We start from the raw sequence: 72,089 nt of genomic DNA on the forward strand, positions 1-72,089 counted from the left end.
TTTTTGCGTGCGTTTTGCCGCGTTTTTGCGTGCGTTGTGCGTTGCGTCGCCGACGCAGCGGCGCACAACGCTAGTCTGAACGTAGCCTAAGTCAGATCAATAGTTGGTGTGACCACTTTGCCTTTAAAACAGCATCAAAATATCAATCCATCTAGTATCTCTTGTACTTACAGAGTTTTTTGAAGGAACTCTGCAGGGAGGTTGTTTCAAACATGTTGGACAACTAACCACAAATCTTCTGTGGATGCCGCTTCTGCAAACCCTGCGGTCAGACAGATTCGATGATGTTGAGATCAAGACTCTTTTGTTCTGCTTTACGCTGAAGATACTAAAGTTCTTAATGACATCGGCTGCGTGTCTGAGATCACTGTCCTTCTGCAGAATTATTCTGGAGCCTCCCTGATGGTATCGCATGATGGTTAAGTATCTGCCCGCATTTCTCAGTATTGAAAAAACCTATCATCATGACCAAATTCCCATCTCCATTTATTAAAATGCAGCCGAAAGTCTTGCAAGGAAACTCCTCCATGCTATATTATATGAAGAAAAATACAAAAATTGCTTAAAAAAAACAATGAACAATATGTTGCACTTGTAAAAGGAAATAAAACACCAAAGATAAATAAATAGCAGGACCAGTAGAGAAAACACCACCGTCTACGATTTCAGTCAATTTTAATATTTCTCTTTATTTGTTGAAAAAAATTGGAAAATAAATAAAGATTAAAAAACACGGGATTTCCTGTGTTGAAGACATCCTTAACCAAGTTACTATGGCTTGTTGAGGAACTATTGGGGGTAGTACATGAAGTATCAAGATGAGCTCAATACAATTCCAAAATGTTTTAGAATTGGTATAACAGTAGAGCAATAGGCTGCTGTCAACTATTCCATAAGTTCTGAGATTTCAGGTGGTCAAATAGTGAGGAGATCAACGTATTTAAGAGTTTGGAAAGATCCTGCTTTAGGCCGGTTTCACATGTCCAGATATTTCCGGTACTCCCGGCTGTAAACGACTGAGGAATGAATGAAATGCAGGGGGCGGAGCTTCAGTGATGGCACCGCTAGTCACAGAAGCTCCGCCCCCTGCATTTCATTCCTTCCCCAGTAATTTACAGCAGGGAATGGTCGCATTAGTAGCGCTCCCAGTTGTAAATGTAAATGCCCCCAGATATGGATTACTGCATGGCACTGACTGTACGCCGGACAGGTATGGTATATTGTTGCTTTATTATTTAGAAATTTTTTTACAGAAGAATGAGGGTTTTGCTTGGATTGAGCGTGCAATAAAGATATTAAAAACCTGTGTGTTTCATTATTTCATTAAATACTTTTTTCTTAGTGTGTGTGTGTTTTATTAACTCTTTCACAACTGTGGGATTAGTAATGGGTAGGTGTCTTATTGCCACTACTCCATTACTAAGCCGGCTTAATGTCACCTTACAATAGCAAGGTGACATTAACCCCTTATTACTAGTGATGAGCGAGTATACTCATTACTTGGGTTTTCCAGAGCACGCTCGGGTGGTCTCCAAGTATTTATGACTGCTCGGAAATTTAGTTTTCTTCGCTGCAGCTGGATGATTTGCGGCTACTAGACAGCTTGATTACATGTGAGGATTCCCTAGCAACCATGCAACCCTCACATGTACTCAGGCTGGCTAGCAGCCGTAAATCATCCAGCTGCGGCAAGGAAAACTAAATCTCTGAGAAGTCATAAATACTCGGAGACCACCCGAGCGTCCTCGGGAAAGCCAGAGTAACAAGTATACCCGCTCATCACTACTTATTACCCCATATGCCAATCCTACAGGGCAGTGGGAAGAACTGGGCAAAGCTCCAGAATTGGCGCATCTAATAGATGCGCCTTTTCTGGGCAGCTGCGGGCTGCTTTTTTAAGGCTGAGGGGCCCATAGCCATGACCCCTTACCGGCCTGAGAATAGCAGCAAGGAACCTGTGAGTTTTGCCGGGTTGGTTGGAAAATATAGGGGGGACCACGTCGGTTTTTCTTTCATCCCTTCTCCCCTGCTCGCGCTGCTTTTGGTCGAGCAGTGGATAGCGGTTGACAACCAGCTTCAGCACCACACGCGGGGGAACAGCGCTGTTTCTCCCGCGGCCGTCCGTGCGCACAGAGGAGAGTGCACACTGTTCTCCGTGTGCACGTGTGCGTCAGAATGTATAGCGGTACGTGCTGCCGGTAAAAAATGGACATGTCTCTGTGTTTTGCACAGGTACACACGGTCCGTTAAGACACACAGACATCTGCATAAACCCATTCATTTGAATGGGTCTACGTGTGTCAGTAACTCCGGTACGTGAGAAAACTGTCACTACACATACCGGAGGCAAGGACGTGTGAAACCGGACTTAAACAGAATGGACCCTCCTAGACATTGCGAAAACTGCAGACCATCAACATTTTTACATAATCCAGTTTATTATTTTCTTTAAAGATGCAGTAAAGCACAAATAAACATTTAGCGAAGCTGACGATTTATTAATCTGTAGGAAAAAATGTATTTCAGTTCCAGTTGCTATCTACTATCTGCTCCAGTTTCCTTATAAAAACAATGAGACTTGGACTCCTGGAGTCATGATATAAGATCAGATTACTTTTTCTATTTTTTTTGCATCTTACACTTTTCTGCCACAGACAAATGCAAATAGAGAGCAGTCCGCTTATTTATTATTGAAATGCTTGGTTTATTTTTTCTGTTTTTCTAAGCCACCCCCTTATGTTACTGAATGTTTTCCTAATAAATGACATCATAGATATCTCCTACAGCGGAATAAGGAGGTGTATGATTGCCCGTCTCCAAGATGCTTTACCAGGACCATAAATGTATACCTTTTAATGAGAGTTATTTGTAAAATATCAAGCTTTATGGCAGTTTTGAAAAATGTGATGAATGGAGCCTTGTGACATATATATTTATATACTGTAATATATACATAATTTGCAGCCCTGTAAAAAATAAATCTTCACTTTTATTAGACTGTTATTAAATTATTACATATTTTAAATGTCTAAAATTATTAAAATCATTTCCATCTTCTGTGGGACAGATTATTGCATTCATGATTTTAAAAGTCAGGAGTGAATGGCCCCACATGGGACAAAAAATACAGTCTGCATCCAAAAGCCGCTTAGGACTCAATTCATGATTGTATTTGTGCCAGTTTTTTGTTAAGTTTTGGGCGTTTTGAACTTTTTCTTTGTTTGCACCAAATTTTGCAACTTTTTGAAAAGTCTCAAATGATGAATCAGGCAAAAAAAAATCCAGAAATCCTTTTTTAAGTCTTTTTTTTTATATGAGTTTACCTGTTTTATTAATAGTTTAATAGTTTGCTGTTGTCAGTGGGGTCTAGGCTTTCTAGACTTCTTTGCCTGATTCATCATTTGAGATTTTGCAAAAAGTTGCAAAATTTGGCGCAAATGTTCTCCAATTCCTCCTGGAGTAAATATATGTGTACCAAATTACTCTAAAAAGTTGCAAAAATGGAAAAAAATGTATTAACTTAGCACAAAATTCATGGACCATGTAGGCCCTATCTCTAAATGTAACACAAAAGGTGTCAAAGAATACCACAAAATAATAAAAAGAAAAGTGACTTAAGAAACCCTACAAATGATAAATTGGGTTCTTAGTTCTTCTAATATAGGATACACCAAGTCCTGTTGATCTCCTCTTTTGGTAAACTATTTAAGGGGTTCTGCTCTGTAAAAGGCACCCTAAGTTTGTAGGTTTGAAGAACAAACTCAACTAATCCTGAGGGATTCCTTTGCTGTAGCCGGTGATAGCAGGATGCACCAATGAGTCCACAAGGTTGGACTTTGCCTAAAGTGACTGTCGGCTTATGCCATTCTTTCAATACCTCTGTGGGTGTCTAGGTGCCTTTTGCATATTTCCTGAATACCCGTGACTGCATTTCTGCGACCTGCACATTACCCAACCATACTCAACAAAGCGGGCATCAATACAATCTCATTCCAAGTCTTTTGCTTGAAAGGGGTATCATGTTTTTAAGGACAACTTGTAACAACAGCAATGTAGCGGAACAATTGGAATGGTAACTACACAAAGGTTAACTTGGTTCTATAATACAAAGCTTGAAAATTCAACTTTTATCATTTACAACAGTTGAGATTATTCTCAATCTCTTGTGAAGCCAGATGGACCTGGAATACCAATTCTCTTGCTAAGCACTTAGAACATCCATCTTGCACTTTATCCATTTCACAGATGGTACAATCTTACTCTATCTTCTGTCGATCTGGACTGATGCTTCTACACTAACCGAAGGCTCCTAAATTGTACCATTATTTATAGATTCTCTTCCTCACTTATCCCCATCTTTTCTTCTTCCAATTATGAGTAGTCTTTCTCTCTTACCTCTCACTGACTTCTCCACTAGAGCCTACTAGAACAACATCCATTTGGGGACCTTGAGACATCTGCGCCACTGCAGTCTCCTGGTTGCTTTACTGAATCACGTGACACAACTTTGTTCCCCAACGCTTTATCTCTTCATCAACTCTGCCACCATTCACACTTCATTCTCCGCACTCGTGTACCACCCTCCTCCAAGCCCTGCTATGTGTCCTTTGAATATGCATGTGGAGGCTTAAGCTCTGTCTGATGACAGAGTGTCATGAACAAGAAACTTTTGAAAGGCTTTATTTTCTGGGAGGATACAGTGTCATCCATGAGATTTGCCTCACCTTTTTCTCGGAGCCTCCAGTACCTTCCAGGAGATTTTGCAAGTATAATCCCTGCCAAATCTAGCTAGATTTGGTCTCCATGATACTTTGCTCTTGTGTGCTGTTTTATAAATCCTGTCATCTGACCTCTGTTTGAATCACTGATAATCATAACGATGATGTTATGTCCATAAAAAATATTGTCTGTCCATGATTTTTTGATAAGCTGTTAAGAAAAAATAAAAAGTCACGTAGGCAATCCTGCATGGGACATGACATATTCATATATAATGTGTGCCCTCAAAGGCGCTCACAGTTAGCGAACATATTGAAGTGCTGTACAGGAATGGTATCAAGTGGTGGGAGAGTAAGCAATGTCATCCAAACTCACTCCAATTTACCCTATGGCTGGCACTCAGCAGTATGATGGAGAATGGTGGCTCCCGCTACAATAACCTGCACTTTTGACTCATGCTTCACCAACTTGTGGCAGATTGCTCCTGTTGCATTCATTGCCTGCATGGAACTGCCCTGTACAGGAATGTACAGAGTGAGGTGGGCCGCACCAATGCGGGGGGGGGGGGGGGGGGCGGCAGTGTTCACTGGCTTCTGTGCACACCGGTTCCTGCTGTGTTCAGAGCTGCAGAGGAATGTACAGTGTTATGTAGGCATCAGCAATAACAAAGGGGTCCATGCTACAACTATTATTTGTGAGCATGGATATTTATGCAATTAGTGGATCCTTGTGTTTCTAGATGTTCAACATGCAGTATTTGGGTCTTCTGCAGTATTTTACAAGCCCTCATACACATTAAAAGTCTGTACTTGTCAATTTCGGAGCACTTGGTTGACCATATTAGATGTATGGCCGATTATGTCGGGGACATAAGGATCGGGCAGTTGGAATTCAATCACCTGGCATCTCTCTTATATATTGTGCTACTGTATATGGGGCAGTGAGGAGAGATAGCTGTCACTGGTGTGATTGGCCAGCTTAAGACTTTCATGCGGGTTTGACCATCTTTGATTACTGACCTGTGATCTTCCAGGGGTTCTAGGATTCTCACGTTTGATAATAAAGGGGTGGAAAATGCTGTTTCCGTGTGAACTTGCTTCACAATGATCCTCTGAACGCCCAGGATTTCATTGTCAGATTGTGGTTCTTCGTGGTCCTCTCTGGCACCACCATCATTTTGTAGCAGTACTGCCAGCTGCCTTTGTACGGTCCGATAAATTTAAACGACCTGGCCTGGGGTGTATTAAATTTAGAGAATCTAGCAAGGGTCTGATAATTTTCAAGGCTTGTGGCTAAAGGCTGTATGACTGCAGATACATGAATCCTGACAGCAGACACACTGTGAGCTCTCAGGATTCTCGGGTGCCAGCACTGGTAGCAGGCGATCATGTGAGCCCATGAGATCTGCATACCTTCGGCCACATTCCAACTAGATCTGTCTGGCCTTCCTCAATTCACCTGTATTGAGCAAGGCCACACACGTCTAGTCGCATGTGACCGCATGTATGCAAATCGCTCCCGGCGCCAGCCACAGAGAATCCTGGCTGTCTGTAGATGAGTTTCTTTCACTTTGCTTGATAGCAGAATTTGTTTACTAGAGTTGAAGGAATTAAAGGGCTTGACCCATCAGGAAAATCTCTGTCTATACGCCAACCAGGACCTCACTATGAGCCTTATTTTCCTGGCAGCAGCAATAGAAGGGGAAATTTATATTCGGCTACAGGTTTCCCTAGCAAAATCAGTTGTGTACATCCAAGTAAAGCAGAAAAAAATAGAAGTGCACTCACCGGTCCAAAAAAATGAAAATCCTTTATTCAGAACATATGCAGGTGACTAGAGGGGAACGTGGAACGGAAGGACGACGGCCGTTTTGCGCTGCTGCGCTTCTACGGGTCTTTTCTGCTTTACTTGGATCATCATGGACTTTGATTGTGCACCTGAGTGTCCTTGTTAGGCTTATATGGCATAGCAGCGCTAATAATTAAATGTGGTGGCATTGGGCAGATATTAGTAGCGGTGCCGTGTATCTTTTTCTACATGAATGCATCAGTTGTGTACATGTTCTCTGAGGAGCCAGATAATCAACTTCTTGCCATGGTGGCACCTACATTTACATTAAAGGTGTCAGCTGCAATAACACAATAGCAAGAGAGTTAAGCCCCTATAAACATTAGACTAATGTCGGCTGAACCCACCTTTATAATGTGCATGGAAGCCCCAGACAATTAATTGTCAAGGGAAATATCGATCTGGCATGTCGACGGCACTCTCATAGTGAGCACTTGGCCTATGGAGTGCGCCTGTATATGAGATAAGGTACCTTCACACATAACGATATTGTTAACGATATCGTTGCTATTTGTGACGTAGCAATGATATCGTTAATGAAATCGTTATGTGTGACAGCGACCAACGATCAGGCCCCTGCTGGTAGATCGTTGGTCGCTGAATAAAGTCCAGAACTTTATTTCGTCGCTGGACTCCCTGGAGACATCGCTGGATCGGCGTGTGTGACACCGATCCAGTGATGTCTTCACTGGTAACCAGGGTAAACATCGGGTAACTAAGCGCAGGGCCACGCTTAGTAACCCGATGTTTACCCTGGATACCATGCTAAAAGTAAAAAAAACAAACACTAGATACTTACCTACCGCTGTCTGTCCTCCAGCGCTGCGCTCTGCACTCCTCCTGTACTGGCTGTGAGCCGGAAAGCAGAGCGGTGACGTCACCGCTCTGCTTTCCGGCTCCCAGACAGTACAGGAGGAGAGCAGAGAAGCAGAGCGCAGCGCTGGAGGACAGACGGCTGTAGGTAAGTACCTAGTGTTTGTTTTTTTTTACTTTTAGCATGGTAACCAGGGTAAACATCGGGTTACTAAGCGCGGCCCTGCGCTTAATTACCCGATGTTTACCCTGGTTACCGGCATCGTTGGTCGCTGGAGAGCGGTCTGTGTGACAGCTCTCCAGCGACCAAACAGCGACGCTGCAGCGATCCGGATCGTTGTCGGTATCGCTGCAGCGTCGCTAAATGTGAAGGGGCCTTTAAGTCCAGAACTTTATTTCGTCGCTGGACTCCCTGGAGACATCGCTGGATCGGCGTGTGTGACACCGATCCAGCGATGTCTTCACTGGTAACCAGGGTAAACATCGGGTAACTAAGCGCAGGGCCGCGCTTAGTAACCCGATGTTTACCCTGGATACCATGCTAAAAGTAAAAAAAACAAACACTAGATACTTACCTACCGCTGTCTGTCCTCCAGCGCTGCGCTCTGCACTCCTCCTGTACTGGCTGTGAGCCGGAAAGCAGAGCGGTGACGTCACCGCTCTGCTTTCCGGCTCCCAGACAGTACAGGAAGAGAGCAGAGAAGCAGAGCGCAGCGCTGGAGGACAGACGGCTGTAGGTAAGTACCTAGTGTTTGTTTTTTTTTACTTTTAGCATGGTAACCAGGGTAAACATCGGGTTACTAAGCGCGGCCCTGCGCTTAGTTACCCGATGTTTACCCTGGTTACCGGCATCATTGGTCGCTGGAGAGCGGTCTGTGTGACAGCTCTCCAGCGACCAAACAGCGACGCTGCAGCGATCCGGATCGTTGTCGGTATCGCTGCAGCGTCGCTAAATGTGAAGGGGCCTTTAACCAAAATGGATGACAGCTAAACGAATGGCCAAACATCTTTCTCTCGACAACCATCTAATGTATCTGGTGCTGGTGGCCTCTAGGCTAAGTTCACATTAGGCGTTTTTTGCAACTTTTTTTTTATACTTTTTTAATGCAAATTTTCCGCTGTGCTTCACAGTACCAGCAAAGCTTATGAGATTTCAGAAATCTCATGCACACACCTTGGTTTTTTTGTCATCAGGATATTGTGCTTTGCATGTTTTTTTGCACAATGGAGCATGTCACATGTTTCAGCGTTTTACACAATGGGTGGGTGGTGGAAAAACACACCCAAAACCAGGTATGGACTGGGGCTGAAATTCAGCCCTGGCATTTAAAATGACACAGGCCCGTGCCGTCCCCATCCCCAAACACCAGATGGGATATATTACTAATATTACCCTGGATGGAGGAAAGCAAGATTTACTACAAGACCAATATTTTTAATGCTACCCGTGGCCTGCTAGGGTAAGTGATGGAGTCACCGACTTTGTGCTACATCACAACTCTTTTAACAGTAAGGGTGTCTTGAGAACACCGATTCTTTTAACAACATAACGAACAAGGTGGCCCACGACCAGACAGGCCCTTCTGATATTTGCCAGAATTGCCAGATGGCCAGTCCGACCCTGCCCAAAAGGCACCAAAAATGCAGGTATCAGGTTTTGCTGCATTTTTTTGTACCAAAACCTTATTCTATAGAATAGGACTTTTTTATCAACACTAACTTTATCAGCATGCACAAGAGATAAATGTAGCATGCCAAAACCGCAGCAAAAACGCAAGAAAAACATGCTTTTTTCCGGGAGTTTCTTTCCTGCCAAGAGATCAGGTTTTGCTGCAAAAAAAAAAAAAGTGCAATAAAACCGCCTAGTGTGACCTTACACCTTAGGGAGAGAAAGCCATAAAACACTGAATAAACATTACAGTTAGTGTGTGACAGCACAACAGTGAAAAACTCCTACCATCCATTGAGCTGTACATGTCACTTTGACATTACTAAAGCTGCGTTTGAGAAAGTCACTGGATACAATCACTTGGTAATTGGAGTACTTCTGATTTAATATTTTGTGAATAATTTGCCAAAGCTGGCGAATTAAAATTCTTAACCCCTCTGTGACCTTAGACGTACTATCCCGTCGAGGTGCCCTGGGCTTATCTGACCCTGGACGGGATAGTACGTCATAGCCGATCGGCCGCGCTCACGGGGGGAGCGCGGCTGATCGCGGCCGGGTGTCAGCTGCTTATCGCAGCTGACATCCGGCACTATGTGCCAGGAGCGGTCACGGACCGCCCCCGGCACATTAACCCCTGGCACACCGCGATCAAAGATGATCGCGATGTGCCGGCGGTGCAGGGAAGCACCGCGCAGGGAGGGGGCTCCCTGCGGGCTTCCCTGAGCCCCCCGCAGCAACGCGATGTGATCGCGTTGCTGCGAGGGTCTCCTCACCTCCCTCCCTGCTCGAGCCCCGGATCCAAGATGGCCGCGGATCCGGGTCCTGCAGGGAGGGAGGTGGCTTCACAGAGCCTGCTTAGAGCAGGCACTGTGAAGGCTGCAGCGCTGCATGTCAGATCAGTGATCTGACAGAGTGCTGTGCAAACTGTCAGATCACTGATCTGTGATGTCCCCCCTGGGACAAAGTAAAAAAGTAAAAAAAAAATTTTCCAAATGTGTAAAAAAAATAAAAAAAAATATTCCAAAATAATGAAAAAAAAAAAAAAATATTATTCCCATAAATACATTTCTTCATCTAAATAAAAAAAAAAAAACAATAAAAGTACACATATTTAGTATCGCCACGTCCGTAACGACCCGACCTATAAAACTGTCCCACTAGTTAACCCCTTCAGTAAACACCGTAAGAAAAAAAAAAAAAAAAACCAGGCAAAAAACAACGCTTTATTATCATACTGCCGAACAAAAAGTGGAATAACACGCGATCAAAAGGACAGATATAAATAACCATGGTACCGCTGAAAGCGTCATATTGTCCCGCAAAAAAAGAGCCGCCATACAGCATCATCAGCAAAAAAATAAAAAAGTTATAGTCCTGAGAATAAAGCGATGCAAAAATAATTATTTTTTCTGTAAAATAGTTTTTATCGTATAAAAGCACCAAACCATAAAAAAATGATATAAATGAGGTATCGCTGTAATCGTACTGACCCGAAGAATAAAACTGATTTATCAATTTTACCAAACGCGGAACGGTATAAACGCCTCCCCCAATAGAAATTCATGAATAGCTGGCTTTTGGTCATTCTTCCTCACAAAAATCGGAATAAAAAGCGATCAAAAAATGTCACGTGCCCAAAAATGTTTTCAATAAAAACGTCAACTCGTCCCGCAAAAAAAAAGACCTCACATGACTCTGTGGACCAAAATATGGAAAAATTATAGCTCTCAAAATGTGGTATTGCAAAAAATATTTTTTGCAATAAAAAGGGTCTTTCAGTGTGTGACGGCTGCCAATCATAAAAATCCGCTAAAAAACTCGCTATAAAAGTAAATCAAACCCCCCTTCATCACCCCCTTAGTTAGGGAAAAATAAAAAAAAATGTATTTATTTCCATTTTCCCATTAGGGCTAGGGTTAGGGCTAGGGTTAGGGCTAGGGCTAGGGTTAGGGCTAGGGTTAGGGCTAGGGTTAGGGCTAGGGCTAGGGTTAGGGCTAGGGTTAGGGCTAGGGCTAGGGTTAGGGTTAGGGCTAGGGTTAGGGCTAGGGTTAGGGTTAGGGCTAGGGTTAGGGCTAGGGTTAGGGCTAGGGTTAGGGCTAGGGTTAGGGTTAGGGCTAGGGTTAGGGCTAGGGTTAGGGCTAGGGTTAGGGTTAGGGTTGGGGCTACAGTTAGGGTTGGGGCTAAAGTTAGGGTTAGGGTTTAGATTACATTTACAGTTGGGAATAGGGTTGGGATTAGGGTTAGGGGTGTGTCAGGGTTAGAGGTGTGGTTAGGGTTACCGTTGGAATTAGGGTTAGGGGTGTGTTTAGATTAGGGTTTCAGTTATAATTTGGGGGTTTCCACTGTTTCGGCACATCAGGGGCTCTCCAAACACGACATGGCGTCCGATCTCAATTCCAGCCAATTCTGCGTTGAAAAAGTAAAACAGTGCTCCTTCCCTTCCGAGCTCTCCTGTGTGCCCAAACAGGGGTTTACCCCAACATATGGGGTATCAGCGCACTCAGGACAAATTGGACAACAACTTTTGTGGACCAATTTCTCCTGTTACCCTTGGGAAAATACAAAACTGGGGGCTAAAAAATAATTTTTGTGGGAAAACAAAAAGATTTTTTATTTTCACGGCTCTGCGTTATAAACTGTAGTGAAACACTTGGGGGTTCAAAGTTCTCACAACACATCTAGATAAGTTCATTGAGGGGTCTAGTTTCCAATATGGGGTCACTTGTGGGGGGTTTCTACTGTTTAGGTACATTAGGGGCTCTGCAAACGCAATGTGACGCCTGCAGACCAATCCATCTAAGTCTGCATTCCAAATGATGCTCCTTCCCTTCCGAGCCCTCCCATGCGCCCAAACGGTGGTTCCCCCCCACATATCGGGTATCAGCGTACTCAGGACAAATTGGACAACAACATTTAGGGTCCAATTTCTCCTGCTAACCTTGGAAAAATACAAAACTGGGGGCTAAAATATAATTTTTGTGGAAAAAAAAATATTTTTTATTTGCATGGCTCTGCGTTATAAACTGTAGTGAAATACTTGGGGGTTCAAAGCTCTCACAACACATCAAGATGAGTTCCTTAGGGGGTCTACTTTCCAAAATGGTGTCACTTGTGGGGGGTTTCTACTGTTTAGGTACATTAGGGGCTCTGCAAACGCAATGTGACGCCTGCAGACCATTCCATCTAAGTCTGCATTCCAAATGGCGCTCCTTCCCTTCCGAACCCTCCCATGCGCCCAAACGGTGGTTCCCCCCCACATATGGGGTATCAGCGTACTCAGGACAAATTGGACAACAACTTTTGGGGTCCAATTTCTCCTGTTACCCTAGGGAAAATACAAAACTGGGGGCTAAAAAATAATTTTTGTGGGAAAAAAATTTTGTTTTATTTTTATGGCTCTGCATTATAAACTTCTGTGAAGCCCTTGGTGGGTCAAAGTGCTCACCACACATCCAGATAAGTTCCTTAGGGGGTCTACTTTCCAAAATGGTGTCACTTGTGGGGGGTTTCAATGTTTAGGCACATCAGTGGCTCTCCAAACGCAACATGGCGTCCCATCTCAATTCCTGTCAATTTTGCATTGAAAAGTCAAACGGCGCTCCTTCCCTTCCGAGCTCTCCCATGCGCCCAAACAGTGGTTTACTGCCACATATGGGGTATCAGCGTACTCGGGACAAATTGGACAACAACTTTTGAGGTCCAATTTCTTCTCTTACCCTTGGAAAAATAAAAAATTGGGGGAAAAAATATAATTTTTGTGAAAAAATATGATTTTTTATTTTTACAGTTCTGCATTATAAACTTCTGTGAAGCACTTGGTGGGTCAAAGTGCTCACCACACCTCTAGATAAGTTCCTTAGGGGGTCTACTTTCCAAAATGGTGTCACTTGTGGGGGGTTTCAATGTTTAGGCACATCAGTGGCTCTCCAAACGCAACATGGCATCCCATCTCAATTTCTGTCAATTTTGCATTGAAAAGTCAAACTGCGCTCCTTCCCTTCCGAGCTCTCCCATGCGCCCAAACAGTGGTTTACTGCCACATATGGGGTATCAGCGTACTCAGGACAAATTGGACAACAACTTTTGAGGTCCAATTTCTTCTCTTACCCTTGGAAAAATAAAAAATTGGGGGCAAAAATATAATTTTTGTGAAAAAATATGATTTTTTATTTTTACGGTTCTGCATTATAAACTTCTGTGAAGCACTTGGTGGGTCAAAGTGCTCACCACACATCCAGATAAGTTCCTTAGGGGGTCTACTTTCCAAAATGGTGTCACTTGTGGGGGGTTTCAATGTTTAGGCACATCAGTGGCTCTCCAAACGCAACATGGCGTCCCATCTCAATTCCTGTCAATTTTGCATTGAAAAGTCAAATAGCGCTCCTTCCCTTCCGAGCTCTCCCATGCGCCCAAACAGTGGTTTACTGCCACATATGGGGTATCAGCGTACTCAGGACAAATTGGACAACAACTTTTTGGGTCCAATTTCTCCTGTTACCCTTGGTAAAATAAAACAAATTGGAGCTGAAGTAAATTTTTTGTGTAAAAAAGTTAAATGTTCATTTTTATTTAAACATTCCAAAAATTCCTATTAAACACCTGAAGGGTTAATAAACTTCTTGAATGTGGTTTTGAGCACCTTGAGGGGTGCAGTTTTTAGAATGGTGTCACACTTGGGCATTTTCTATCATATAGACCCCTCAAAATGACTTCAAATGAGACGTGGTCCCTAAAAAAAAATGGTGTTGTAAAAATGAGAAATTGCTGGTCAACTTTTAACCCTTATAACTCCCTAACAAAAAAAAAAATTGGTTCCAAAATTATGCTGATGTAAAGGAGACATGTGGGAAATGTTACTTATTAAGTATTTTGTGTGACATATCTCTGTGATTTAATTGCATAAAAATTCAAAGTTTGAAAATTGCGAAATTTTCAAAATTTTCGCCAAATTTCCGTTTTTTTCACAAATAAACGCAGGTACTATCAAAGAAATTTTACCACTATCATGAAGTACAATATGTCACGAGAAAACAATGTCAGAATCACCAGGATCCGTTGAAGCGTTTCGGAGTTATAACCTCATAAAGGGACAGTGGTCAGAATTGTAAAAATTGGCCTGGTCATTAACATGCAAACCACCCTTGGGGGTAAAGGGGTTAAAGATTCGCTGATCTCCACCATAGAATATATACGGTATATTGTTTTACAATATTACTCTAACACACCTTTTCAACCTCTCACTCACAACTGGTGTCTTCCCCTCATCCTTCAAACATGCCAAGATCACACCTATCCTCAAAAAGCCTTCCCTCGACCCATCCTCTCTGTCTAGCTATCGCCCGATATCTCTTCTCCCTTATGCCTCAAAACTACTGGAACAGCATGTCCATCTTGAACTGTCCTCCCACCACTCCTCCTGCTCCCTCTTTGACTGGTTACAATCTGGCTTTAGACCCAGATAGTTAGATCTCTCAACTGAAAATTCCCATAACTAAAGTCACCAATGACCTACTAACCACCAAGAGCAAGCAACACTACTCTATCCTCCTTCTCCTGGACCTGTCTTCTGCCTTTGACACTGTGGACCACTCCCTCCTGCTACAGATTCTATCATCTCTTGGAATCACAGACTTGGTCCTATCCATGATCTTGTCATAACTAACAGACCGAACATTCAGTGTCTCCCTCTCCCACACCACCTCCTCACCTTGCCCCTTGTCTGTTGGTGTTCCTCAAGGCTCAGTTCTAGGACCCCTGCTCTTCTCCATCTACACCTTTTGCCTGGGACAGCTCATAGAATCCCAGTTTGCAGTATCATTTCTACGCCAATGACATGCAGATCTACCTATCCAAACTTGACCCCACCTCCTTACTCCCCAAAATCCCACACTGTCTGTCTGCTATCTTGGCCTTCTTTTCCGTTTGCTTTCTAAAACTGAACATGAACAAAACAGAATTCATCATCTTTCCCCATCTCACTCTACCCCTCCACCAGACCACCCCAGAGAGGGTGATCCTCGACTGTGCCCTCTCTTTCAAGCCACATATCCAAGCCCTTGCCTCCTCCTGCCATCTCAAACTTAAAAATATTTCCCAGATCCGCTCATTCCTTGACCATGAAACCACAAAAACACTAGTGCACACCCTTATCATCTCCCACCTTGATGACTGCAACCTCCTACTCTATGGCCACCCCTCTATCACTCTGGCACCACTCCAATCCATCCTAAACTCTGCTGACTGACTAATCTACCTGTCTCCCTGCAATTCCCCAGCCTCTCCCCTATGTCAAGCCCTTCACTGGCACTCTATCGTCCAGAGACTCCAGTTCAAAGCCCTTACTATGACATACAAAGCCATCCACAACCTGTCTCCTCCATACATCTGTGACATGGTCTCCCAGTACTTACCTACACGCAACCTTCGATCCTCACAAGATCTCCTTCTCTACTCCCCTCTTTTCTCTTCTTCCCACAACCGCATCCAAGACTTCTCCCGTTCTTCCCCCATACTCTGGAACTCTCTACCCCAACACATCAGGCTCTCGCCTACCATAGAATCCTTCAAAAAGAACCTAAAGACCCACCTCTTCCGACAAGCCTACAGCCTGCAGTGATCCTCAGTCTGCTGAACCGCTGCATGACCAGCTCTACCCTCTCCTAGTGTATCCTCACCCATCCCTTGTAGACTGTGAGCCCTCGCGGGTAGGGTCCTCCCTCCTTCTGTTCCTGTTAATGCCTTGTTTTTTGCTCATGTTTATCGTATTTGTCTATATTTGCCCCCTTTTTCACATGTAAAGCGCCATCGAACAAAATGGCGCTATAAAAAATGAATAATAATAATAATAATGGGCAACATACTATACTGTACACCCAAGCAATGGCATATGTCAAGCCTTCCACCACAGGTATATGTCGGGAAACCTTCTTGATGTACTTTATTGATGGACGTCTGAGTCTCAGACGTAATGTGCACAGAACCTGAGACCTACATCAATGCGCTCCTTGTTGGTAGTATATGTGTATCCTGTATTGCTTTGTACAAGGAGCAGTGCAGAGAAAGCCCAGCACTGAGAGATCTGAACAGTGGTCTGTGGATGGGGGGATGGGTCTGGGAGGAATCACATTTCAGTTTGACATCACTACTTCTCATTCAAACAGGAGACATAAAGGGTATTGGAAAAGCGGAGTTGTCGCACACTGCAGAGGTTGTAACCCTGTAACACATCAGTGGTAAAACAAACTCCTCCTGATTGCCAGCACCTCCTGACACACAGATAAGCAGCCACATCCAGCTGTGCCTGCCTGGCCAGCCTGTGCAGCAGGTAAGGACCCTCGCTACCTCTATCACTGCTGCAGCTTTTATACAAAAAAATGCATCCTTATAATTGTTTCCTTAGAATGAATTTCTATTTAGTGCATTCATAAATTGATTTAAATCCTTATTCGCTCATATAAAATATTTGCAGCATTTTTAATATCGACGTATAATCAGAATGATGTTTATGTAAACATTACCATTTACGGTAATTAATTCCATTTCTGTTTTTTTTGTGAACTTGGATGCGGTTTCTTACTTTACTTGACATGCAAGAAAATAGTCTATATTTTTTTTTAATCATGCATACAGATGTAGTCGAGTTCAGTTTGTTGGGTGAAGCTGAGTTTGTCATCAAGATATATAGAATCAGTGCTGAGAGCATGAATGAGGATGAAAACAAAGGGACTACATCTATATGTGCAGTATCTAAGTTCCAAGCTCAAACTTTATATATTGCAGAAAAGGGAACAATATTAGCACTTAATCACACACACTGTCTTCTCAACATTTTGATTTTTTTTATGGATTTCTATAGATTTTTAATTTTTTCTGCCTTTTATAAAAAGTTTGATCGAAAAGTTTATGGGAGGAAAAAAAAGTCATAACTTAAGCAAGCTGCATTTGAAAAACAAAAGTCCTGTAGTGAAAAACCAGCATTTTTCAAAGCATTTTTTACTGGCATCCGCACAAAAATACACAATGGCAATCTGCCATGTTGCATTGTTGCTGCTTTTTTAGGACTTTTCCTTCATTTAATACGCAGTATTTTTTATGCAAGTTCCACACTTTTATATGTGCTTTTCATGCTTCCTATAGGAGTCTATAGGGAAAAAAAAAATACACCAAGAGGGTAAATTCACACGATCGTACAAAAAATTGATTAGTTTCATCTAGAGAAGTGGAAGGATTTGTTTTTCTCTTGTCATCCGTTTTTTTTTACAACCGCAGCTATTAATCATTTACAAGACCATTTACAGTTTCCCATGTTACAATGTTTCAGTAACAATATGATGCTATACTGTGTCTCCATGTCACATTTGTTTTTTTCTTAATGCAGCCATAGACTTCAAGGAGCGAGTCTCATCCGATTTACGGAAGAAGCTTGTCCATGCTGCAAATTTTTTTTTTCACCTGCAGATTCAGTCAATGATAAAAATCGCTCATCTGCACTGCCCCATTGAATTGCATTGGTCTGAATGATATCCATTTTTCAAGCTAAAGCACTTGGACCAAAAATGCAATCCAACCCAAGTTCTGCAGCATTTTTTAACATACAATGGCCTTTCGTTTTCTGAATTTCGCTTCCACTTTTCAAAAGGCAATGTTTTTTTTGTTTAAAAAATGCAGTGACATTTCAACTATTCTGGTACCTACCCAAAAATTGAAAATCTGTCTGTAGATTTTATAATAATATTCTCACCACAGGAAACCGTGAGAGAAGAATTCTGTAAAATGCTGTGTGTGAATCCAGCCTTATAGGAAAGAGAGAAAGAGGGGAAATGCATGCATTTTGCATACATGCAGTGCATATCGTACATAACTTTCATAACTTCTGCTCTGTATTCACATACGGTATGGATTTGTTTCTTACAAATTGGACCTAATGCACACTATCAATACATTTCTACAAAAGCTGCTCTTGTAAAGTGGTAGAAAGCCAGCTGACACTGACACTGAGGTCAGCTCTTAGGGACACATTTTAAAGAAGCAATATTTATATTTTTTGGGTGGCAAATTAATTAGCTCATCTCAAATTGTAGAAAAAGGTGTCCTTATGGATTCTCACCAATGCTATGCTGTCTATATTGCATCTCCTCCTTGTTCTATGGACCACTTGTGTTTGATTTATATTATAATTGATACATGTTATATCATTCGTATCTGCCATATTTAACATTGTTTTAGTTGGATATATAGACAGGACTAATGCAATGATGGAGTATTACCAGCTCCCAGAAACATTGTGTCACTCACTATACATGTGCAGAGGAGTTCAGCAGACGTGAACCTGGATGTGATTGTGTTTTATGGGTGAAAGGTTTATTTTTGCAGAAGAATGAAGAACGTATATCGCTGTAGCTGTAAAGTTTCCCCTGCGCTATGATCTTGATGTAATCCAGAGGAATGTAAAAGAATACTTGACTCCAAAACAGCTTTCAAGACCAAATAAAATCTGCCTTACTGGAAAATCCTGCAGTAGATAAGAACGTGTCTCGCAACTCATTGAGATCTTGTATAAGATTAAAGTGAAGTTGTGGTTTGGAGACATTTTAAAGGGGGTTGTCCAACCGGATGGCCCATTGGTGGGCTCCATCCATCAGTAGTCCTCCCATAGATCACAAGAATGGAGATGACCACCCCTGCCCCAAATTCCGTTACCATCCTGCCACTACTCCATTCTTGTCTTGTGAATATGCTGTAAATGATTGAGATGGGAATAATTTTGACATTTTGCAACTTTGGAATCCGACTCCTGTGAAAAATTGGGGCAAAGGTAGGTAATTCTCAAAAAAATAAACATTAATTACCTGTGGAAGCAACTGCCTCTCCAATGCCACCTCTCAGCTGCTCCGCCTTCCCAGCTTTTCTTATGGTGGAGCAACTTTAAAGAGGTGGTCTGACATACAAATTAATTTTCCTCCTAAATCCATATCTATTTAATGCCACAATCTAACTATTTTCTAATACACTTTAATTAAAAATTCCTTATCCTTCCCTAACTACACTATATAACTGCTTTTCTTTTTTTCCCTACTTCATTTTTTAGGGCGCTTCATTTGAGAATTCCAATACATGCTGAGTTACTCAAACAAATCGTCATCAGGGGGCCGAGGCTGCTGTCACTGCTGCCCCCTCCCTGAAGCGAAGTGTCATTAGTGACGCTAATTTCATTAGCTGGGCTAGTCCCAGTGCAATGTGCACGATGATTGTACACTTTCTGTGTTTGGCTCAGGTCAGTAATAATAATCCGGCAACAGAGTGCACTGTTAGTGTGCAGTGTCAGAAAACCTGGTGTGCAGAGACCAGTACCATCTCCGTAGGAGACATCACTTGAGGGGGCAGTTGACCTCTGCACACTGGGTAGTTCTACAACACACACTAAAATGCATTCTGTTGCCAGCTCATTATTACTGATCTGAGTTGTCAGCAGAGCGCGCGCTGTCATTGTGCACATTAGAGATCACATCAAACAGGGACTAGCCCAGCCCGAGATGAGTGTCACTGATGATGCTTAGTTTCGGGGAGCAGACAGAGGCAGCACCAGTGACTGCAACCCCTGCCCCAGATGATGTTTCCTTTGAGAATTCCAGCATGCACTGTGATTCTCAAATGTAGCATCACCAAAAAGGAAGTAGAGGATAAAGCAAAGCAGTTAGATAGTGTAGTTAGGGAAGGATAGGAAATTTTGTAATGAAAATATATTAGAAACTATTTTAGATTATGGCAGTAAATAGATAGGGATTTAGGAAGACAAATTATTTGTATGTGAGACAACCCCTTTAAGGCTTCCATACACATTCGATCAAAACCTTCTGAAGTGAATGGGGCCTTCAGATGATGTTGGAGAAAAGAAAGAGCGGAGATAAGCCTACAGCTTCAGCCTTCTCTTCTGTCCCCATTGAAAACACATGGACACTTGCTTATGTGTATGAGGTAGTTGGAAGACAGACCGCTGTCTGCTGAACAAATGTTTGGCGGACAGCTATCTAATGACTATGGCGAGCCATAACGCCCCATACACATTATAAATTGGCTGAACAATTGCTTGGCTGTCAGCTACCGCTTCGCTTTCAGACTCCTATGGCGACGGCTTATCTCCTGCAGAACTAAAGGATCAGATGTTGGAAATCATTCTGTATCCTTTTCTCTTCTGACATTCTTCTGTACAAATTAGACTGTTGGCTTATCCCTCTGATATCGGTGGGCTTTGCCAACTTTAGTTAAATGTAGACGGTGGCGTTTAGGCTGCAGGTTGCGATCACTCTCATTACAACCTAAACCTATGCAATTACAGCCATGGAACCTGTAAAAAAAGCTGCACCAGAGTGGATGAGCCATAAGAAAGCAATCTGACCACTGTGCTCTGGACGAGTTCTCGATGCATTCGATAATACTTCTTTAGCCTCTTTTTATTCTGTGTTAGATAAAGGCATCTAAACATGACTGCATTTTTCTTTCCAAGCCCACGTTCCTCTGTATTGATATAGTATGCTCAATTAAAACCAGACTTGCGCAGTTTCCTGAGTACGCTGCCAATCATGTTACTTTTTTGGGGAAATTTAGTGCTTTAACTGCAACATGTAGACATTTCATTTTAATTATTGGAAAAAATAATTTTCCAGCTCGAAGGCAAAGAAAAGATTGTTCTCTTATAATCAGTTATAATCTGAAGTGTCGCATTTTCCACCAATGAACGTTTCATTGGTTTACTTTATATTGTACTCGATGAAAGACGCGCACTATTCCAAGAATTTCCTGGTTCCAGGTCATAGAGGCAAAAGGCAGACTGACAAGAGAGGCCACCTTGAATAATCCTCTCCTCTGATAAATGCCAAATTCAGCACGCTGAAGGCTAAATCAACTGGAAATTGTACAGGTTTGGCCAATCTTATGTGCTAGGCTAGGCTTTCCTTCACCCGAGCAAACAATTCATTTTGGTGCCCTGTACCTGTATCTAAATACCCTTGGTAAGGCAAAGTGACTTGTTGATGAATCCTGGCATTTCCTCCTTGGCATTGCATGAACCGTAATTGTTCATTCATACTGATGAGCTGTACACGTAGGGTTTGTTAACACATAGCACAAGTCCAATTTTTTTCTTACTAATCTTTGAAATGAAGAATCTGCTTAAAATAAAAGATTTATACTGTTACCACACCTTTCCTGCAAAGTAAGCTTAGTAACATTTCTTGATTTGACCGATTTCTACGACACAGACTTTAATATAGTAGATATATCTCATAAATACACATGGTCAAAAAAGACTCAATCAACTTTCAAATGCTGCCGTATGCTGAACATAGAATTCTAATGCAATGTGCACAAGAGCCTAAAGGCCCCCAAGCATATTGGACTAAAGTCTGCCAAAGCAACCAATATCGGTCTAATAATGTGTTTGAGTTCTGTCCACTCTCCCCCGACAGAGGATATTAGGTAAGAGAAGGATTCAGTCTTTTGAATTTTATCGTCTGATCCTTTTGTTCTCCTGAGATATGAGCCACCACCAGAGGAGTCCATCATCGGCTCTCTTGACGAGAACGTAGAAGAGTTCTGCCGACCCAAGCATTCCTGTGCATGGTGGAGTCGGGAGAGATAGCTGTCACCCAATCAATCATTTGGCTGACAGCTATCTAATGTATTGGGGCCCAATCTCTGCCAAAACAAGGACACGAGAGCTTTGCACCCCTTCTTGTAGGTCAGTCTTGCTTAGGAGATAGGAGAATGATGGGTGCCACTAAATAGGTGTAGTTATCTAGACCTTGTGGTTCCAGTGACTGTTTTCCTGTTCAGACATGTTTCTTGTTGTTGTAACAGCCACTGAATGCAGTTTAAGGGTTAAAGTCTCATATAAAACCCAATTCCCGCAAGTAAGAATAGAGTGACTGGATTCTGATAAAGGTCACTAAGGTCATGCCGATTTCTATTGTAGGAGGTTATATAAGGGCTTCAATCCTGTGCTTCTCACCCGTCAGATAAGATATGTGCACATTGTACGGTCCAGGATATGCTCTTTCATTGTAAACACATTTCTTTTTCTACTTTTCCTTTCTGAATAATTGGCGGTATTTTTGGCTTATTGAAGAGGTTTCAATACTTACATTTTAATAGTTCTTTACAAAGGCAAATGTATTTACAAACACAATAAGTAAAATACAGTTAATCTAGAGTTCATGAGCCAAATTTTTTATTTTTTTTTATCGACTTGTTTCACAGTTTAGTTCTAAACCTGATTAGAAATTTTCTGCCAAAAGCAGTGGATAAAGGGCCCCCATACACAGACAATTAGGAAGGAACCAGAAAACCAGCTAATGTGTATGAGGTCCTTCCGACACTCTCCCAACAGATGCTCCTGTGGGTACAAAAATCGGGCATGTTGAATTTCTATGCCTGATCCTTTGTTTTCCAGGAAGTAAGCCACTGCCATAGGAATCTGCTAGCGACTTACTGTCTCTCACCAAACACAACAATGCTACTGTCTCTCACCAAACACAACAATGCTTGGCCGAGCAGTCATGTGTATAGATAAGTAAGGAGAAATAGCTGTCAGAAAAATGTGAGTTAAAAAAGCTTTTTGCATTCCCACATAATAATAGTACCCTGCCCCAATATTATTAGTGTTGCCACTCAATAAAATCCCCCACAGCGGCACTGTTGTGCTCAGTGTCCCAACTCAACAGTAATAGAGGGCCCGACATGGTACTGTCCCTCTTTTGTGCCCAATACATATTAATAGAGGCCCCACACAGCGATGTTCTCCATTTTTGCCCTCATAGAACAATAGTCCTTCCAGTTCTCAAATGTACCATTTTTGCCAAAAAAAAACAAAATAAGCAACCCATACACCATTTTCTTCCTGAAGTCTGTGACCCGCTACAAGAGAACAGTGAGATTGCAGTCCTAATGCTGCCTTTGGCTTACCAGAGTAACTGGCGGAGTGAGGACCTGATGGCTCTCTGCTCCACCACAGAGATACAGTTGGAACTACAGAAAATTTGACAAGCCCTCCAGGAGTTTGTGATTCTCAGACGTAAGGGAAGAGCTGTTAAGTATGCCACATACGCAGAATATTTACTGATTTTGAAAATGGGAACATACTGGAGAATAGCCATTGTGGAAAGGACCTTTTGAATCATCAAATGTTTTAAGAAAGGTTTTCTTGATGTTACAGGATTGGATCTGATCCTTGATCAACATATATACGGCTCCTACAAGGAGCCATAATATGCAAATTGCCTCTTCTGAGAAAAAGAGGACTTAAACTCTATAGCGCCACCTGTTGGAAGTAGCAATCCTACAAGTCACAATCAACTCTTTAACGAGTCATGCAATATGACTTAGGATAAAAGCCAAATTAGTATCTCAATTCGCAGACACGGTGTTTCAGGCTGTTGGCCCTCGTCAGTGCGAAGCATGAGAACTAATTTGGCTAGGTGAGAGGCTCTGGACTGGGGTCTAAGGGGTATCGTTTCTCCTTATGGAGAGTGACATACCATCTCTGGCTTGTCAAGGTAAGGAGCCATAAGCATGCAACCAAAGAATAAAGAGTACAAAAATCCAAAGATAAAAATAACGTGAAAATGTAATTAATTTACATAAAAAATGAACGCAGTAACAATACATTTAAAGACAAAGTAAAAAAGTGACCACGACAGGTGTATCACACAAGGTCCACCTGCATAATAAAGGATGGGGGAGCAAATTATGGTAACACGTTTAAAGGAGGAAAGTAATCTGGGAAAAAGGGGGGGAGAAAGTTTTAAAGTGCCAGTGCAAATCATTCCCACATATCCCAACAGACTTACAGACACCAGCCTGCACAAAGTAATCAATAATTCCTCCTATGACTAAAAGAGTCACATCAAGTTATAATCATACCAAAAGCCTGCTCTTAAGGTACCATCACATTAAGCTGCTACTGCAGCGATATAGGCAACGATGCCGATCGCTGCAGCGCCGCTGTTTCGTCGCTGTGTGGTCACTGGAGAGCTGTCACACAAACAGCTCTCCAGCGACCAACTATGCGAAGTCCCCTGGTAACCAGGGTAAACATCGGGTTACTAGCGCAGGGCCGCGCTTAGTAACCCGATGTTTACCCTGGTTACCAGTGTAAATGTAAAAAAAAAAAAAACTACATACTTACATTCCGGTGTCTGTCCCCCGGCGCTCTGCTTCCCGCACTGACTGTGAGCGCCGGCTGGCCGTAAAGCAGAGCGGTGAAGTCACCGCTGTGCTTTACAGCCGGCCGGCGCTGACAGTGCAGGGAAGCAGAGCACTGGGGGACAGACACCGGAATGTAAGTATGTAGTTTTTTTTTTTTTACATTTACACTGGTAACCAGGGTAAACATCGGGTTACTAAGCGTGGCCCTGCACTTAGTAACCCGATGTTTACCCTGGTTACCAGTGAAGACATCGCTGAATTGGTGTCACACACGCCGATTCAGCGATGTCTGCGGGAGTCCAGCGACGAAATAAAGTTCTGGCCTTTCTGCTCCGACCAACGATGTCACAGCAGGATCCTGATCGCTGCTGCGTGTCAAACACAACGATATCGCTAGCCAGGACGCTGCAACGTCACGGATCGCTAGCGATATCGTTGTTAAATTGTTCAGTGTGAAGGTACCTTTACCCATAGTATCCTTATTACAGACCAGGTGTGCGCAGCTCCAACACGTGTTTCACGTGACGTTCTTCCGGGAGCTGTCGAAATGAGCATTGGAGCTGCACAGGCTTTTGGTATGATTATAACTTGCTGTGACTCTTTTAGGAGGAATCATAGGAGAAATGATTGATTACTCTGTGCAGCATAGTTTGCTCACCCATCCTTTATTATGCAGGTGGACCTTGTGTGATACACCTGTCGTGGTCAATTTTTTACTTTGTCTTTAAATGCATTGTTACTGTGTTCATTTTTTATGTAAATGAATTAAATTTTCGTGTTATTTTTTACTTTGTCTTTAAATGTATTGTTACTGTGTTCATGTTTTATGTAAATTAATTAAATTTTCGTGTTATTTTTATCTTTAGATTTTTCTACTCTCTTTATTCTTTGGTTGCAGTCTTGTATATGAGAGTGTCCACTGTTACTATAACTCCCTCTACCACTGGGATTGAGGTAATATGGATTAACATGTATTCTGGTTTGAAGAAGTTGGTTTGTCTAAAGAGCCATAAGCAGCATCTTCTACAAAGTACTTTATTGCTGGTTTATGCCCAAACATTTTTTAACCAAAAGTAAGACTGAATTAAAGAAAAATTAGTAGACATAAATATTTGGCCTCTATTTCTTATTTCTTCAGGGTCTGATTGCAGTTAAGCTAGAGCTAATACATCTTGCCGACATGTCACGTTCATGCTGTGTGATTCTCGGCCTATTGTTTATTTTACTACAGCTAGAATACTGAGAGCAAGTTTTGCCAGACTTTTGTCTTTTAATGGTAATTGGCTCCAGGGGGTCGTCAGGGAGATTCAATAAAGTTCTAAGGTACAAAACCATATTCCCTACAGCTTTAAATATTTACTACCTTGTCCTAAAGATCCATTACTATGAGGGGCTACTATAGTATTTTGTTAAGTTAACAGATGGGAAAAAGAAAAGTTAGTTTCATCTTTTTTTTTTTTTACTAAAAACTATTACAAAATATTGAAGATGGACCTTATAAAATGCAATGTGGTTTTATTAGGCCAGGGTTATATGGGCCCCAAAAAATCCAATTTTCAAGATATCATTTATATTGGAATCTATAAAAGTGTCAATACACCTCAAACGCTTTTTGGGCGAACTGTTATTTTGCTGACAGGCACCTCTGACTAAGGGTTGATTGTGACTTGTAGGATCGCTACTTCCAACAGGTGGCGCTATAGAGTTTAAGTCCTCTTTTTCTCAGAAGAGGCAATTTGCATATTATATTTCCCAGAGTAGCATTGCACGTCGAATAAGCCTCCTTACCTTGACAAGCTAGAGATGGTATGTCACTCTCCATAAGGAGAAACGATACCCCTTAGACCCCAGTCCAGAGCCTCTCACCTAGCCAAATTAGTTCTCATGCTTCGCACTGACGAGGGCCAACAGCCCGAAACACCGTGTCTGCGAATTGAGATACTGATTTAGCTTTTATCCTAAGTCATATTGCACGACTCGTTAAAGGGTCGATTGTGACTTGTAGGATCGCTACTTCCAATAGGTGGCGCTATAGAGTTTAAGTCCTCTTTTTCTCAGAAGAGGCAATTTGCATATATAAGGGTATGTGCACACGTTCAGGTTTTTTCATGTTTTTTTTCGCGTTTGCAGACATATGCATTTAGAATGCATTCTGCAATTTTTGTGCACATGATGCGTTTTTTTCCGCAAAAAAAACGCATTGCGGTAAAAAAAAGCAGCATGTTCATTACTTTTGCAGATTTTTTGCGTTTTTCCCGCTATTCTATACATTTGGGAAAAAATGCATAAAAAACGCTTCAAAAACGTGTCAAAAACGCAAAAAAAAAACGCATGCGGATTTCTGGCAGAAATGTCCGGTTCTTGTCAGGAAATTTCTGCTAGAAAATCCTGACGTGCGCACATACCCTTAGGGTTTTTCTTCTGCCAGATGCCTCCAGTGGTATCTTTTCTTCTATCAGGAGAAAAGGATCTGGCATACAAGTTCAACATTCACAATCTTTTTCTTCCCCCTCACCCCCCCCCCCCGACATGTTTTAGAGGTGGAAATGGATCCCCTAACTTCTTGGGTGTCTATATGGCTGCACAAAGTGCACCAGTGATATGTCCATCCCTGTATTGGTGCCCAATCAATCATATGTGCTGATAATGCAAATGATGTACAGTGGGGGAAATAAGTATTTGATCCCTTGCTAATTTTGTAAGTTTGCCCGCTGACAAAGACATGAACTGACAAAGACATGAACAGTCTATCATTTTAAAGGTAACTTAATTTTAACATTGAGAGATAGAATATCAAAAATAAAATCCAGAAAATCACATTGCATAAATTATATGAATGTATTTGCATTTTGCAGGGAGAAATAATTATTTGATCCCACAAGACTTAATACTTGGTGGCAAAACCCTTGTTGGCAAGCACAGCAGTCAGACGTTTTTTGTAGTTGATGATGAGGTTTGCGCACATGTCAGGAGGAATTTTGGTCCACTCCTCTTTGCAGATCATCTCTAGATCATTAAGATTCGGTAAGCTATAGCTATTTGGATAAGGAGTTATCCGAAGCTATTCGCTCATCCCTAGAAATAACCTTGCGCCGTCAATTTGGGCATCTGGTTCATTCTTACTATTCATTGGAGTCCATAGGATTTATGGAAACCTAAATGATTTTTAAATAATATTTTGGGAGTTATATAGAGGAGTATTGTTACTTTAAGGGTGTTCTCGTGTATTCAGCAAAGTCTAGACTGTGAGAAGAGAATTATGTCCAATGTCAGATCCAATGTCACTTTCAACAAGTAACTGAAAAAGACAAATGTCACAGAGTAACTGTATTCCTGTGCTTGGATTCTTACAATAGTTACTAAAGAACAAATGTCCGTTCAAGTAACACAGTGGAATTTAGACGTGAGACTTGGCATGCATGTGAAGAGAAGATGTTCCGGTCTATTTTAAGCATGTGTCTATGGATATAGAAAAAAATTACTTCTAACGTTAGAACCACTATAAACTGAATACAGAATAGGAATCTGCCTTTAGGTGTATTTGGTTAGTTGAGCAGTGCAGTTCCCTTATCTAACACAATACTCAAGAATATCACTGGTCAAGTGTACTGGTCAAGAAAAATGCATTTGCACCTTGGAGACTTGTTGCTTTGGTTCTTTTTCCTCCTTGCTTACCAAGAGCCATAACTTTTTCCATTGACATGAGAACGTGTTTCTTTGCAAACAACAAGATGGAATTTAAAAACAAATCTGAAATTCCATAGGTGTACGCACAAGTACTAACGGGCCTCCTGTTCCTAACCTCTTAAGATGCCACCATCACTATTCACAATGGCATCTAACAGTTTATACTGTTACGATTGGATATAATTCCAATTACAGCAATTACTCTTGGGTGCTGGTTGTACAACACGACAGGTACCCGCTCTGTTTGGTGTAGACACAATTCCTGAGCCTACTCTATATAGTAAGCAGGTACATTTGCAGTAAATGTTGCTTAGGTTGTACAGAATTATAAAAACATGGTCTTTTTTTCTAGAAATAGGACTTCAAGTGTCCTCACCTGGATTGCACCTGGTATTCCAACACAACACCATTGGCGCGATTGAGGTTGAGCTGTAATACCACACCAGCTGTAACCTGAGTTAAATGGGTGGTCTAAACCAATGCCTAGCTATTTAATACCATTCTCTAATCTATTTCCTAATATACATTAATTAAAAAAACAGCTATTCTTCCCTAACTACACTCTCTAACTGCTTTATTTCTTTTTACTTCTTCCGTTTTGATGAAGCTTCCTTTGAGAATTCCAGTGCAGACTGGGATACTCAAATGAAGAGCCCCATAACTGAAGCAAAAGTGTCATCTTTTACCTTTGACTGACAGTGCACTCTGTTGCCAGCTCGATACTTCTGATCATAGCCGGCAAGAGTGTACTGTCACTGTACACAATGCACAGTGACAAAAATCTACTGAGCATCCGTCGTAATGGAAAACCGATGCATGCTCAGTAGAGCAGGGACTGGCTCAGCCCCTGAAACAAATGTCACTGATGACGTTTTGTTTCATGGAGGGACAACACCCTGTGGCAGTAACAGTAGCCTGTGCCCCCTGATGGCGCTTCGTTTGACCATCCTAGTATGCACTGGGATTCTCAAATGAAGCATCATCAAAAAGGATGTATCATAAAAAAGCAAAATAAAGTTACATAGTGTATTTAGGGAATGGAATCGACTTTTTAATTAAAGTGTATTAGAAAAAAGTTTACTTTATGGAATTAAATAGACAGATATTTTAGAATTAAAAATAATTTGTGTTTCAGACCACCCCTTTAAGCCTGTGTTTCCGTCGAAGTGACAAGTAAAACTGAACTCACCTTTGGTGTGTCACAGATTCAAAACCACAAAAAGTATATGTCCGATAGAGTACGATCTAGCATTACAATGTTTTTAGTATCATTTTTTCTTTATTATGAATCCATAAAAAAATGCTAAAGCAAAGGGAACAACAATAAAATGTAGAATGACTGCATGGAGATAAAACACTCCGGGTTAATACGTTTCAGATCTTCACCGTGTTCTTCAGTTCCTAGGCTTCAATTCATTAAGACATGCCTTTAATAAGTCAGTCTTAATAAGGGGTGTGTAAGAATAAGATGTGCTAAATTCCTTAAAGGGAACCTGTCACCCCCAAAATTGAAGATGAGCTAAGCCCACCATCATCAGGGGCTTATCTACAGCATTCTGGAATGCTGTAGATAAGCCCCCGATGTATCCTGAATGATGAGTAAAAGAGGTTAGATTATACTCACCCAGGGGCGGTCCCGCTGCGGTCTGGGTCCGATGGGTGTCGCGGTCCGGTCCGGGGCCTCCCATCTTCATAGCATGATGTACTCTTCTTGTCTTCACACTGTGGATCCGGCGCAGGTGTACTTTGTCTGCCCTGTTGAGGGCAGGGCAAAGTACTGCAGTGCGGAGGCACTGGGCCTCTCTGACCTTTCCTGGCGCCTGCGCACTGCAGTACTTTGCTCTGCAAAGGGCAGATAAGGGCAGATAAGTACGCCTGCGCCGGAGCCGCGGCAGGAAGACAAGAAGAGGATTTCATCATATGAAGATAGGAGGCGCCGGACCCGGACCGCGACACCCATCGGACCCAGACCGCAGCCTCTTTTTCTCATCATTCAGGATACATCGGGGGCTTATCTACAGCATTACAGAATGCTGTAGATAAGCCCCTGATGACAGTGGGCTTAGCTCATCTTCGATTTTGGGGGTGACAGGTTCCCTTTAAAGCCTGTTTCACACATCAGTTTTTAGCCGTCAGGCACAATCCGGCTAATTTTGAAAAAAGCGAATGCGTTGCAAATAGTGAAACACTGATGCAACAACTTTTTTTTTGCCCGGGAATAGAGTTTGGACTTCCTGTTCCAGGGAAAGGAGAGAGAGAGAGAGAGAGAGGACAAACTCCAGAATGGAAAAATGCAGCTACGAGGCATGCTTAATGTAAAAAAAAGGAATCGGTACACGGATTCACTCATTTCACCTCATGTTTCATGCATTTTTTGCAGAATCCATTGCTGTGCGTTTTGCCAGACAGAAAAAACGTTCCTCTGTACATTTTCTCCGTAAACGTATTTTCGACGGATCCAGCAAAAAATGGATGAAACGTGAGGCAATCTGACACTAATACAAGTCTATGAGAAAAAAAACGGTTCCGGCGGCAACTTTTGCCGGATCAGTTTTTTTCATAATTCGCCGGATTATGCCTGCTGGCAAAAACCTGATGTGTGAAAGGGGCCTTAGTCATATCTTATTAGTGGCATGCTCCTTTTTGTGGTTTTCCATAAATGTTACTATGAAACGCCACCACTTTTGAAGAATTTAATTTTAGCCTCCCCACTTCCCTCCACTCCTCCCTATCTCCTTCCCAGCTCTGCGCTTTTTGTTGGAGGTTCTTGATACGGGCATAAAAACGTGTTGCATCAAAATTTGGTGACTTTTCAAAGTGTTTGCTGGCATAAACACTTTGATGAATCGGGGGGCCTTAAGCTGGCCATGCACATTAGATGCCTGTAGATTGAACTGTTCTTTGGCCGATCGTAAGGCTGACAGCCATTTCTGCCATGTCTCCCATATACAGATGCATTTATTTGGCTGAGCGCTCCTCTGCTCTTTATGAGAAAACCGCCAACTGATATTTTGGCCGGCGACTTATCTTCAGGAGAAAGGTGCGATCAGCAATCTGAAATCGGACATGTCTGATCTACATCGTTCTTGAGAATCAGTCGGCTAGCTCACCCATACACATTAGACAGTCAGCCGAACCCGTCAATATCGGCGGGTATGGCTGACATTAGCTTAATTGTTGCAAATTTATTAAAAGGACAATATTACATAAAATTTTTAATGCAAATTGAATTATTCTAAAGTCAATAGATGAAATCTACACGTAATGTAAGATGTATAGATTTTTGCCAAAATGTATGGCATTTTCAGGTTCTTGTTTTAACAAATTAGTGGTTTTTGGTCACACAACCTTCAGGAACACCATACCACTTTTTAAAACGTTGCACAATTTTGGTGCATGTATTGATTTGAAGAATGCCAAAAACTCGGGCAAAGAAACAAATAACCCCCTCACTATTGTCTGTACTCTATGGTGTTAGTTGTCTGGCTACTGTTTGACCACATATTTTCCCAGACTAATGTTTTGACGTCTCTTATTATCTGGTTAACCAAGCAGCTGCGTAGCTGATTTTAGATGAAATGCTTGTAACAGGAAATTAAAGAAATATTTCTTTTCTTTTCAGATTCCGTCAACCAGAAGTCGAAATTATTGATAGCAGTGATGCAAAACTTCAAGTAATGAACCAACAAGTGATGGAAATCAGCTGTGCAGTCCAGGACAACTCTTGAAAATGTATAGATGTGCCACGTCGACCTGTCCAGAACTCTTTCTCTTGTTGTTATACCTCAGTTGTCTCCAATTATTTCCAGCCTTGGCATTACCCAGTGCCCCTAATTATCTACAACGAGGCTGGCAGAGATTACTAGAAGAAGGAGAAAACTGCATTGACTGCAGGCCAGAAGACTGTCCTACACCGAGAGGATGCCTTGCTGGTGTTGTACGCGACACTTGCGATTGCTGCTTAGAATGTGCCAATCTGGAAGGGCAAATATGTGATTTGGACAACACTAACCACTTCTATGGAAAATGTGGAGATAACCTGGAATGCCAGTTGGATATGGGGGACCTAAGACACGGAGAGGTGCCAGAACCTCAGTGTGTCTGCTTATCTAACACAGCTGTGTGTGGATCTGATGGCAAGACCTATCCTCAGCTGTGCAAATTTAAGGAGATGGCCAACGCTCAGCCGGGGAAAAATCTCACAATCTTCCATGAGGGGCCATGTGAATCAGGTACAGTAAACTTTGTCAAGACAACAGTTTGTATGTTTTAGTGTTTCAGTCGACAAACAGCAAAAGGAAGTTCAATTGTCAACTCAATTACAAGGATCATGCTTTCAGTTTGCTCATAAATACCGAGACTGGTGATTACTGGACTGGAAAAGTCAATTAGTCTAAAAGTAACTGCCAACATTCTGACCGGACTGATAGAAATGACGACATGAATAAATTACAATGCACATAAATAAATGAAACACCAAGTAAAAAAGAAACATGTAGGCTAATGATGTCACGGTAGTGATGTCACTCTACTGATGTCACTCTAAGGATGTCACTGTAGTGATGAACAAATAAAGTTTCACGCTCTACTTCTAAAGCATGTCAATGTGAAATATATGAAATATGAATAACAATACTGCTTCTGGATACTAGGAAAAAAATGAGACGCTTAGCACATAATTTGTCTAATTTATGCATGTCCACCAACCAACAACAAGGTGGCATCAAAACCGATGGGTCCTAGCGTGTCACTGTAGTGATGTCACTCTACTGATGTCACTGAAATGATGTCACTGTATCAATGTCGCTCTAATGATATCAGTCTAATAATGTCACTTTAAGGATGTCACTCTACTAATGTTACTCTCCTGATGTCATTCTACTGATGTCATTCTACTGATGTCACTGTAACGATGTCACTGTAACGATGTCACTCGAAGGATGTCACTCTAAGGATGTCACTCTACGGATGTCACTGTAGGGATGTCACTAATGTAGCCTGCACTGCTATTCAATAATAAATGATAGTAATGGTTTTAAAAGGGTTCAACAAAGGATAATTGAAAGCAAAATATTGAATGTAAGGATCATCTCAAAATAAAAGGTAATCACTTTTATGAATGACTGAATCTACCAATATTTGAATTCGACCCGAAATTTGATTTGCATCAAATGTACTCCACGCACAATTGATGAGCCCCAATTGCTGTTGAAAATGTGGTTTATTATGTGTGTAGGACCCCTGACTCTAAAGCATAATAAACCGATGGGCCGCGAAGGAGTTAAAACACTGCACTCACAGCTTGGCTACTGGGAGGAAATTAACTTTATTCCTCCCAGCAGCCTCAAACTTTCAGTCATAGAGGTGTGGCCGACATGGCTTCAGTCACTGCTCAGTACATAGTGAGCTGCAGCTGTAACCACACTCCAGCACTGACTGACAGGCGGCTCTGCAGGGCATCAGTGTACAGCTGACTTTCAGTCAGTGTCAGGATGTGATTACAGTTGCTGCTCACTGTGTACTGACTGATGACTGAAGCCGTGTCGGACATGCCTCTATGACTAAAAGTCGGAGGCTGCTGGGAGGAATAAAGTTAATTTCAGCCCAGTAGTCAGCTCTTCAGTGCGGTAGCCACACAGCTTTCGGACGCAGTTAACCTGCAGATTAACCCCATATCTGCAGGATAATACCAGTTTTTTAAATGACTAGTTCTCTTTAAGAAAAACAAAATATCCCATAAAGGTGGACAACCCCTTTAACAATCAATAGCTTCTAACTGTAAGTATCAGCTAATTGTAAACTGTATCTATTTCCCAATGATGATGAATATAACCAGGCAGCAGGCAAAATACCAAGGGAATGTGCCTAAATATGTTCTTGGTTGAGGGAGTAATTTGGATCCGATTTCATTGGCTGACTAGAGGTGTGGGGGGCAGAGCGAATGGCGGCTCCCCTAGATCTGTTATTTTAAAGGGAGAGAGAAACAGTCATCATTTAAAGGGGCTTTTAAACCTTTGAAATTTATGCCACAAGTGTCCATATTGAGAATACTCCATTAATAAAAGCTAGTTTTATACTGTGGCCACTTCCCTAGCAAAAAAATGATTGTCAAGGCACCTGGGCATTGAACAAATTACCAAGGGCATGGGCCATATGCAGATAAGGCTGGAAACACACTGGGGGCGTGTCAATGTACAAAAAAAAAAATCAATCCAAGTGCAGTGACACGCCCCCAGTGCACTTCCACTCTTCATTAGATTTTTCATGACTGGGACATCTGACTTGTACAAAAAAAAGGTATAATTTTTAATGGGTTACTAGGACCTATATAGCCGGGACACTACCTCCATATGCAGAAATGTGCTGACAAGTTCCCTTTAATAGGAAACCAAATATGTTTTGTATGTTTGCCTAATGAGTCAACTGTTTTCATGGTTCATTTTTTTAACTACTAGGTTTTGGTAATCTATGGTTCTGGCAAAGTTCCTGATAAAGAGGTTATCCAGGAAATGATAGCCTATCCTTATGATCGCTCATCAATATTAGATTGCTGGGGGTCAGACACTTGGCACCACCACTATTAGCCATTTTTAGGTCTGGAACATGTAAACTGGAAATGAAGCACGGACACTACAGCTCTGTACATCCGGTCATTGGCAGAGCTGAAAATAGGTGATCGATGCGGGTGCTACTTGTCGGACCCCCTCGGATCTGATATTGATGTCTAATCCTAAGGGCAGGGGCTGACAACCATAATTTCGATCTGACATAATATTGGCCTGCACTTGTACCAATGTCTATAAGTTTGTATCTGTTGGAGGTAAAAATCTCAATATCTGTAAATGGGGTTGCACTCGGCAATGTGAGTCCATGAGTCTGTGAAAAAAATGGAATTACACTCGGTTGACATCTGAGTGAAGAATCATTTCCATGGACTAACAGAATGGAGAAATGTTTTTTTTCCCCATCTTCTCCTCATCTGAGAAAATCAGATTACGCTATAATCACACTCTGATCGGATGAGAGAATATACAGTCGTGTGACCCTAGCCTAAGTATGGGTAATCATGGCCTAACCCTGGAAAACCCCTTTAGCTATTAAACCGCTATATCCGCACCATGAGAATGCAGTAATATAGAAAGTGGTGCTCTCTAGGACACCTGGGCCATGAGGCGCAATACCCGAGGCCGGTGTCCCTGGTGCCACTGGTGTAATTGTTCTCTGATGTCAAAGTATATTGCTCCTAGTGGTTGTCAAGCACCGTAGTCAATAAGAAACCACATACTTAATGTACATTTGTCTTATGAGTCAACCATTTTCACAAAGCATTTTATTCTCTAAAAGAAAACATCTCCATTAATTTATTACCAGCCAATTGCAGCTATCAGTCATCAGGCGAGCACATAATTAATAACAGATCAGCCCTCACAAAACAGCACTTTGTTCATTCCCTCTTGCGAGATCATAGAAATAACTCCGAATGTGGAATGAACAAAAGCAGTAGCCAGCGGCTGTCAATCAACCCCCCTAAAGCACCTCATACTTTTTAGTAAGTGTAAAAGATACACAAACCATAGAGCACATACTTCATTTAATGGGGGAAATGAGGCTATTTGCTTTAATCATAAAAGTCTTGTGTCTGCAAAGCATAAAAAGTCCAAAAATCCTTGTAATGATTCACAGATGTAGAATTCCGTATTCTCGCCGATTCTACTCAGTTGAATTTGCACTTTCACTAAATTAAGCAGAAGTAGAATTTGGCTATTATCCGGATTGTGATCTGGGGTTCGCAGTCCATAAATCACTCAGGGTAGACCTACAGTGCAAATAATCCTCTTAAAGTAGTGGTTCCACCATTTAATATCATATATCCATTGTAAAGATCATAAAAAATGAACAAATGCGCGCCATTTACTTCTTGTTAAAAAACAAATAAAACTGAAGGATCATTACATTTATTTACATAGTAAGATGAGTCCTAGTGGACTGGAAAGCTCAGTCCCGTACAATTATTTTTAATTATATAACTATTAATCATTCATTATGTGTGTTCTGCTATAATGATAAATTAAAGGGAACCTGTCACCAGGTTTGGCCGATACGAGTTACGGCCGCCCCCTTTCAGGGCTTATATTCAGCATTCTATAATGCTGTATATAAGCCCCCAATCCGACCTGTAAGAGAAGAAAGATAACTTTTATTATACTCACCTGGGGTGTGGTCCGGTCCGATGGGTGTCTCTGGTCTTGGTCCGGTGCCTCCCATTTTCTTGCGATACTGTCCTCCCGCTTGCTTCATGTGGATGATGCATTTCTGTGTCATCCACACAGGCTCCTGCGCAGGCGTACTTATCTGCCTGTTGAGGGCAGACCAAAGTCCTGCAGTGCGCAGGTGCAGGGCCTCTCTGACCTTTCCTGGCACCTGCACACTGCGTCATCCACATGAAGCAAGCAGGAGGACGGCGATCTTAAGAAGATGGGAGGTGCCGGACCAAGAAAAGCGACACCCATCAGACCGGACTGCCCCACAGGTAAGTATAATAAGTTATTTTTCTTCTCTTACAGGTCAGATCGGTGGCTTATATACAGCATTTTAGAATGCTGTATATGACAGGGTGACAGGTTCCCTTTAATGTTCATGAACCTTTGTGCCTTTTAATTTCATCTTTTTCTGCCCCTCAATGAGATGACAGTTCTTTTCTTATTCTACCACCCAGCAGCACCCTGCTTCTCAGTTCTGCAGGCCCCCTCCCTCTACTCTTCTTTGAGCTGGAGATTAACCTCATCTATCTTAGATGACTTTGTTTTGTGCTTCAAGCCAGCTGACTGATAAATGTGTAAGAGTACGTTCTCATTGAGGTTTTTGAAGTTTTTTTTAAGTAGACACACTTCAAGATCCATGTAAAAAATGTGCAAACATAGCCTAAAACAGAAATGCAACATTCTGTTCTCCTGTGCCTACCGCACGGATATTTGCTTATCATCAAACTAGATTATACTTGATGATTCAGTTCACTGTATGGCCCTGTACACTTCTATCATAGCAATTTTATAATTGGCAGCATGGTCTAACCAAGAACAACATTTGCAAGGAGTTTGTATGTTTTCCCCTTGTTTGTGTGGGTTTCCTCCGTGTACTCCGGTTTCCTCCCACATTCCAAAAACATACTGATAGGGAATTTAGACTGTGAGCCCCAATGGGGACAGTGATGATAATGTGTGCAACCTGTAAAGCGCTGCGGAATATGTTAGCGCTATATAAAAATAAAGATTCTTATTATCATCTGCCATTGATTTTACGTAATCTGTTAGCTGGCTTCTAGTATAGCCCTGCTATTTTGTATTTCACTTTGTTTTGCCTCCATAAAGGAGCTTGATAACTACAGGTGCATCTCACAAAATTAGAATATCATCAAAAAGTTAATTTATTTCAGTTCTTCAACACAAAAAGTGAAACTCACATATTAGATAGAGTCATTACAAACAGAGTGATCTGTTTCAAATGTTTATTTCTGTTAATGTTGATGATTATGGCTTACAGCCAATTAAAACCCAAAAATCATTATCTCAGTAAATTAGAATACTTTATAACACCAGCTTTCAAAAATGATTTGATGCTTTGATAGCAGCCTTCAGCTCGTCTGCATTGTTGGGTCTGGTGTCTCATCTTCCTCTTGGAAATATCCCATAGATTCTCTATAGGATTAAGGTCAGGTGAGTTTGCTGCCAATCAAGCACAGTGATACTGTTGTTTTTAAACAAGGTATTGGTACTTCTGGCAGTGTGGACAGGTGCCAAGTCCTGCTGGAGAATGAATTTTCCATCTCCAAAACGCTTGTCGGCAGAGGGAATCATGAAGTGCTCTAAAACCTCCTGGCTGCACTGACTTTGGTCTTGATAAAACACAGTGGACCTACACCAGCAGATAACATGACTCCCCAAACCATCAGTGATTGTGGAAACTTCACACTAGACCTTGGAAATCAAGGTCCCAGAGTCTGGAGGAAGTGTGGAGAGACAGACAATCCAAGCTGCTTGAGGTATAGTGTGAATTTTCAGTGATGGTTTGGGGAGCCATCTTTCCCCCCATAAAAGGCTTCTGCACCAGGTTCCCTTCCAGGGGATTGTAAAAAGGGGGCATGAGCTGTTTAAATGGGCAGTGTTTTTGCTCATTGTGCTTAGTGTACCAGTCTCTCAAATTTCCCTTAACAAAATGTACACAATTTTTTAAGTTTGACTTTCGGATATTTACCAATTTTTGCAAATAAATGCAAAATCTAATCTAATTTATATAGTGTTTCTGAAAACAGAGGTTCACAAAAAGCAACTTAAGTTGACTTTCTTAAAAGTGTCCAAATGTTGAGTATATTCTGTGACTTTTCAACAGCACCTCTGATCCTTACCCCACCATATGACATCTGGAATGTTACCGGGAAGGATGCTATATTTGGCTGTGAAGTCTTTGCCTATCCCATGGCATCTATAGAATGGAAGAAAGAAGGATCAGAGCTGCTTCTCCCAGGAGATGATCCACATATCTCTGTACAGGTATGTGTCTAATTTATTGAGTCAAATTATCATTGAGGGCCAAGAAAGTGACTTTAATGTACAAATGGTCTCAATGGAAGTATGGAATGAGCAACATACACTTCATATAACATGAATTAAATTATGTTTTGGCTTCAATAATCTATGTAGTCGGCACAGTGGTGTAGTGTTGGTTACCAGAGACTGGATCAAGGCAAATATTTTGTGTCCCCTAACACATGGATGAGTAATATTATCTAAGTCACTTCCACCAGTCCTGTATTGAAGCCCTTATCCCCCAAGCACATTTATTGTATTTTAAGAACATACTGATGTAATTAAAGTTTACCTTTTAACCCTCTAGGTTTTTTGTTTTCGCTAAAATCTGATATTAATTTTAAAAATATAATTTCATATTGTTCAATTTTTTAATTTTTCATTCACTTTTTGTGTGTTTTTTGTTACACTAGCCCTAAACATAACCCTATCCCTACTCCTAACCTACCCATAATCTTAGCCCTTGCCAGGATTAGAAAATGGATGTAAGCATTTCACATATGCTTTAGGACGCTTTATTACATTTGGTACAGCTCCTCCAGCAGCCGCGGGTCTCTGTCAATCCTGTCACAAAATTCAAGTGGATGGTGCAATGGAGAAGTATAGGAAAGCCTAGTAACCTTTGTCATCTCATTCACTAACTATACAGAGCGCCACATCCAAGATGAGTTTGTAACTGACTGCTTTGCTCTGCATAGGCAGTGACAGAGATGACCAATAATTTCATTATGAGAGCTTTGCCATCTCGGGCGCTGCCAATGCAGAGCACAGCAGCCGGTGAATAACTCATCTTGGCTGCTACGCTCTACCTAAGAGTTCGGGGCACAGAATGGGATGTCAAAGCAACCGCTAGCTGCTTCATTGATGTCGCCGGTCACAGGACAGGCACTCTGTCGCCGGTCACAGGGCAGGCACTCTGTCGCCGGTCACAGGGCAGGCACTCTGTCGCCGGTCACAGGGCAGGCACTCTGTCGCCGGTCACAGGGCAGGCACTCTGTCGCCGGTCACAGGGCAGGCACTCTGTCGCCGGTCACAGGGCAGGTACTCTGTCGCCCGTCACAGGGCAGGCACTCTGTCGCCGGTCACAGGGCAGGTACTCTGTCGCCGGTCACAGGGCAGGCACTCTGTCCCCGGTCACAGGGCAGGCACTCTGTCGCCGGTCACAGGGCAGGCACTCTGTCGCCGGTCACAGGGCAGGCACTCTGTCGCCGGTCACAGGGCAGGCACTCTGTCGCCGGTCACAGGGCAGGCACTCTGTCGCCGGTCACAGGGCAGGCACTCTGTCGCCTGTCACAGGGCAGGCACTCTGTCGCCGGTCACAGGGCAGGTACTCTGTCGCCGGTCACAGGGCAGGCACTCTGTCCCCGGTCACAGGGCAGGCACTCTGTCGCCGGTCACAGGGCAGGCACTCTGTCGCCGGTCACAGGGCAGGCACTCTGTCGCCGGTCACAGGGCAGGTACTCTGTCGCCGGTCACAAGGCAGGCACTCTGTCGCCGGTCACAGGGCAGGCACTCTGTCGCCGGTCACAGGGCAGGCACTCTGTCGCCGGTCACAGGGCAGGCACTCACTGTGCTCCTGTGCCACTCCAAGAAGAAGCGGAAGTGGGAATGGAAGGGGGAAGAAATTTTGCACTTCCATACAATTTATGAGAAGCCGCCCTCATGCCTGTAGTGCTAAATATTGAGGTTTGTGGAGGTCCGTCCATCTGTACTTTGCAATGTAATGCAAACCTGAATATGCTGACAATTATAGTTCAATGACCAAATTAGCAGGCTATCCTGCAATTGCAAAAAAAATTGCATATACCCTTTTCTGTATTAAGCGATTACTAATAACTCTTGCCAATGTTCTAAGTTCCCTCCTTTACTCAGCAACATACCTCCCCAATAAACTAGCTACATCTCTGAATCTGTCCATAGTAATGCACAGATTGCCGGCTTTCATTTCGGAATTGGTACCGTGCCCTCTGTTTTCCACCTTTACAGTGACATTGAGTGATACCGACATATAGATATGGAGAATTCCAGAAAATTACTGGAAAAATTTGTAAACTAAAATAAAAAGCAATTTGAAGTAAAGCTAATTAGTCATTTTTATGTGATTTGTGGCTCTAAAGTTTTATTCATGTTGACAAGCTCAAATTAAAAACATCCATGTTGGCCAAATGTTGTCACTGATTAAAGGGATTGTGATGGTAATTCTTTATGGGTAAAGCTGTTTGGTTTTCATTTGTAATGCTATACGCCATCTGATGAAGAGCCAGACTAGACATACAAATTTACAAACTTGAGGTCATAGGAATAGATTAAAGAACGGTTACAGTTTTCCTTTGTAGCATAGAACAAATAGTATTTACTGTTCACAAATTCCCAGAAAAAGGTATAATTAGACTAAATAGAAAAATCTTGTCCCATTTTGTTTACTTGTTGGATATACGGTAATTAAGGCCGGCTTTTTAAGAACAAACATTTTCTTCCAATTTCACAAATACCATTTTTTGGCAATTGGAAAACGTAGGACCAAATCAAGATCAGTGGAGAAGGCAGGTTCAAGAATTTGGCATTGGTGTCCTCTTCCGTATCTGTTATATACGGTAATTCTTGGCTAACCATACACATTAGCTGGTCCTGGTAACTTTTATTTCTCAGTCCACTCCTCAGTGAATTGGACTGAAACAATAACAAAAAATATTCAGAATCAAAGGGTGGTGGAGACTCTCTAGCCAATGAAAGCCCAAGAAAGGGAATATCCCACAATTACAACTCCTCACTATTCGACATAATTGGTAATAAGTGTGTATTCACTAAAGGTCCCATCCACCAAGCATGAGAGGAAGGGTGCTTTGTCCTCTGTTTCAATGGAGCAATATTAGAGCATGCACACAACTAGTCCATTTATTGACTGACAAAGATATATCAGCATTGTACTTGGTGATCTCCATCAGTCCCTTAGTAAATGCTGAAATGCTACCCCATACAAACAAGAAGCACAGAACTAGACCCTTGTTCTCATGGTTGGTGGAATCGCTAGAAACCAGACATATCACCTATCCTGTGGACCGCTTTAAGCAATCCTTGTACTATCCTGTTGAATATGTTGTGTGAGGGGTTGACTTACTCAGCTGCTTCCCAAAGTAGACACAGGAACACGTCTCGTGGTAAATCACCTGCTGGTTTATTGAGGAACAGCATAAAACCATAGCAGGGTTCAGCAAAGCAAACATGGCCTTACTGGCATAATGGCAAAACAAAAAGATAACATATAACAAAGTCCAATTGTGTGAGGGATTCGCCCTCTCAGACCACCATGTGTGTTCAGCTCCACCTGGAGCCACCGTTTGGAGTCTTTCCTCTCCAAACACAAACGACAGACTGCCTCTCAAGTCCAGCCATTTAAATCCAGACCATGTGACTGATCACATGACTTTTATATCACACAGGTCCTGTTAGCACATGGCTGTGCCGACACTGCAGGTGTAGATATGGTGGACATCTTCCCACCCACTCTATAGATGTCCACCTGAAAACCAGCTCATTATGTAATGTAATTTAACCCTCACAACACGTAGTGTGCTGGAGGAAAATGCTCTTGTTTCACATCACTGACACCATTATGCGTGTGACACATATCTCCCCTCGTATACCGTGCCAGTGACCCTGTCACAGTTGGCATATTTTCATCTCTCCGCATGCTTTTATCTTAAATGATATCTTTGTTTCAACAAACTCAATAGTATAGGCAAACATAAGAAACTCTAATATATCTTACAAAAAAAATTGCTCCTTTCTCCATTTGAGAGACACTTCTTACTCTTCCCCATGCCTCCTGAAGTCATCATGCACTCTGTTAAAACAATTCAAATACATCTCAGGCTACGTGCACACATTCAGGATTTGCAGTAGAAAATTCTGCTGCAAATCCTGATGTGTAGGCAGTAAAAATACTGGGTAAATATGAGAATTTTTTGCCGCATTTTGTTTGCCTTTTTGTTGCACTTTTTACATGCGTTTTTGTAACAGATTATTCCCAACTCAATACTATGGTTGAAATCTGCAACAAAAACTGTAAATCACATATTGAATATAAGAAGAGTTTTTTAGTTCAGTATTTGTAAGCCAAAACCAGGAGTGGAACAGTCAGAGGAAGATTATAATAAAAACCCGTCAACACTTCTGGATTTATCACCCACTCCTGATTTTGTATTACAAATACTGAGGTAAAAAACTGACCAACTACTGAACGTGTGAACGTGGCCTAAAAGGATTAACATGCTGCAGATTTAAATCTGCTGCAAATCTGGAAGAAAAAAATAAGCAACGTATGCATGAAATTAAAGGTATGTCGTTCACTTTGCTGGTACTAAGAAGTCCTTCAGGTTTTGTGAAAAACCTGTGGAGAAAAACGACAATGTGTGCACATACCTTTAGTCAAAGTAAGCTGGACTGCCAGCGCAGTGAGGTTTCAGATTACAGCTTCTATTTCACTCTATGGAAAGGGGGAGAGGAGTGAGCAGCACTCAGCTCAGTAGAGAGAACACTAGAGATAGAGCCTGCTGAGGGGAAAACTGGTGAAAAATGCAGAACAAATACAAGTCATATAATGGCCAGAAAGAATATAACGATAGCTAGATAGCTAGAGATGTGAAGTCCGTGTTATTGTTTGCGTTCGGCCCCCCAAACATTGAGTGATTACCATGCTGTCATCTGCATGCGACAAACACCGTCTGCTCTATTTTGTGGTAAGATTATTACCACCGATCAGAGAGCTGTGATTCCCATGCTGTCAGATGACAGCGTGAGCCAGCAGCTGTGACCGGCAGTGAAAAGTCTACTGCTGGTCAAGTGAAGTCTGATGAGAGAGTAATACTCCCATCAGCCTACTCCTGCTGTCGCTGATACCAACAAGAGCGCAGAAGACGCTGATAGGAATATTCATCGGCTGGCACCTGTGCGCTATAAATAAATGAAAAAATAAAAATAATTTTTGATAACTAGTGCTGGTAAAACTGACAGCTGCGGGCTGCAACCCTCAGCTGTCAGCTTTATCATGGCTGTTTATCAGAATATAGGGGTCCCCACGCCTTTTGTTTTCATTATTTAACATAAATAAATTATTTAAAAAATGGCATGGGGTGCCCCCCATTTTTGACAAGCAGCCAAGCTAAAGCAGACAACTAGGGGCTGGTATTCTCAGGCTAGTAACGAGCCATGGATATTGGCCTTCCCCAACCTAAAAATAGCAGCCAACAGCCGCCCTAGAGAAAGCGCATCTATTAGATGCTCCAATTCTGGAGCTTTGCCCAGCTCTTCCCACTTGCCCTGTGGTGGTGGCAAGTGGGCTAATGGTCGTGGGGTTGATGTCAGCTGTCTTCTGGTCGCTAACATCAATTCCACAGGTTAGTAATGAAGAGGCGTTAATAATATGCCTATCCATTATTAACCCCAAAGGTTGATTGTAAAGACACAGCCAGAATAAAATGCTTTATTTGAAAGAAAGACACTGACACCCTTATTTGAAATAAAAAAAAGCACAGTTATACTCACCTTATGCCAATTCCATTGAAGCCCTTGTCTTCTGTAAAAAAGCAGAAAATAATAAACAGCAAAAATACACACCTTACGCCTATTCCATTGAAGCCCTTGTCCCCATAATAAAGAAAAATAATAAACAACCATATCTCTCACCTGTCCGAAGTTAAGATTTCCCATTCTGTAATCTATCTCTGCAACATGTGGTTAACAAACTGGATGGTGCCATGATGCAACTGTCCAGGCTGAAAACCATGGCAGAATGAGGTGCTGTGAATGCAGCTTTAGTGACTAGCGGTAACGTCATAGAGTTCATCGTCGGTCATTGAAGATGTGTTCCCACACTTCACTGTGGGCCAGGACGATGAACTGTGGTGACCTCAATGAGATCACCGCGAGCACGGTGGGAGTTTTCCCATTTACATTATGGGGTCATTTACATCAATCTATAAAGTTTAGCTTTATTTCTACCACGCACAGGCTTTGTGCTAGCTGCACCGTTTTCCAGCTTCCAGGGATTGCCATGATCTTCAACCTTTAACCCCTGTAGAGAGATCTGGACTTACACAGGGACCCCTAGGATGGGCCACGGAGACAGCTGCTGTTCTGTGGTGCAAGCTAGCAAGAAGACTAGTCAGGTAGCCGGTGTCGGGACCAGGTGGTATGGGAGGTGAGAAATCATCAAGCAGGAGAAATGTCAACAAAGTAGCCATTTTTTGCGAGTTTTTGACGTGTTTTTGTGCGGTTTTTTTGCCGGAGCTTCCCAATGCATTAAATAGCGGGAAAAGCACGAAAAATCTACAAAATTAATGAACATGCTGCGTTTTTTACCACAATGCATTTTTTTTGTGGAAAAAAACGCATCATGTGCACAAAAATTGCAGAATGCATTAAAAATGATGGGATGCTTATGTATGCGTTTTTTAAGTGTTTTTCCCTCAGAAAACGGCCGAAAAAACACAAAAAAACACAAAAATCCTGAACTTGTGCACATAGCCTCAGCAGGATTGTGCACAGTAACCTACAGACTGTGTCAGGTTGGCGCCGTTATACTGATTACAATGATACTTAGTGATGAAATCCGTCTTGTGGTTGCTGTTCAATCTTTATTTTCAGTTTTCGGTTAATGATCTGCTCATGCTCCGGGGCAACTTGTGGGAGATCTTCATTAGGTGCTCTGATTAGGTATTCATGTGTTTGGCTTCTGACAGGTCACTGATCCCTCACTGACGTATTATACTGATACTGATATAATACTGATGTATTATATACATCTTGGAAGAAAAAAAAGACCTACAGGCAGGTGTCAACAGCGGATCACCGATTGCTGCTACTGCGCAGGCTCGGCCGGCGCCATCTTCAAACTGATTTTTTTTTTTTTTAGGAATATCAGGAGAACAGCAAAGAAATTAATTATAAACACATTACACATGCGATCAGGTTGCAGCGCAGCAATTAGTGATAATAGTGCCAGACTGTGCAAGGACTCATTCCTTTGACAAACTACATGGCAAAACCCAAATGTCAATTTATTCATAATAATTTTGGAAGAATTACTGAAAAACAGCACAACAAAGAGTTCTGAAAGAGATAACAAGTTTTTACTAAAATAGACATTTTCAGAATAGTAATGGAGTCTCTTCGATTACCGCCACATAGAGTTATCTACTAAACATGAATGCGAGGATTGAATTCTTACTTCTGAAAGTTTCAATAGGCACCATATGTAGAGACATATTGCACATACATCGAATTATTTCACTCAGCATCACTTTTGATTGTTATTTTTGGCATCACGTGCGTATTTCCAAAAGACTTTGGCAATCTTTAAACATTACCACAGTAATGTACTGTTGACCTTATTCCAGAAAAAAAAGCTTTCAGGCAAAAGTCTGTCTGATTAAATTCAGAACTTAAGCAGATACTGTACATAGAGATATGTTTGAGAAATGGAAGATTTCATTTTTAAATGACATTTGTAAGGTAGAAGTCGTATCTGTGAATGTTTTCTAGCTGCTGCTCATCTGGAAAGTGATACCGCATCATTTTCTTGTAGGCTTCATATTATTACTCCTTCTACTTAGGGATTTCCTGTCTGTCTAGAAATAGTCTTATATATTTTAGAATACGAGAATTGATGAGTCCTGTGTTGTGTAGAGTCACAGTAATGATTGTTTGACCTGAATCTGACTGAGATGCAAAGTCCCATCGGGAAATCTAATGTTGTAATAAAATCCACCTGTTGAGTCTCGGCTAATGTAACGTTACGTATAGAGCATTTTTTCCATAACCTTTTGACTGCTGCTTAAGAAATATTTGCATTTGATATACAATAACCTTATTAGCTAGACAAAGAGCCATTTGCATGGGGCCGAAATTAAAAGCCAGGGTAGATCTCAGAATCAAACTTCTCCATGCTTTGGAGAATCTTCACCCCAAGATATGATCCCGTTCTCTTGACTCATTCCTCCATCTTCTGACTAGGATATCATCAATTCTGATATTCTTACAAAAGTGACAGCTCTTGTTCTGAGCTGGAATTGCTCAATAGTCGGTTGTTGCCTTTCTTACTAGATGAAGCCGTTAGGGAAGTGGTAAACTATGTTGGCATTTTTATGGTTTAGGGATATAATTCTCACATGGCTTCTCCAGATAGATGGTCCATACATAGTTTTTACAGACTAATAAGCTCTAGTATGGATTTGTTTGCTTTAGTAACATGTAAGAATGAACTGTATGTGAAAAACTGGTATTCCAGGGACAGACTTTGCGCAGACCACCATTAAACAGGTCCCAAACGTACTCTGGCCTTCATCTTTTAACCTCTATACAGGCATATGGATTAACAACAGGACCCCTCATTTATGGGCATAAAGCAGCTGCTGGCAGGTGGAAGAGGGTAGGTGCAAGACAAAATCAGGAGAGATAAACCATAGCCAAGGAATCAGTTGAGGTTAGGCCAGTCTCACACATCCAGATAATTCCGGTACCGGAAAAATCGGTACCGGAATTATCCGTGTCCGTGTGTCCGTGAGCTCACGTAGGCCATCCGTGTGGCACACGTGTGGCAGCCGTGTGCCACCCGTGTGCCGACTGGGTACCAGCGCTAGAGATAAGCGCTGTCCCCTGCATCTAGTGCTGAACTTCTCTGCAGCAGCGTTTGCTGGAGAGAAGATATGAAAAATCCTTTTTTTTTTTTCGTGTTTAAAATAAAGATCCCTGTCCCCATCCCCCTCCCACCCCCTGTGCGCCTGCCCGCTGTTACTAAAATACTCACCCGGCTCCCTCGAAGCGTCCTCTCCGCGCAGCACCTTCTCCTGTATGATCCTTGCCCATTCCACCACTTCCATCATTTCCTCCTCCACCACCATCCCCATCCTTGCCCATTCCACCACTTCCATCATTTCCTCCTCCACCACCATCCCCATCCTTGCCCATTCCACCACCATCCCCATCCTTGCCCATTCCACCACTTCCATCATTTCCTCCTACACCACCATCCCCATCCTTGCCCTCTCCTCCGTCTACACACACACACACAACATTTACTTCTCTGCACATTCCCCTGCAGAGCGCAGCACACACACACACACCTCACCTCTCCTCACGCTCTGCCGCAGCATCTCATCGCCTTCCTCTGACACAGCCGGCCGCTGGCTGATGACGTCATCCAGAGGCGCGTCTGTGTGAGAGGAAGCAGGAAGACAGATCGCTGGGCAGCGGCGCTGCAGGGATTTCTCCCTGCCTGCCGCAGCCACTCTGCAGGGGCTCCCCTCCACCTCTGCTCATATTGGGAGTCGGCGCTCTGCAGCTTCTCTGTGCCGGCTGTCAGCTTGACAGTCGGCGCAGAAAACAGCTGACTCCCAGTGCAGGGGGTGGCAGAATGCAGCCGCTGGGGGAGACGCTGCGGACCGCCACATTAGGAGGCCCGACTGCGCCCCCCCTGCTGGCTGCGCCCTGCCCCCCCCCCTAGATACACCTCGGACTGTTGCCGTGCGGGAGGGATCTCCTGCACTGCAACATAGTGTCGGCCGGTGCCTCTGACCTGCCGGGCGGCGGACCCCTGACCTGCCGGGCCCCGTCGCAGTGGCGACCGCTGCGACCGCGGTAGTTATGCCACTGCCTGTGTGTCATCTCCCCTGTATATAGTATGTACCTGTATGTCATCTCCCCTGTATATAGTATATACCAGTGTGTCATCTCCTCCTGTATATAGTATATACCTATGTGTCATCTCCCCTATATATAGTATATAAGTGTGTGTCATCTCCTCCTGTATATAGTATATACCTGTATGTCATCTCCTCCTGTATATAGTATATACCTGTTTCATCTCCCCTGTATATAGTATTTATGTGTGTCATCTCCCCTGTATATAGTATATACCTGTGTGTCATCTCCTCCTGTATATAGTATATATCTGTGTGTCATCTCATCCTGTATTAGACCTCGTTCACAAGTTATTTGCTCAGTATTTTTACCTCAGTATTTGTAAGCTAAATTTGCAGCCTGATAAATCCCCAGCCAACAGGAAGCCCTCCCCCCTGGCAGTATATATTAGCTCACACATACACATAATAGACAGGTCATGTGGCTGACAGCTGCCGTATTTCCTATATGGTACAGTTGTTGCTCTTGTAGTTTGTCTGCTTATTAATCAGATTTTTATTTTTGAAGGACAATACCAGACTTGTGTGTGTTTTAGGGCGAGTTTCATGTGTCAAGTTGTGTGTGTTGAGTTGCGTGTGGCGACATGAGTGTAGCAACTTTTTGTGTCAAGTTGCATGTGACAGGTTAGTGTAGCAAGTTGTGTGCAGCAAGTTTTGCGCATGGCGAGTTTTGCGCATGGCGAGTTTTATGTGTGGTGCATTTTGAGTATGTGCAAGTTTTGTGTGAGGCAACTTTTGCATGTGTTGCAACTTTTGTGCATGTGGCAATTTTTCCGCGTGTGGCGAGTTTTCCATGAGGTGAGTTTTGAACGTGTGGCGAGTTTTGCGTGAGCCTAGTTTTGCACGTGGCGTGTTTTGCGCGTGGCGAGTTTTGAGTGGCGAGGTTGGTGTATGTGTGGTGAAATGTGTGCTGAGAGTGGTATATGTTTTCAAGCACGTGGTAGTGTGTGGCGCATTTTGTGTGTGTGTTCATATCCCCGTGTGTGGTGATTATCCCATGTCGGGGCCCCACATTAGCAACTGTACACTATATACTCTTTGGCGCCATCGCTCTCATTCTTTAAGTCTCCCTTGTTCACATCTGGTAGCTGTCAATTTTCCTCCAACACTTTTCCTTTCACTTTTTTCCCCATTATGTAGATAGGGGCAAAATTGTTTTGTGAATTGGAACGCGCGGGGTTAAAATTTTGCCTCACAACATAGCCTATGACGCTCTCGGGGTCCAGACGTGTGACTGTGCAAAATTTTGTGGCTGTAGCTGCGACGGTGCAGATGCCAATCCCGGACATACACACATACACACACACATTCAGCTTTATATATTAGATTAACTTAAATCTAAGTTAATTATTTGTTAAGTTTATTATGCAAAAATGTGAAGTTGCAGCTTCACCATTAAAAATATTTGAAAAGCATTGCAAACGTGTTTCGGATAACATTCCTAAATCATTGCATGTGGGAATGTGACTGAGACGGCGTGTTAAGTCAAATCCTATCTGAACATCTGACCAATCACAGGTCAGGATAGCAAAGAATTCATGCAGCAAACAATTAAAATTAGAATACATCATTACAATATTATCTTAAATTGTTATATTACAAATCTTTTTTCATGGTGATAAATCATATCTTGTCAAATGTTGATCCCTGATGGGGATCTTGTCTGTAATAAACAGATTCACCAGATTTCACGATTTAAAGGGACTCTGTCACCTGAATTTGGAAGGAACAATCTTCAGCCGTAGGGGCGGAGTTTTCGGGTGTTTGATTCACCCTTTCTTTACCCGCTGGCTGCATGCTGGCTGCAATATTGGATTGAAGTTCATTCTCTGTCCTCCGTAGTACATGCCTGCACGACCACGAATTATCAGATGGACTATCTTTTAAATATAAGCAGTAAGAAAGAATATCCCCGATAGTAGATGCTTTTTTAGCCAAAAATCTGTGAAAGAGCTTACTAAGTGTTTCAAACACAATGGTAGGAAAAGGGAGAAGTTCTTTGGCACAAACCATCCAGGACATAATAAAAAAAATTGATTCTTTATTGAAAACTGATAAAAACATCCTCAGGTCGTGAGGTTTCTATTTTAATGCTTTAATCAGTTTTGAATAAAGTATCAATTTTTAATATATCCTAGATGGTTTGTGCCGAAGAACTTCTCCCTTTTCCTACCGTTCTTTAATAATGTCACTGATGGCTTTAAATTGAGAACTACATGTTAAAATAAAAGTAATTTGTCTATTGCCATTATCTGTAAATTGCTCTATTGGGTTCTGTTAGCATAAAATCTCCATTTTTATCATGGAGAATTCTATTGGCTCTTGTGATCATCCATTTCGGATAGTTACGTTGTAGCAGTCTTGCGTCTACTTTATCAGCCTCTTGTTATACAAAGATAAAGATATAAAGAGTCCAGTGTTGAATTCCTTGTTAACCTAAATAATTCTCGCTCTGGGATGTTCCTAATTACGTGTTTAGAGGGACACAAAGTCGCCTATAGAGTAGGATTTGTAGCAGTATCTTTCGTCTATCGAGTTATATCACTCCTTCAGCGGGGTTATGGGTTAATGTGATGTCTAGGGAATTAATTACTTTATTTTGGACTTCAGATGTAAACTTTAGATTCATACAAATATTAATAATATAACATAAAACTTGGATGCCAACTCCCTAGGTCCATCCCATATCAGGTGGTAAAAAACTTAGCACCTGAACTACCTTCATATGCAACCGTTAGTATTTATTTTGTCAGGATTTATGCGAGATACACATGATCTTTTCATTAGATCATACAATATGGCCAGACACTTGTATATGGGTTACTTTTGTCCTCAATCCATCAATGTTACGTGATTTAGCTTTACATATTCTTTCGGGTCTCCACAGATTCAATGATTTTTACAGTTGTTTTTTTTGTTGAGGCATAATTTATTTTCCTTTCAACGGTCAACACCCGGCCGTATTATACGCTCATGTGGGCAAGCCCTTAAAGAGGTTCTCTGGGAACAAAGAAAAAATTCAGATTAACTGAATTACAGAACTGCCGAATGAGTTGTACTTTTCAACGACACCGTATAGTGTACAGGAAAGCTGGAAAAAAATTCTAGGTGTTGTGAAATTACGTGCAATTCCACAATTGACCTGCTAATGTGATTCACCAGATCAGATACCAAACATGTACAGGTTCTTTTTTATTTAAGTGGTGAAAAACCCCCACAAAGTTTGTAAAAAAAAAAAAAAGTTGCCATTTTCCGTCTCCATTTGTCATGATATAGGACTGTCTACTTTTTTGAGTGCCGAGCTGACGTTTTTATTGATACCATTTTGGTACAGATACAATCTTTTGATCGCCCGTTATTGCATTTTAATGCAATGTTGTGGCGACCAGAAAAAAGTAATTCTGGCATTTTAATTTTTTCTAGTTACGACGTTTACCAATCGGATTAATTTACATTATATTTTGATAGATCGGGCGTTTCTGAATGTGACGATACCAAATATGTGTATTTTTTTATTCTATTTTGCATGGGACAAAAGGGGTTGATTTGAATTTTTAAAACTTTTTTTTAACTTTACACTTGCTTCATTAGTCCTCATTAGGAGATCATCTGATCGCCTGTGCTACACATAGCAAGGCGTCAGCATTGCTATCTGTAGCAGAAATCAGGATCTCCTATCAAAGTAGAATCATCTCTTGAGTCCTCTTGACTCCTGCAGGATTAAGGACCTGTGGCGACTTCATGGTCACATGACTGGTCACATGATCGTGATGTCACCAAAGGTCCTAAGACAGTCTCCACATGGGAAGTTTCTCCTGCTGTGGATGCTGGGTGCTCCCAAGGGAGTGTGGGACCCGGGGCAAATGCCCAGTCTTACCCCCGAACTCAGTGTAGAATGTCCTTTCCAGGACTGCAGTATATTGGACACTGTGAAGCCCCAACCTATCTTTTTCTTTTGTATATCTTAATGTCTGGAGTTTATCAGACCATGAAATGTTCAATTGAACATTACTAAGAGAACATGTCACAAAGCCAAACAGAGTGGAAACAGCACTGCACATTTTCATGAAGAATTAACTTCTTTTTTTTTAATGGTACTGTAATTCATGTATAAATAAAAATCCAAAACTTTGATTCGTTCAATTAAATTTAATGCCAAAGGAGGGATTAACATGAAAAGGGTAACACGGAAAGCAAACCGGGCGCCAATCCTTCATTTATACAAAAAAAGCCTGAATTTTAGAAACTGAATACATTTAACATTATTAGCAATTCTTTCCTGTTAGTTACTATCAAGTATATTGTCCATTTAGAGAAAACGTCAGGAGAGCTACGAGAGACCTGCCAAAGTGGTCAGAACTGATTATTTGCGTGGAAGAATATCTACCAAAGTTACTGCTATGCAAAGTTATGCTACTGCTTTGTTGTAAGTGATATCCTATTTGGATTTAGAATCCCATTAATCCAATCAATTGATATTTTTCGTTTTGTGTTTTTGTTTTTTCCTTTTTGTCTTCCAAGAGTCATAACTTTTATATTTTTTTTCTGTCGACAAAGCCGTATGAGCACTTTTTTTTTTTTGCAGGACAAATTGTAGTTTTCAATGACACCATTCATTTCACCATACAATGAACCAAAAAATGGGAAAAACTATTCCAGCATTGTTTTTTTGTTGTTGTTTATTGTGCAGTATAAATGATACTGCAGGTCGTTACAGTTATATAGTTTTCTTTATTTAGGTGTTAATAGTAATATTCAGAAATGTATTTATTTTTCTGTTGATAGACTGCTTTGAGCAGGGGGTTGGACCAGATGACCCAGGTATAACTCTACCATTCTATGACCTGTGTGTGGGTTTGTTTTTTTGTTGTTTATATTGATACCATTTGGAATACGTTTTGATTTTTCTTTTTATAGCATTTTTTGGTGAAGTTGTCGCGACAAAAAAAGGAAATTCGATTTTTTTTTTAATTTATGTTTTAAATAATTTTGGAATATGATAGATAGATTGGTCTTTTAAAGTTTCGGAAATATCAAAACATTTCAGTTGTTTATTTATTTTTCTAAATGGGGGGAAAATGGGTGATTTCATTTTGTCTGGGGGGTTTAATAATTTTTTTTTAACTTTATTTTCTAGTCCGCATAGAAGACTTAAACCTGTGATCACGTGATCACTTATTCTGTACGCTGCAATACCACAGTATTGCTGTATATATAGAAAACGATGGTCTTCAATGAAGCCCAGCTGGTGACTGGGCTTCGTAGGAGCAGGTCACCGGATGTAATGGCAAATCGATGGACGCCAGAACAAACAACTTGTCATTATCGAGCACCTTAAATGCCACTGTCAGTGACTGACACTGGCATTTAAACAGTTAAACAACAGTTGTCGGAGCTGGTTGTTGGAGGTGGATCGGATACCGGTTGTTGAACGCAGCCTCACCCACCCAGTATGGAATGGGATCACCTATTATGTCCAATTTCGGAAAGGGGTTAATAGGTGATCAACTAATGGATTGAAACTTTTGGGACTTTGAGAGTTCTGGAGGAAAGTTTTCTTTGTCCTGTAAAGTATAGACTGTACATAGGTTTTCACACACCAGCTGGGTTTCCAATACGCCCCTAGAGAAAAGCAGCAACCAAGGCATATCACGCCAATCATGCCAACCAGTACCCTACTTCGTACTGACAATGGTCATGTATCCAAAAACAGCTGTCTATGGAAGGCTTTCTTCTAAAGATGAATGGCCGTCTAATGGCCATGCAATTCATGAATATGGCCGTCTAATGGCCATGTAATTCATGAATGGAGGGTACACGCGAGTAGGAGATACTCCTACAGATCTGTATTCTGACTCACAGATTGGGATCCCTAGAGAACAGAGATAATCTCCATAAGACAACCCCTCTAAGTAACTTTCTATCTGAATACCATGGGTTCCTCTTTGTCTATAGACCGTACATTGAAGAAGTTTAATAACCATATTCTATCTTCTAATAACTATCCTGCCTCAAATTACATTTGTTCCATTTCTAGTTTAGAGGGGGTCCCCAGAAGTATGAAGTGACTGGATGGCTTCAGATACAATCCGTTCGTGTTACAGATGAGGGAATTTATCGTTGCTTTGCCAAAAACAAGATCGGAGAAGTTATGTCGGGAGCCGCCCTCACGGTGCTTACACCAGGTACGTGTGAAGACATAGGCAGTGTTATTGGTGCACATAGAGGTTATAACAGATCACTATGGATGACCTGGAAACTAAATAAATTAATTGATTAACTACTATACAATCACTGATAAGGTTATGATCATACTTGAGTTGTGGCTTCTGGTCAAAATAGAAGGCCTGAGGTGCTTGATGGATCTGATAATTTAAGTATTGTTTTTTTACCAGATTCAGTGTGATGTTCATTCTCGTAATGGAAAAATAGCACAGGAGCATTTCACGTAAGGACATTTAGAAGATGCCCATAAATGTAGTGCTCAGAATTTCCACAACATTTGTGGTTTAGATGGTTGTATAATGTGGCTACCATCTGTCTGAAAAGGGCTTTTTTGAGAAACAAAATGTCTGTGAGCTGCTCTCCACCAGTTAGAATTGTAGAGGACACTCCGAGTAATTCTGATTGGCTTATAGACACTGAATGACAAACTTGTGTCCTTTCCAGTTGCATGCCACGCCATATTTTGGAAGGTGTATAGTGGGAACCCACAGCCACTCATAAGTTTGAACCTTTAGTATATTGAGCCACAGCAACATTTAACTATGTGCCTCCCTACAGTGCATTGTCACATTGAACTGAAGTTTTCAAACTGAACGAGACTTTTTGTTAACAACATTTTTTTTGCTTCCTAAAGGGAATCTGTCACCAAGTCTGTGCTATGGAATCTCCTAGCAGCATGATGTGGGGTCTTAAACCCTGATTCCAGTGATGTATCACTTACTAGACTGCTTGGTGGAGTTTTGATCTCCATTTTCTTTGCCGTAGATGTAACATTGCTGTGAATGCTGAGCTGTGTACAACGCACGCCCACACACCTGATTGGCAGTTTCTTGTGTACACTGTATATTGTCTGCAAGCTGCTTATCAGTGCTGGGGGGCAGGGCTACCCAGATTAGCTGGACTGCCTGGCATGTGATACCTAGTCCTGCTTTGATAATCTCCTGCTGATAAAACTATAAAAAGCTGCTGAGCAAGTGACACATCACTGGAATCAGGCGCTCTGCCAGTACATTATGCTGCTCTCAGATTAAATATCAAAAAAACCTACTAACCGATTCTCTTTAAAAGGATTGATATGTCTAGCATTTAAAACAACCTCATAGTGGCATAAATAACAACAAATAAAGCAATAATACTTGCTTTCACCAATCCCCAGACAGTCCTGTACCGATGGTCTTTTTTCTAGGTTCTTGTTCTTGCTGGTGTTTGCTTTCTGGTTCCTCACACCATGCAGGAAACGCCACTCAGCCAATCAATAACTGAGGGTGAAGTATTGCTCTTTTGTTTGTTTTTTGCTTGTTTTCTACCACCTTAGTAAAATGATTTGGGCTTTTTTTCAGACTTTTGTACATTTTTCTGCTAGAAGAAAAACCATCAAACTTACTAAAGTGCAGCGTCTGCTCTTTCAATCCTTTAGATCAACTGAACGTGACTGGACTGACTCTGCCAAAATTCCGTGACCAGTTACAAGAAGACGATGCTGATGGCGAGGATTCAGATTATTACTGAATTACACAGAACCATGGACATAGTATTCTGCAATGATTAAGACTTCCCATCCTTACAAGGGAAGAAAACCATGAAGAAAGTATATGTTATGACAAGGGACTAAATGATAGCACTTTATATTTCTCAACCCGCCAGAAAGCTTTTGTTAGAATAGCGTTTTTTTTTTCCCGTACAGAAAACTAGATTATTTTTTTTTGTCAGTATTAATGACGATGATTTTTCATACAATGAGACTGGAATGGACACGCTTTATCTTCTATTTGTACATTCAGATTGTGAAAAGAATTACAATTTTTGATTGTCTATTTCTATAAATTGTCTGCAATGACAATGATATATTATTTACAACCAACCTCTCAGCCTAAACCACAGTGTTTGCGAAATTTGTTCTTTTGGCAGTAGATGTGGAATCTGATCGGATACTTAGTGTTACTGCATATGAAACCCATCATTTTCTGAAATAGACTTCATACTTTAAAATGCAATTTTAGAAAAAAAAATAACTTTGTGCAATGAGAACGAAGAGAACGACTTTAGACCACTTTTGGAACATGAACTGTTTCAGACTAGGTCCCGGCAGAGAAAAGACCCGGCTTCCATCTATGCAGAAGATGTGCACATCCAATGTTACGTGAATCATATCCTTCTCATCATCATTGTATACAAAGGATGTATCATCTGTCAGTTGTAAGTGTATATTTGTGACTACGTGACCAACGTCACCTCCAAATGGTCTTGTTTTCTTCTGGAGCTTTGGGCATTTTTTGCGTCACAGCCTGAGCACTCCAAAGGAACCTCCACCAGTCTGGTGATCCAGTCCAACCTTGAACATAAGGCCCAAATCAAAGCAATAAAGAGTTATGTTTAAGTTTTTATTTATGTTACCAACACATTTCACTATGATGGAATAGTATGACCTAATTTAGTGTTTGTTTTATCCTTTTCCTTCGCATGCCATGTAGGGCAGAAGAGTATTGCCTATTCTTTTCCTTTTTTCCATCTAGGTGGGGACCTTATTTGGTCACTAAATAAAAACTAGCATGCTCAGGTATAACTAGATTGCTCTCTTGGTGGACACTAAAACACTCCACAGATAGTGATGGTTTGGCAGGCAGCTATCTCACCCTGCTTCCCCATACACAGGAGCGCTAGTTCGGATGGGCTGTCACACCGTGCTGGTCTTAAGTAAGGGAGCGGGACCTCAAACCATCCCTGGAATTGGGACCCTAACTATCCCTGTCCAAGCGGTACTCTTGAAGGTAGAGGGGCCTGAGTCTCCAACCTTTCTATGCTCCTGTTAAACCGCAACCTGTCCCGTCCCCTACCCCATGAGGCATGGGACAGAAATGTAAGGTAAACAAGACACAAAGGCAAAACAGGGATAACAGAAGACCACTATCATAAAAAAGCACTCACCAAAAATAGGGATGAGGATAGGGACAGGGAGGAATAAACGGAATAGGAATAAGGATACGGAGATAAACACCCACATACTACAGAAAACTACAGATCACAGCAACTGCTACTGCACCTGCACAGCTTAACACTTAGAACAGGAAGAAGATTCTTTCACTGGCAAGGAAGAAATGCCCAGAGCTAGTATATGTAGGGAGTATAGATGATTAGCACCAGCAACTGCTGTGTGCACAAAAGCTGAATGCTCCTAGCCAGCGCTCAAGGAAAGGAGATCCATTTAAAAAAGGACTCGAATCACACCATCTCTAAGCAGGACCTCGAACTCGAATTTTACAAAAAACTTGGGCGAACCCGCCGATCCCGAAGATCGGGGGGGGTCAGCCCATCACTGGTTGTGACCTTCTCCAGATCTTCCAGGGGGATGTAACACACTTGTGACAGCAGTTTTCCTGTTTCCTTCTTTCAAACTATTGCTATACCTCGTCATCACATCAATGAACAAACTCTTGGTGGAAGAAGAATTACATCATCTGCTTCATCCAACAGTGGAGCTGATCATTATCTGAACAGTGTTTCTTAAAAATGTCAGTCGCACCAAATATTGATTAGTTTAGATTTCTCTTTTGTACATTTGCTTTCCATTTTGATAACTGATAAAAATAAACTATTAATGCTGCATTCTTATTATGCAGCATTATTTCCACGCCTTCCTAAAATTTTTGCACAGAACTGAATATCTCAGTCAATCGTTGATTGCTTCAAAGTCTGGTGTCCTAATTCTCAAGTAGATGTGTTGGCCACAACCACATCTTGATGTCCGGCTTACGCTTATTGGTCGTACCTACATCTGCTCCTGTGAGAAAAATGCATCATTGGGAAGTTTTAATATGCAAAAGTGTGAGCTTATTTATTGAATAAAGTTCCTAAGCGAAGGCTGCGGTATGATGCGAGAAATTCACAGGTCATGGAGATGTGAACTTTTGTATAAAAGCACAAATAACTGCAATAACTGCGGTTTCTGTATGGCATCACTTCTACACATGCTGATGTAAAGAAAAGATTATTGTCTGGGCAATTATATGACTCCTACCATACTTTTACAAAATGCAAGTGAACAAGCTTATCTATAAATGTTCCATTAATCTTTTACAAGGGGGCAATCCACTGAAATTGTGCGGCCTTGATGCAAAATCTGCTGAAAGTTTTTGACTGACAAGTCCCTTCCAACAGAAGGTAATATAAGTAGGGATTTCTGGGCTTATACATTAATGGACTTTTTTCTGGTAGGCTATTAATTTATGATCAATTGTGGTAGCACCTTTGCATCCTTTCTGGTAGTTATGGTCGGATCTGTGAATGTTTGGGTCCGTCGGGTTCAGACGACCATTTATAAAAAGTTTGGTTCAGGTAACGGAACAGTACCTGAACTCGAACCCAAACTCGAACATCCGGTGTTTCCCATCCTGTCATCTGTGTGGCAGCGTGATAAGAACAGGTCCTGCTCGTGGTAAGTTCGTAACCACCGGTCAGAGATCTGCAGTTCCCACGCTGTCACACAGATGACAGCGTGTGAGCCAGCTGCTGTGACTGGCAGCAAAATGGTTACCGCCGGTCACAGGCGTCGGCTGATGAGATTACTACTCTCATCATCGAACGCTTCGGCTCGCCGACCCGTGCGTGACAGCTGCACAGAAATACATAAAGTTGTCATGCTCAGATCAGGAGAACCGCCAGTCAGTCCGTCCAATGCGGTCCGATCTCGGTCCGATTTATACTGTCATAATGTGTAGACATTTACTTAAATGAGCCAATTTAGGCTGTTAAATGATTGCAGATCTACTATATACAAGTCATTTGGCTTTAGTTTATTTGGCTGTTTACAGAGGTTGTCAAAAAATTATGTGAACAGGACAATCACAAAAATGATCACTTGTCTTATTAGGATTAGGTTACTGACTGTGTAAGGAGATGGACATATTGCCCTGAATAATGTCCTGCGTACTTTTTGTGTTACATGAAATGTAAGGTGTTTTCCTATGTAATGTATGTATTAGTGTAAGCAATGTGCAGTATAGGATGGGATAGTGCAGGATAAGCATTAAAAGTGTAATAGGCTTAGTGTATAGAGATGTTTTACATTGTTAGTATGAAACTGTAGTCTGCCCAGCCACAGGTAGCTGGCAGAGACAGAGAGAGTTGGGATACAGTTAATGTTTGGAAACAGCCCATGGTGGAAATTGCTAGTGGCGGGGGAGGCAGATTTCTTCCTGAATAGAGTTAGTGAGAAGTTGAGGGGGAACGAGTGTACAGTGCTGCTAAAGGGTGATCCACAGCTAGAAGGAGATGGGAACTGACAGAAAAGACAGAGTGGCCTTCCACCTTAAAGGGGTCCTTGGATAGCAGTTCGGTCATGACAACCGCTCTTGGACACTTTACAACTGCTCATCATCTGATTACACAGGGTGATGTCTGCGTTCCTATGAATGCTTGTTCACTAATTATTGACTCATCTAAATGGGTATTTAACCCCTTCATGACCTTGGGATTTTTCATTTTTCCGTGTTCGTTTTTCACTCCCCTCCTTCCCAGAGCCATAACTTTTTTATTTTTCCGTCAATTTGGCCATGTGAGGGCTTATTTTTTGCAGGATGAGTTGTACTTTTGAATGACATCATTGGTTTTAGCATGTCGTGTACTAGAAAACGGGAAAAAAATTCCAAGTGCGGTGAAATTGCAAAAAAAGTGCAATCCCACACTTGTTTTTTGTTTGGCTTTTTTGCAAGGTTCACTAAATGCTAAAACTGACCTGCCATTATGATTCTCCAGGTCAGTACGAGTTCATAGACACCTAACATGACTAGGTTATTTTTTATCTAAGTGGTGAAAAAAAATTCCAAACTTTGCTAAAAAAAAAAAATAAAAAGCGCCATTTTCCGATACCCGTAGCGTCTCCATTTTTCGTGATCTGGGGTCGGTTGTGGGCTTATTTTTTGCGTGCCGAGATGACGTTTTTAATGATAGCATCTTGGTGCAGATACGTTCTTTTGATCGCCTGTTATTGCTTTTTAATGCAATGTCATGGCGACCAAAAAAACGTAATTCTGGCGTTTTGAATTTTTTTCCCGCTACGCTGTTTAACGATCAGGTTAATGCTTTTTTTTACTTGATAGATCGGGCGATTCTGAGCGCGGCGATACCAAATATGCATAGATTTTATATTTTTTTTATTGATTTATTTTGATTGGGGCAAAAGGGGGGTGATTTAAACTTTTATATTTTTTTTATTTTTTTAACATTTTTTTCAACTTTTTTTTTTTACTTTTGCCATGCTTCAATAGCCTCCATGGGAGGCTAGAAGCAGGCACAACTTGATCGCCTCTGCTACGTAGCAGCGATCTGCTGATCGCTGCTATGTAGCAGAATTGCAGGTGTGCTGTGAGCGCCGACCACAGGGTGGCGCTCACAGCTGCCGGTGATCAGTAACCATAGAGGTCTCAAGGACCTCTATGGTTACAATGGAGACGCATCGCCGACCCCCAATCATGTGACGGGGGTCGGCGATGACGTCATTTCCGGCCGCCCGGCCGGAAGCGGTAGTTAAATGCCGCTGTCAGCGTTTGACAGCGGCATTTAACTAGTTAATAGGTGCGGGCAGATCGCGATTCTGCCCGCGCCTATTACGGGCACATGTCAGCTGTTCAAAACAGCTGACATGTCCCGGCTTTGATGCGGGCTCACCGCGGAGCCCTGCATCAAAGCAGGGGATCTGACCTCGGACGTACTATCCCGTCCGAGGTCAGATAGGGGTTAATATTCCTGGTCCTTTATTATCCTGTACACATTATTTATGTAGTAGAGGATTATGTTGGCATAAAAATCATTTTTATGAATATTTTCCAAAATTATAAATATATATAATATTTCATAATGTAACATTGGAGGTGGCTGTCAGTGAGATCTGGAGTTTTATTTTGCCAAATAAACTGGGCATTGCACATTTTAGTCTGCTGGGTGCCCAAATCCATTTGTCACCATTTATAACCGCATTGCAGAAAAAAAAAGCTTTGGCTTTGAGGACTCTAATTGTCAACCTTGTCATAGATGTCATGGCAGCCAAACTCATTGCCAGCAAGTTATTCAAGAGACTGATATAACTAAAGTATTATCCCATGTGTCATTAGTGTCTGATCACTTGTTCTATGATTGATCCAGACATACAGTCATGGCCAAAAGTGTTAGCATTTTCCCAGAAAATTATAGCAATTACACGTTTTCTTGCTGTCATGTTTATTTCCTTTGAGTCTATTGGAACAACACAAAAAAACTCAGAAAAAAAGGCAAATTGGACATAATTTCACACAAAACCCCCCAAATGGGCCAGACAAAATTGTTTGCACCCTTAACTTAATATCTGGTGGCATACGCCTTGGAATAACAACTACAACTCTTAACTGGAATTTTGGACACTCTTCTTTTACAAACTGCCCCAGGTCTCTCATATTTGAAGGCGCCTTCTCCCAACAGGTGATCAATGGGATTTAGATCCGGACACATTGCTGGCTACTTCAGAACACTCCAGAACTTTGTTTCCTTCCATTTGTGGGAGCTTTTTGAAATATCTTTGGGTTCATAGTCCTGCTGGAAGACCCATGACCTAGAAGGCAAATTCAGCTTTCTGGCACTGGGCACTACATTGCAACCCAAAATTCTTTGGTAATCTTCAGATTTCATGATACCTTGCACAATGTCAAGGAACCCAGTGTCAGACGCAGCAAAACAACTGCAAAAACATCTTTGAACCCCATATCTGACTGTAGGTACTGTGTTCTTTTCTTTGTAGGCCTTATTCCTCTTTTGGCAAACAGTAGAATGATGTGCTTTACCAAAAAGCTCTACCTTGGTCTCATGTGTTCAAAAGATGTTTTCCCAGACGGATTTTGGCTTACTCATATACATTTTGCCAAACTGTAGTCTATCTTTTTATGTCTCTGTGTCAGCAGTGGTGTCTAGTTAATTTCATTCAAATGTTGACAGATACTTTGCGCTGACACTGATACAACTTAAGCCTGCAGGACAGCTTGAATTTCTTTGGAACTGTATTGGGGCTGCATATTCTCCATCTGGACTATCCTGTGTTGCACCCTTTCATTAATTTTTCTCTGCCATCCACATACAGGTTAGCTACAGTGCCATGGGTTGTAAACTTCTTGATTATATTGCACACCATGGAGAAAGCAATATCAAGATCTTTAACGATGGACTTGTAACCTTGAGCTTGTTGATATTTTTAAAAAATTTGGGTCCTCAAGTCCTCAGACAGTTTTCTTCTCCTCTTTATGTTCTCCGTGCTTAGTGTGGCACACCCAGACACACAATGAGTCAACTTCTCTTTTTATCTAGTTTTAGGTGTGATTTTCATATTGCCCACACCTGTTACTTGCCACAGGTGAGTTTGTACGAACATCACATGCTTGAAACAAAGTTGTGTACGAACAATTTTAGAAAGGTGCCAACAATTTTGTTCTGATTATCTTTTGGGTTTTGTGTGAAATGATGTCGAATTTGCCTTTAAAACATGCTTGAAACAAAGTTGTGTACGAAAAATGTTAGAAAGGTACCAACAATTTTGTTCTGATTATTTTTTGGGTATTGTGTGAAATTATGTCCAATTTGCCTTTTTTCTCAGTTTTTTTGCACTAGAACAATTTCAAGGCTGCCAACACTTTTAGTCATGACTGTATATGGTTAATCTGCTGGTTAATAGCATTCTAAGGAAATACAACCTCCCCACTGAACGTTCATTTCCTCCCGCCAGCCTCTTGCTTTAAGTCATTGATGTGCGGCACAACTTCAGTCACTGTTCAGCACATAGCGAGCAGCGGTTGTAACCACGCCATGGCACTGACTGACAGCTGGGTCAGCGGTATATACAGAGCCAGTTGTCAGTCAGTGCTGGGGTGTGGCTACACTTGCTGCTCACTAGGTACTGAGCCAGCGGTGACTGGCTTTCAGTCATAAAATTGTTGTCTGTGCAGCTTCAAAGTTTGCCCGGAGGAATAAAGTTAATGAAAGTCCCTCTGCCAAGAGGAATAAAGTTAATTTCCTCCTGGCAGTGGGGCTTTCATTTTGGTGGCCGCACGGTTTTAGAACGCTATATCCTGCAGCTTAACCACATATCTGTAGGTTAATAGCATTGTTTTAGGTGACAGGTTCCTTTATCAGCAAAGACTATGGATCCATTTCCACAGACTGACCGGCGGCACTTTTACCGATTGACGGTGGTTGGAATGCCTGTTTACACAGACAGACCAAAGCAATCAATGTGCGCTGATTGATCTATACTAGATCCCTCAGTGCTCATAGGCTGCCATAGTTCTCAGTCCTCAGTACAAGTCATGCATCACCGAGAATGATGATTTTTTTTAATGTTGCTCGAAAATCATTTTACCCGATAAACAAGCATTTTGCCCATTTAACGGGTGATTGTCAGCCTGGTTACACAGCAAGATAATCATGAAATGAGTGTTTATAGCAACTCTCATTCACTACTATCTAGCTATGTGATTACGCCTAAAATCTGGCCATACACATGAGATGTCTGTCAGGTAAACAATGCTTTGACTGAACGTGCAGCAGGCAGCTTTTTCGGCTGTCTCTCCCATATGCGGTAGAACTTGTTCAGCCAAGTATTCCTGTGTCATCTTAGGCTACTTTCACACATTAGGTTTTTGCCATCATGCACTATCAGTTGAATGTCCTTTTTCAAAGGATCCGACTAGTATATCCAGATAATTGGATAAAAAAAAAATTGGAGCATGCTCAATTTAAAAAAAGTGAATCGGGCGCCGGAATCCGACATTTTCTGGATAACGCGCCTTCAGCGCCCATAGGCTTCCATTTAAGCAAAAGGCCGGAAGCGCCGGATCTGTCGCTGTCCGTTCTTTTTGCCGCAGACAAAAAACGTTTCTGTGTTCTTTTTTTCCAGATGCCGGAAAACAAATTTGAAACGTATAGCCATCCAGCGCAATCAGACGCTAATTCAAATCTATGGGAAAAAAACGGATCTGTCAGCAAAAGTTGCTGGATCCAGTTTTTACAAAATTAGCCGGATTGAGCGTGACGGTGGAAACCTGATGTGTGAAAGTAGCCTTAGAGTGTAAAAAAAGGTTTGGCAGTCTGAAATAAGACGTGCTGGATTGACATCTCTGCCAGCAATAAATTGTGAGGAGCCCCCATACACATTAGAGTGTCAGCCAGCATTAGTCTAATATGTATGGGGGGCCCCTACTCTAAGGCTTCCATTAATTCAAAAATTATTTTATTTATTTTATCTTCTTTCCTGCTATTTTTTTCTTGGCAGAATGAATGGATGGCTGCACAGAGCAGAGCTGCAATGCCACATATGGACAAGTGTGGCGCTGTTTCTGGGAGAATGGAGCAAATTTTGGCCTAATCTCCTACAACCCTTTAAATAGCTTAGGTTTATGGAATGCAAGAGAATAATTTGGTATAGATCTTTGCTTTAAGGGGAGTCTGTCACCAGGTTTATTGTGCTTGATCTGGGCAAATATAATAAGGACAAAGACCTTGATTTCAGTGCTGGATCACTTACTGGACTATTTGCTGTAGTGCTGATAAAAACAATTCCATCTGCTGCAGATGTGCTAGTCCTCTCAATGATGAGCGTCCTCTGAATTCAAGACCTCAGGTTAGGCTGTCCCACACTGCTGATTGACAGCCTTCTGATTATACTGCGTCTATACTGAATTTTTGATATCCACATTTTTAATATTACTTTTTACCTATCCAAAGCATTTCAAATAAAATAAATAAATAACCAAAGTAGAGTTTAAAAATATGCTTCTATTTTGTGACAAGAGCTCCCATGCATATCAATGTGTCTCCATGGTTACAGACTACAATTCCAATGTAGTCTGATCCTGCTTTAACCTATACACAATAAACGAGGTGCGGGGGAAAAAAGTAACATATGACTGCAGAAAGAGACTACAGGGTTTGTGCATAGTCTATAACCATGGAATCGCATAGTTCTGCGCTGGAGTTTACATACAATGGTTGGACGTTTTGTAGTCAAAAATATTTACAAAGTTGTTTTGTTTTTTGGTCTTAGATGTACTTGAGGGGTTCTAAAAATGGTTCCAAATGTGAACATAACCTTTAGAGGAAACGTATTTTATTCTAAAATGCAACGTAATATTTTGTACATTTCACCGTACATAGATTTATGGCGTCCTTACCGTACAGTAAAATATTACGCTTGTTTAACATACTTTAAAGTTAGATTTTATTTTACTTTTCTGCATCACTTCTGCAAAGAAGTATGATTTTTTTCCAAAAATAATTCCAGACCCGCTTGTCTCTTTGTTCTGGAATTACACAATATATCTCTTAAAACAAAACATCCCTGTGTTCATAGAGAAGTGTCTACGAGAGCCTCTAAAATGCTTTTAATTCACTCCAGATTCCATTTATTTCCTATAATTATTCATATTCCTCTGACTTTGGTTTCCAGGAAGAAAAAAAGTCTGACGAAAACCAGCCCCCAAAAAAGAGAGCATTTACTAAATTTTGGGAACCTTAATAATCCAAATAGTACAAATTTGCTCCATGTTTCTTCAGTTATCCTTATTCCATTATCCCTATGTCACTGCCAAAATCAGACTAGAACAATCAGGTTGTGCAATTGCTGTAACTTCATTTACTTTGCAAGAAGGATATAGAAAGTATATGGTCTGGAGTACAAAGGGATGGACAAATCTGGAGGAAAACAATGTACAAAGAGGTAACAACACGATAGAAATTTAATTTACGATTGAAATATAAATCCAAGTTGTAGACGAATTCATATAATAAAATGTAGACGTTGGAATTTCGCCACTCTGGTGTATGTCCAAAATGGCAGTTAAGAGTTCTGTATACATGTATTTTCCACGGGATATGCCAGAAAGTCAGAGACGTCTGCACACTTTGCATATGATCTCTCATTCTATAGAAGTAAAGATATGTAATTGATCAAACGAGCATTCATTCATTCCAATCATAGTCTCATCCAAACATGGCAGTGGCCATCCAAACACTTCTAACTCAGGTGATCGTGACATTCTAAACGATTGTCTCCGTGGAGAACACATCATCCAGTGAAATGAGAGGATGCACTATTTATTACGTTTGCTTATATAGCGCCATTAAATCCACAGTGCTTTACATACATTATCCCTATTGGGAAAACAAACATGGGGAGAATATACAAACTCCTTGCAGATGTTGTCCTTGGAGGGATTTGAACTCAGGACCCTAGCACTGCAAGGCTGCAGTCGAAACCACTGAGCCACTGTGCTGCCCTACCATCCATATGCAAATGCATGGGAAATGAACAATCCTATTAATGATCCTCCATTTGTATGCAGAAGACATCGAGATCTTTAAAAAGACCAATCCACTTATTCTATTGGCATTTCTTATTAACCCAATTCTAATAAAAGGTGCCATATATAAGTGTAATCGATAGCAACTCAACCACTAGGATCTCTATCAATCACCAAAGCAAAAGGGCTGATGGCTTTCTTTTGCACTTTTTCCTTTGGCCGTCTATTGGCCACATGTGTGTTGCGATGACCTGATGACGTAGGACCTAAGCAGTGCTGAAGCTTCCAGAAACCACCACACTGGACCGAAGAAGACCACTAGACTACGGCAGAATAGGTGAAGGCCAAGTGAGTGTAATTTTTTGACTATTTTACCTATGTTTACTATGCACTGGTGTCTGCAGACATCTCAGAGAATAATAATGCACATTTTATTTGCATTGAAAAGTTTGCTGTCAATTGAAATTCCCAGTTTAATTTGAGCAAATCTGTCAAACTCGAATTTCTGCAGATTTTCTCATCCTTAACAGCTACAATGTTGCATGTGAACACTACAGTTCTTATTTGTTCTTTTTTCATTTTCCAATTATTTTTACATATTCATGCAGAATTCAGAATATTCCACATTATGTTCTTTTATTCTTTTAAAACGCACTCTAGATATTACATGCACAAACAAAAAACCACATCCATGGCTAACCATCTTTATTTGGAAGAAAAGCACCCTTTCCATTGCACAAACAGCTAATATATAATTTAAACCTAAAACAGGTATATGGAATGAAGGGCTTCCACTTCCACATGGCGAAAAAAGAAAGACTACTTTATGTTAAAGTCTACCAAGTGAGCCGCAAAACAAACCTTGCCAATGTCAGCACATTACTCCGAGCCCGTCTACCAAAGCATTGCCCTCCTGCCAAGTTCTGAAACTCTTCATGTCTTCTTGGCACTTGTAAGTCCATAGAGATTATCAAGGGCCAAAAATTCCTACCTATCCCATTAATCCAAGAAAAAGGAAAGGAAAACGAAAATATCTTTCGTTTTTTTAAATCAAATCCAAAATTCGAAAAATATCATACAGATATGTATATTTTTTTTTTTACAACAGAGTATTTTTTACCTCACTGTGCTCTTTTGTGTCTTGGGGTTTCTTGGTGGTGTGTGAACAGGTTCCTACAGACTTGTTCAATGTGCAAGTAGCCCATGTGTTTCTGGTTCTATAATTGCTCTCTTGTTTCTACAAGACTGGGGAGTCCACCACTCCTTATGGGTCATTTGCATCAAAGCTGTTCCATCCAGCATGTCCACATGGATATTCCCTCTCTGAACCCTGCTTACACAGGTACTATGCATACGATCAGGTTTTTAAATACATCAGATAGGGATTATAAACATTAGTTAGGACTGCTCTATATGGGTATACATTGACGATTGGTGGAGCAGCTTAGTATACATTTTTTTGCAAAAAAACGTAACAACTAAATACCCTGTTTTTTCCATCTTTTGACTAGCACTTGCTTATTACTGTGATTTTTTTTTTACAACAGAGTATTTTTGACCTCACTGTGCTCTTTTGTGTCTTCAGATATATATATATGTATATATATATATATATATATATATATATATATGATGCCCCAGGGTCCTGGTTGTCACAGTGGCATTGCTTTCCTCACGGGGAGAGTGATGTCACGCTTGGAGGCGATGAAGGTTTCCTTTTATCAGGTAAACACAATGCACACAACATGTTCACACTCCAGGCCAGAAGGGGGAGCTCTGAACCCGGATTAAGGGTTAACCTCCCTTATATAGATTCTGGTCTGGAGGGAAAGTTAGTTAGTGAGTGCCAGACAGCAGACTGGAGCAGTCTGAGACACAGAGATGTGTTTGGGGCAATGCAGCCAGAGTTGCTGCAGCTCCAGGATTGAGAGATACCGAAGGAAAGTACACTGCTAGTGGACATGTAGGAGCGTGGAGCACAGGAGAGAGACACTAGGGGAGAATAGCAGCATTTGGGCTACTGTTATGAAAGGCAATTCAGTACCACAATGGACATAGCGGTCAGAGCACATACAGTGATCTGACAATAACCCAAAATCATAGAACGAGCTCTGAGACGTGGGAACTCTGCAGACCGCAATCCCTAATCCTCTCCAAACAACACTAGAGGCAGCCGTGGATTGCGCCTAACTCTGCCTATGCAACTCGGCACAGCCTGAGAAACTAACTAGCCTGAAGATAGAAAATAAGCCTACCTTGCCTCAGAGAAATACCCCAAAGGAAAAGGCAGCCCCCCACATATAATGACTGTGAGTTAAGATGAAAAGACAAACGTAGAGATGAAATAGATTCAGCAAAGTGAGGCCCGACTTTCTTAACAGAGCGAGGATAGAAAAGGTAACTTTGCGGTCTACACAAAACCCTAAAGAAAACCACGCAAAGGGGGCAAAAAGACCCTCCGTACCGAACTAACGGTCCAAGACAAGCTGGACAGAAAAAATAGCAAACAAATAGCAAAGAAGAACTTAGCTATGCAGAGCAGCAGGCCACAGGAATGATCCAGGGAAAAGCAAGTCCAACACTGGAACATTGACAGGAAGCCAGGATCAAAGCATTAGGTGGAGTTAAGTAGAGAAGCACCTAACGACCTCACCAGATCACCTGAGGGAGGAAACTCAGAAGCCGCAGTACCACTTCCCTCCACCAACAGAAGCTCACAGAGAGAATCAGCCGAAGTACCACTTGTGACCACAGGAGGGAGCTCTGCCACAGAATTCACAACAGTACCCCCCCCTTGAGGAGGGGTCACCGAACCCTCACCAGAGCCCCCAGGCCGACCAGGATGAGCCACATGAAAGGCACGAACAAGATCGGGAGCATGGACATCAGAGGCAAAAACCCAGGAATTATCTTCCTGAGCATAACCCTTCCATTTAACCAGATACTGGAGTTTCCGTCTAGAAACACGAGAATCCAAAATCTTCTCCACAATATACTCCAATTCCCCCTCCACCAAAACCGGGGCAGGAGGATCAACAGATGGAACCATAGGTGCCACGTATCTCTGCAACAATGACCTATGGAATACGTTATGTATGGAAAAAGAATCTGGAAGGGTCAGACGAAAAGACACAGGATTAAGAACCTCAGAAATCCTATACGGACCAATGAAACGAGGTTTAAACTTAGGAGAGGAAACCTTCATAGGAATATGAAGAGAAGATAACCAAACCAGATCCCCAACACGAAGTCGGGGACCCACACGGCGTCTGCTATTAGCGAAACGTTGAGCCTTCTCCTGGGACAAGGTCAAATTGTCCACTACATGAGTCCAAATCTGCTGCAACCTGTCCACCACAGTATCCACACCAGGACAGTCCGAAGACTCAACCTGTCCTGAAGAGAAACGAGGATGGAACCCAGAATTGCAGAAAAATGGCGAAACCAAGGTAGCCGAGCTGGCCCGATTATTAAGGGCGAACTCAGCCAAAGGCAAAAAGGACACCCAGTCATCCTGATCGGCAGAAACAAAGCATCTCAGATATGTTTCCAAGGTCTGATTGGTTCGTTCGGTCTGGCCATTAGTCTGAGGATGGAAAGCCGAGGAAAAAGACAAGTCAATGCCCATCCTACCACAAAAGGCTCGCCAAAACCTTGAAACAAACTGGGAACCTCTGTCAGAAACGATATTCTCTGGAATACCATGTAAACGAATCACATGCTGGAAGAACAATGGCACCAAATCAGAGGAGGAAGGCAATTTAGACAAGGGTACCAGATGGACCATCTTAGAAAAGCGATCACAGACCACCCAAATGACTGACATCTTTTGAGAAACGGGAAGATCAGAAATAAAATCCATAGAGATATGTGTCCAAGGCCTCTTCGGGACCGGCAAGGGCAAAAGCAACCCACTGGCACGAGAACAGCAGGGCTTAGCCCGAGCACAAATCCCACAGGACTGCACAAAAGCACGCACATCCCGCGACAGAGACGGCCACCAAAAGGATCTAGCCACTAACTCTCTGGTACCAAAGATTCCAGGATGACCAGCCAACACCGAACAATGAACCTCAGAGATAACTTTATTGGTCCACCTATCAGGGACAAACAGTCTCTCCGCTGGACAACGATCAGGTTTATTAGCCTGAAATTTTTGCAGCACCCGCCGCAAATCAGGGGAGATGGCAGACACAATTACTCCTTCCTTGAGCATACCCGCCGGCTCAGACAAACCCGGAGAGTCGGGCACAAAACTCCTAGACAGAGCATCCGCCTTCACATTTTTAGAGCCCGGAAGGTACGAAATCACAAAGTCAAAACGGGCAAAAAACAGCGACCAACGAGCCTGTCTAGGATTCAACAGCTTAGCAGACTCAATATAAGTCAAGTTCTTATGATCAGTCAATACCACCACGCGATGCTTAGCTCCTTCAAGCCAATGACGCCACTCCTCGAATGCCCACTTCATGGCCAGCAACTCTCGGTTGCCCACATCATAATTTCGCTCAGCAGGCGAAAACTTCCTGGAAAAAAAAGCGCATGGTTTCATCACTGAGCAATCAGAACCTCTCTGCGACAACACAGCCCCTGCTCCAATCTCAGAAGCATCAACCTCGACCTGGAACGGAAGAGAAACATCTGGTTGACACAACACAGGGGCAGAAGAAAAACGACGCTTCAACTCTTGAAAAGCTTCCACAGCAGCAGAAGACCAATTGACCAAATCAGCACCCTTCTTGGTCAAATCGGTCAATGGTTTGGCAATACTAGAAAAATTGCAAATGAAGCGACGATAAAAATTAGCAAAGCCCAGGAACTTTTGCAGACTTTTCAGAGATGTCGGCTGAGTCCAATCATGGATGGCTTGGACCTTAACAGGATCCATCTCGATAGTAGAAGGGGAAAAGATGAACCCCAAAAATGAAACCTTCTGCACACCAAAGAGACACTTTGATCCCTTCACAAACAAAGAATTAGCACGCAGGACCTGAAAAACTGTTCTGACCTGCTTCACATGAGACTCCCAATCATCCGAGAAGATCAAAATGTCATCCAAGTACACAATCAGGAATTTATCCAGGTACTCTCGGAAGATGTCATGCATAAAGGACTGAAACACTGATGGAGCATTGGCAAGTCCGAATGGCATCACTAGATACTCAAAATGACCCTCGGGCGTATTAAATGCAGTTTTCCATTCATCTCCTCGCCTGATTCGCACCAGATTATACGCACCACGAAGATCTATCTTGGTGAACCAACTAGCCCCCTTAATCCGAGCAAACAAATCAGATAACAATGGCAAGGGGTACTGAAATTTAACCGTGATCTT

The 72,089-nt window shown here is 41.8% G+C and overlaps 1 protein-coding gene across 2 annotated transcripts; it reads left to right on the plus strand.

Moving 5' to 3' along the window:
* Positions 1–16,220: 16,220 nt before the first annotated feature.
* On the plus strand, positions 16,221–57,006 carry KAZALD1 (Kazal type serine peptidase inhibitor domain 1). 2 transcript variants are annotated; one of them, XM_069753742.1, is made up of 5 exons: positions 16,221–16,373; positions 31,560–32,169; positions 38,324–38,484; positions 54,256–54,403; positions 55,861–57,006. In XM_069753742.1, the coding sequence occupies exons 2-5, from the start codon at positions 31,668–31,670 to the stop codon at positions 55,950–55,952; spliced, it is 903 nt and encodes a 300-aa protein (XP_069609843.1). In that variant the 5' UTR covers positions 16,221–16,373; positions 31,560–31,667; the 3' UTR covers positions 55,953–57,006. The 2 variants fall into 2 exon arrangements, with proteins under 2 accessions (XP_069609843.1, XP_069609844.1); XM_069753743.1 differs by having other exon boundaries at positions 16,234–16,373; positions 55,784–55,919.
* Positions 57,007–72,089: the final 15,083 nt, after the last annotated feature.

Source organism: Ranitomeya imitator, chromosome 2, assembly GCF_032444005.1.
Source record: "Ranitomeya imitator isolate aRanImi1 chromosome 2, aRanImi1.pri, whole genome shotgun sequence".
Classification (NCBI taxonomy): Eukaryota; Metazoa; Chordata; class Amphibia; order Anura; family Dendrobatidae; genus Ranitomeya; species Ranitomeya imitator.

Bases quoted from the DNA above. Each gene is read 5' to 3' on its own strand.
- KAZALD1 (XM_069753742.1), top strand. From the start codon at position 31,668: ATGTATAGATGTGCCACGTCGACCTGTCCAGAACTCTTTCTCTTGTTG. The intron at 32,170-38,323 runs GTACAGTAAACT...ACTTTTCAACAG, and splicing joins TGAGGGGCCATGTGAATCAG to CACCTCTGATCCTTACCCCA. The intron at 38,485-54,255 runs GTATGTGTCTAA...TTCCATTTCTAG, and splicing joins ATCCACATATCTCTGTACAG to TTTAGAGGGGGTCCCCAGAA.